Raw genomic sequence first — 70,323 nt, 5'->3', positions numbered from 1 at the left:
TTTTTTTGCTAAAAATGCAAAAGAAAAAAAAATGTCTCTATTTCTCTAACCAAATAGATTTAAAGTACTCTATGTCTATGGACACTAATTGAGGTATTGACATCATTTTATGTTTGGACATATCATTCGTCATTCATAAAATTGTTGACATTACTTAATTATTATTCCACGCCGTGAAGTTAAGTTTTAAACGTAGAATGATCTGCAAAGTGTAGTTAATTTGTAATGCTATATTATTGTAGATCCTTTTAGGACTAGTTTGAGTCCAAAAATGGTTGAGGCATTGGTGTGCACCAATGATTGGCTCAAAGTGGATGATTTTAGCTTATACAAGGATCTGACCGATGATGACCTTGCTTTTTATCAAGAAATTGAAGAAATTGAAAAAAGTAAGTGTTTCTTTAATTTATAAACTTTTTTGTCATATATTATTAATTCCATTTTATGTTTCTTTTTAGGCTCAAGTCACTCAACCATTACTCAAGAGACTCGAGATGGTTCTCCAAATTTATTTCTACTAGTTGATCCACCAAATGATGAGGTATTAGTCTTAAATTTGGTTGCTATCTGATATGTGGTAGCCATTAGGCTTCTTAATTGAGATTGAGTTCGTAAGTAAATTACACTCTTCATGATGTTTTTATTTCGATTATATCTTTGTACTTTGTATTATGGTCTGAACTTTTCTCTGATAAAAATCATTCTGGATTAGTTACATTCAGAAATTCATCTATCTCAACACTTGCACTTGGGGTAAGTTCCTGATATGTCTATTCTGTTGTATTTGTATTAGTACAAAAGGTTTCGTAATATGTGAAATGGCTTTTAAAATCTTAATTTAATTTCTATTATTCTTCTTAGACATGCTGCATTTCTTGATAGATATTTTAGTTCAGCAACATATGCTACATTTCGATCAAGTATCACTTCCTATATCCAATTGAATTGGCCCAGTCCTTTTCGATCATGCCTTACTCAACATATAGTTTAAGATATTTTTGCTGACAGTTTTCTGGGGAAACAACCAGGCTTTATTACTGTTAATCTCTATTGAGTTATGATCTTAATACTATTTGCCATCATATTGAGAAGGGCCACATTCACAGTTTCTAGTATTGTTAATAGCATATTTTTGTGTTTGTAATTTGTCAATTAAATGTCCACTTCTTTATGTTGTATATCTAATTTGTATATGCCCATTTTATTGTTCAATTCTAATCTCTCATCTCTCTTGGTCTTGGATTATGTAGGTTAATATTTCTAGATGATTTCGACAAGATGAAGGGTTTGGTGTTCAAGAATTAAGATCAAGACAACTACTAGTTTTTGCTAATTATTGTGATGGAGTTTGTTCAAACTTTATGGTGTGTTTTTTTTACTTGGTTGTGTTGTATTTTGATTATGGAGATAAGAACACTATTAATTTTATTGTGTTGAAGTTTTATTAATTTTTGTGTGAATTTTAAGTTTTGAAATTATAATTTTCGATATACAGGTATTCGATACGATATCGATATTTTGATATATCGTACCGAAATTCGATATATCGAAATATCGATACGATAACGATATTGATATTATCCATATCGAAAGTTCGATATATCGAAACTTTCGATACGATAACGATATGAAATTCTTTCATATCGATATTTTTTATACGATATACGATACAACGTTTTCGATACGATATCTCGTATCGACCCACCCCTAGGAGAGATGGCAGATTTATGAAATCATTCAGAAAACTTAGAGCCCAAATTATAGGATTGAACAAGACACCATCATATTCCTTTATTTATAAGAGCATCCACAGTGGGGCGGACGATAGTCCGCCCGATGCATCGGGTGTGCTATCGTCTGCCACTATAGCCCTGCGGATGATGCATCGGGCATAGTCCGCGGATGATGGCATCGCGCATCGTCCGCCCCATTGCGGGCGACGTGGACGATACCGCGGACGATGCAACGTGTTTTTGTTTTTTTTTTAAATTTCTTTTATCTATATATACCTCACTTTTCATTCCATTTTCCATACTTTTCTCTCCCATCTCTCTTCAATTCTCTTTTCCCCACACCAATCTTTCTCTAACTAAAAAAATGAGACCCAGCGACGACTGGAGTACCTCGGAGGGCATTACTCGGGCCTTGGCTCGGGCCTTGCTCGATTGCGTTCATGAGGCTGCGGCGGAATGCTTGGCCGAAATGGGCAGGTCCAAGCGGAGCAGATCCAGAGGCCGATTGTCGTCGGACGTTTGTCCACCACGAGCATGACCTAGCTCACCAACGTCTGTTCGCAGACTATTTTGCCGAGGAACCACGGTGGGGCCCGACGGTGTTTCACCTCTGGTTTAGGATGAGGCGAGATCTTTTTCTCAGCATTGTCCAAACGTTGGAGGCACGTGATCCTTACTTCCAGTATCGGGAAGATGACATCGGCAGACCCGGACTTACGCCGTTGCAGAAGTGCACGGTTGTGCTCCGGTAGTTGGCCTACGTACGGCACCACGACGGACATGTTCAACGAATACCTTCACGTCGGGAGACAACTGGCCTCGAGTGCCTGAAGAAATTTTGTTGGGGAGTTGTGGAGGCTTACAGCAACACATATTTGCGAAGGCCGACTACTGACGATTGCCAGGCTCTGATGAAGATGCACGATACGCTGTACGACTTTCCTAGAATGCTAGGGAGCATAGATTGTATGCACTGGGAGTGGAAAAATAGTCTGACGGCGTGGAGAGGCCAATTTACCAGTGGATACAAGGGCAGCCACCCGACGATGATCCTCGAAGCCATCTTTGACGAATGAGGTTCTAGCTAGACAGGCCTCAATGCGTAACCAACAAGACCATGCTCGGCTCATGTCTGACGTGGTTGAAGAAATTTGGAACTGTAACGACCGTTGAATTTGTAATTTTTTTTATTTCGTGCTGTACTCTTTGAACTTTCAATAAAATGAAGTTTTTTATTCAAATTTTGTAGTGTTTATTTATTCAAATAATAAAATGATATAGGGCGGAGTATAGTGCAGGCTAGAGGGCATCCCACTGTAGGTGGATGGGTAGGAGGATAAAATGCTGATGTGGCGGAGGATAGGGCGCTCTATAGGACGCCCCATTGTGGATGCTCTAACTTACCAGAGATAGTTTTATTTATTCAAAAAATACATTCCTCAAAAATTATACTATAGTTTTACATAGTACTACTCTCTATCCCAGAATAGGAGTCCTATTTAGGTATGACACGAATTTTAAGAAATGTAAAGAAAAATGAGTTGATAAGTTGGTGGAATATGAGTCTCACTCATATATATTAGTTTTGTAATAAAATGTTGTAGGAATAAATTGGTAGAATGTAGGGCATACTTACCATTTATGATAAAAGTAAAATAAGACTTTTATTGCGGGACAGACCGAAACAATAAAACATAACTCTTTTCGTGGGATGGAGGGGGTATCAGTTTAAATTGACAGACAGTGTATGAATGAGGTAAGAGTCTAATTTTAAATGTGGAGTAGATGTGGTGAGTCGTGTGGGTCATTCTACTATAAATGGAAAGATAATTCTTTTGTAGATGGATAAAAAAATGTGGCAAATTTTTTGTGGAGGGAAAAAATAATTGTATAGTAATAAGTAATAAATTATAATATTGTCAAATTTGCAATGAACATTTCGTTAGAAAATTTGGTATGAGTTTAGCTTTTACATATACATCGATTTTCTTTAGCATGTATAAATATATATGTTAACGAGAAAAGATCTGCTGCATAATTAATATGGGCGTTTGTGGGCGACTAAATCATATGTAAGCTACTTTCCTTAATTTTAGAATTTTACAAACAGAATATAATTCCCTTGCATCTATCTCCATGTCAGCAATATTATTTATTTTCTTTTATCACTTTCCTTTTTCTCTTTTTAGTTATCGTATCTTTGTTTGTTTTATATACTCCATGTTTTCTCCTAGGTTTTTATTACTCCATAACTTCCAAAGTGTCGCCTCTCTCGAGGAGTGCTAGCATAAGGTTAGTTTTTAAGCCTTGGTCTTCATATATGCTTGGAATTTCTTACATAATTTACATGTTTTTTAGTTTTACTTGTTTATATCGTATATGCTTGATTAATTTTTTTAAATAGTTTCATGTTTTAATTGTCTCTTGACTGAATCTATACTTCTAATGATACCAATTAGGAACCACCAATTAAGAACCTCCGGCTTATCATAAAATTATCAATTTGTGTTTTTAAATTGTTTCTATTATTCTGTTTGCTTACTTTAATTTTTTGAATGTATTTTCTTAGTGTTTTGAGTGAAAATATGAACGATCAATTATATATTCCTCAAGTTGCAAATGATCGAAAGCCAGAAATTGGAATGAAATTTGAATTAATAGATGATGCGTTTGAATTCTATAATCAGTATGCTCGTGAAGCAGGTTTTAGTGCAAGATATAATATAGCAATAGCAGAAAGAATAAGATGACGAACGAAGTTGTTTGGAAACAATTAGTATGCTTTAAAGCTGGTCAAACTGATGAAGCTCGTTCAAAAAATCGAGCACCGACTGGTGGTCTGATTCAGATAAGAGCTCGTGGTGAAGTTAGAACTAATTGTAAGGCAAAGATTTCCATTGTCAAGCAACAAACTGGATCCGAGTTGAGTGTTAGCGTCTTTATGGAAGGTCATAATCATGGACTCTTTACTCCGTCAAAGGTGCATTTACTCTGATCACACCGTAGTGTTTCTGCTGTGAAGAGAGTGTTGACTCAACAATTTTCAGAAGCTAATATACCAACCTGTCAACACATGCAACTATTGGAGATGGGGTTTGGGTGCCCGAGAGTGTAGGTTGCACAGAAAGAGATATCAGGAATTTAGAGAGAGAATTAAGGGATGAACAAAAGGGGATCGATGCTGATACTCTTATAGAATTCTTTACTTCCGAGAAGGAGAAAAATTCATCATTTTTCTTTGACTATGAGACAGATTCAGATCATATATTCAAAAGATATTTTTGGGCAGATCCTAAATCAAGGAGGGCTTATGGAGCATTTGGTGATGTTGTTGTGTTTTATTCCACTTATAACACTAATAAGTATGGAATGATTTTTACACCTTTCGTATGGGTTAATCATCATCATCAAACAATAGTTTTTGGTTGTGGATTTCTAAGTGATGAGAAGACAGAATCGTATATTTGGTTGCTTAATAAGTTTATGGAAGCTATGTCAAGTAATGCACCAAAAGCAATTATTACTGATCAAGATCCAGCTATGACGAAAGCACTTGCACAAGTACTGCCGGAAACAGTGCATCGTTATTGTTTGTGGTACATATTGAACAAATTTCCAGAGAAGATTTCTATAGTGACTTTCCGAGATTATTATCAGAGCATAAGAAATATTATTAAAAATTCAACATCTCCCGAGGAATTTGAGAATGGATGGAAAGAGGTTATTAGATGTGCTAACTTGGAACAAAATAGTTGGATATTGTTAATGTATGGAATGCGGCATAAGTGGGTTCCGACATATTTTAGTCATGTATTTTTTGTTGTGATGTCAAGTAGTCAGAGATCAGAGAGTTCGCATTCATTTTTTTAAAAAGTATGTCTCCCACAAGAACTCATTGATAAATTTTATCACACGATTCAATCGGGCACTAAGATGTCAAAGACACAATGAGTTAGTTGCAGACCATGTTGACATGAATGAGCAACCAAAAATCAAAACAAATTGGCCGATGGAAGCTCAAATGGTTAAACTCTACACGAAAAAAAATGGACGGAATTTCAAGATGAAATTAGTCGAAGTCATGGTTACTTTGTGCAGTAAGCCTCTACCAGAGATGATATTGTGATTTACAATGTGATGAGTTTCCAAAGTAGTTCGTCCTCAAAACCAAGGCTGCTGATGCATGATAAAAATAGTGACCATATCTCATGTAATTGTGGGAAATTTGAGTTTGATGGTATTCCGTGCAGACATATGCTAGCTTTCTTCTGTGTCAACCAAATATTTGAACTACCTGACAAGTATATCCTTAAGCGATGGACACGAGAAGCAAAGATTGGTGTTGCTTATATATTAGATGATGAAAACTGCAATGATGCCAACAAGATTTTTGATCTCACGACGAGCCAAGTTATCTTATAAGGCCTCAACACTAATTGATTATGCATCTTTGACTGACGAGGGGACAAAGTTTTTGGATGAACAACTTGATTACATACATGGTAAAATCAAGGAAATGGGTATTAGTCCAACAACTATGCACAGAAGTCAAACAAGGAAGAGCTTAGATAAAACCAAAACAATTGGTGATCCTTCTAAGATAAGATCAAAAGGATGTGGTAAGCGAATGTTATCATCAAAAGAAAAGTCAATTTTATAGACTAGGGCTTGTCGTGGTTGTGGACTACGTGGTGCATCACATGGTAAACGTGATTGCCCAAAGTTGCAAGACATGTATGTGAATTATTGTTGAGTTCCATTATTTACATTGCTTAGTTGTTTTAATGACCAATAAATTTAATTTACTATTTTTGCTCTCATCTTTATATTTCAGATCAGTTGCAGATGACCATCACCAGATGACCATCACAACATTAGTGAATATGCAAATGAAAGAGCTTGATGTCCATAGCTAGTGATTTTTTTTATTCTGTTTGCTTAGTGTTGCTAAGACAATATTTTAACCTTTTGATGAGTTTATTGTATTGAAACAGATTTTATAAGAATACATCTTATTTTTTCATAGTACTTCGTGGTATCTAATTAATTTCATCCTTTCAAAGCCTATTGCATTCAAAATCTGAGTCCTTAATGATTTTTCTTCCAAAACTTTCGCAATACAAGTTTAAAGTAATTGGAAAACTAGTTTTACATTGAGACATTAAATATCATTTAAATCATTAAATTGAAAAAAGTAGCACTATTTTTTAAGATCATCAAAATTAAAGAGTAAAACAAAAAAAACGATGCTACTTTATTTGATAAGAAACTAACCATGAAATAGTCTAGTTTAGGTGAAGAAGAAAGTTAATTAGGAGTAGTATTCATGCGATGGTAGAAAGATAAAGAATGAGAAGGATCAAACCCATAAAGGAAAGCTATAAAAGAAAATAAATAATATTGCTGACGTGGAGATATGAAAGGAAATTATATTCTGTTAGTAAAATTCTAAAAGTGAGGAAAGTGGCCTACGTGTGATTTAGTAGCTCACAAACGCCCATATTAATTATGCAGCATATCTTTTCTCATATGTTAACATCATTTATTCCGAAAATTTTAATTTGAATGCATGAACTATATGCATTAAAAATCTAAAGTTTAGATTAATGTTCTCTCTATCGCATTAAAAATAAAATGTTTTTCGCTTTGGGTTATTCCATTAAAAATAAAACATTTCCTAAAATGGAAATATCATTATCTCTACTTTTTTCTCCCTCTTACTTTATTCTCTCTTCATTGACTTACAAAACAACACTACATAAAATCTCAGGCTGAAAAACAAATGTTTCATATTTAATGGAACTAAGAGAGTAATATGGAGAAAATTAGAAAATTAGATTCAGTGAAATAATATGTACCCGATGTTTATATGTATACGCTTCGGAATTTTGGATTGCTGAGTTTAATTGTTGCCTATATCTTGGAAAAAAACCAGTATTTCATTCTTTATTCTTTGTAAGATATACACCCCTACATATTATGCACCGAATTTTCCTACATTAAACAATGTACTATTCAGCAACAAAAAAAGGAAAAATAAAATCTTTACTGATTAAAATAGATACTAACATGGACATAACAAGCATGCTGATTAACAGCATTTAAAAGTTTTTGCTTTTATCATCATATAAAGTTCCAAAGTACTATTTCTATTTGTAATTTGTAAGTATGTACACTGAGATAAATAAATGTACGAATTCGAACAGTACAAAATAAAGATGTGTGCACCCAGTTAGATTTAATAAATCATTATTGATGATTGATACATAGTACTAGATGCTATTAGGAGTATAAAACAAGATATTTTATAGTAACGTCCAAGCGTGTACCTAAATTGTCACTTCTTGTAGTGGACACGAGTTTTAAGAAATGTAAAGAAAAGTTGATTGAAAAAGTTAGTGGAATGTAAGACTCACTTTTTATATTGGTTTTATAATAAAATGTAAGTGAAGCGAGTTAGTGGAATATGAGACCTACGTATCATTTATGGTAAAAATGGAATGTGACAATTAAATTGGGACGGACCGAAATGGAAAAGAGTGACAATTACGTTGGGACGAAGGGAGTATATAAAAAAAGTGTGTACCTAATTTTTTTTAAGAGAGAAATAAATGAAAATTATATTTCAAGTTCCAACTTCTAATTGTATGTATGTTGAAAATATTGAAGACCAAAACTAGATGAATAAGATCATATTTCATTTCTAACTTTTTGTAGAATATGGCAAAGTTTGTAGATGATAATTCAATGTAAAAAGTGTCATACAATTTCATTTCTAACTTATTGAGTAGTAGTATGTGATGAGTTGTGCATTAATGTGATTGTACAATACTTGAAATTTGATAAATGTGTGTGGGCCTTGACTTCATATATTGCCGAACAAACTTACAAAATTAGGGTGTGACAAGTGGAAGTGGTCAAAATAAATCTACAGAAAATTTGAAATGATTACAACAGTGACCAAGGCAGTCTTGCCCAGAATCTATCATCAATCTCATCACTAAACGGTCCAAACCTACAACTATAGTCTATAGCACTTCATATTCATCACCACCCTATATATGATATATCAATATAAATATACATATTTTTTGCTAAATGTTTCTACCCAATTGTGATTTTGCAGTGTCCTTTCAACTTCTTAATGGATGATATCAACTGCTGATATTAAAACAGCACACAATCAGACAATGTCGAAACTAGTAGAAATAATGCAAAAAAAAAAAAAAAACAGTTTTGCTTTTCATTTGGCTTTTTGACAGACTAATCAAGTTTGTTTCGACGCTACAAAAAAATAGGACATTACCTAGCACATGATGCTCGGAAATTTCCGACCATATTCCAATTGATTTTAATTAATTATATTCAATATTAAGAGCATTACCAATGGGGTGCACTAAGTGACGCCCTAAAGCCCGCCCTATGTACCGTCACGTCAGTATTTTATTCTCCTACCCTTTCACCTGAAGTTGGTCGCCCTATTAGCCGCCCTAAAGAACGCCCTAAGCATTTTCTTTATTTGAATATTTAAATAACTACAAAAATTGAAAAAAAAACCTTCATTTCATTTAAAATTAATACATTACAATACAAATTAAAAAAAATACGCATTCTCAACGACGGCGGTTATGAGCCAAAACTTCTTCAACCGTGTCGTTCATGAGCTGAGCATGATCTTGTTGGTTGCGCATTGAGGCCTGTCTAGACAGAACCTCATTGAAGCCTGTCGGTAATCCTCGAGCGTGGGGCGCGGTCGCTGTGCTGGAGCTAGATCCACCTTCATCATCGGCCCAATCGGCGACGCTTCCACCTTCGTGTTCGACTACCATGTTGTGCAAGATTATGCACGCATACATGACATCAGCGATGACTTCCTTGAACCAAAGATGCACCGGCCCTTTCACTATTACCCACCGTGATTGGAGCACACCAAATGCTTTTGCGCAAATAAAACATGCCACCTTGGATATATATCGGTCCTCCTGCTTTTGCGCAAATAAAACTCTCTTCTCACCCATTGGGAAGCTGATCATCTTCAGAAAAACAGGCCACCTTGGATATATGCCATCGGCTAAGTAGTACGCCATGTGATATTGGCGCTTGTTGGTAGTGAACTTGATGGCCGGGTCGTTGCCATTACATTGCTCGGTGAAGAAGGTGGATGAGTTGAGGACGTTGATGTCGTTGTTCGACCCCGCTACACCGAAGTAAGCATGTCAGATCCAGAGCCGATAGTCAGCGACGGCTTCGAGAATCATCATCGGGTAGCTGCCATTGTATCCACTAGTAAATTGTCCTCTCCACGCCCTCGGACAATTCTTCCACTCCCAGTGCATACAGTCGATGCTCCCTAGCATCCCAGGAAAGTTGTGTGCCGTCTCGTGCATCTTCATCAGGCCCTGGCAATCCACAGTAGTCGGCTTTTACAATATGTGTCGCTGTAAGCCTCCACAACTCCCCTACAAATCTCTTCAGGCACTCGGGGCCAGTTGTCTCCCCGACGTGAAGGTACTCGTTGAACATGTCCGCCATGGTACCGTAGGCCAACTGCCAGAGTGCAACCGTGCACTTCTGCAACGGCGTAAGTCCGGGTCTACCGAGGCCATCTTCCCGATACTGGAAGTATTCATCACGTGACTCCAACGTCTGGACAATGCTGAGAAAAAGATAACGATGCATTCTAAACTGGCAGTGAAAAACAGTCGGGCCCCACCGTGGTTGCTCGGCAAAATAGTCTGCAAATAGACGTCCGTGAGCTACGGCGTGTTCGCGGCGGACAAATGTCCGACGTCGAATAGGCCTGGGGATCTGCTCCGCCGCCGCCACCACCTCCTCCTCACGCTGCATTTGGGCTAAGCAATCCGCCATTGCGTCATTGACGACATCGAATAAGGCTCGCGTCAAGGTCCGACTAACGCCCTCCGAGGTACTCCAGTCGTCTTCGTGGTTCATTTTTGTTTGTGAGAGATTATCGAAATATTCGTATGGAATGTGAAAGATGAGAGAAATATTCGTATGAAAAATAGAATGACAAACGAGGTTTAAATAGATAAAAATTCGAAGAAAAAAAACTAAAACACGTTGCATCGTCTGCGTCGCCCACAATGGGCGGACGATGGGGCAGACGATGTCCTATCATCCGCGCACCCACAGTAGGTGGACGATGGCGCGCCCAAGGCATTAGGCGGCCTATCGTCCGCCTCATTGCAGATGCTCTAAGTGAAAATGACGGCAATTTGGTATTAGTTGATACGGCCACCTCTGTCAAGCGGCCATATCAACATTTGATTGATTAAGATGTTATCCACATCGTTAGGAAAATTATGTAAAATTGAAAAATTTAGTAATCATCAAATAAAATTTTAAGTAAATTTTGATCAAAATTTAGTAACTCCAGACGAGGTACTATGCTAATGTGTTCTTTAAAAAAAAAAAAACTAAATCCACTAATTTAATTAAAACCTTACGTAGAGATGGCATATATAGTATCCATCTACATAGACTAGTGTAGTTTCTTTTTTATCCCAAATTTTCAACCTTAATTTTTGTAAACTCTAAATTAATGTTTTACATTTGACTTTTGTAATAATATTTTAAGTTTTTTAACCACCCAAAATTCAAATAAACTAAACATATTTCCAACTTGAATTTCTTACAAGATCTCATCTACAAAACAAGAATCCTTTAAAAATCAGAATCTGTAAATAGTGTTGCCATATTAAGCAACATGCAGCATGCACAAACCTCCATAAATCGATGGTCTCTGAATAGTAAAGGAGATGGAAAAATGACGGGAATTGGCTATTCATTGATTGTGAGCAAATATCGAGGAAGCCTCAAGAATTTGTGAAAATCAGGCTGAAATGTGCTTTTTTGAGTGCCCCAAAGAAATGCCGCAGCAGGAAAGTAAAGCTGCAGATTGCTGCTTTTAGCTTGGTTTGTAGTCAGTGAAGAAGAAGGGTGACAAATTTTTCCCCTTGTCATTTTTAGCATTCTACTTCATTTTTTTCTATGCTTCTTTAAGCCCTCTTCCTAGCTTTTATAGCTCTCAGCTTTCTGCCTTATGGTACCATAGACTTCAGAAAAAGAAAAAACAGACAGCCAATGTAAATGAAAAGAATCTCTCTCTTTTTCTTTTTTGATTTTCTGCATGAATTATTACAAGCTTTGTGTGTAGGTATGTTTGTCCCAATACTTGTAATAAACTGCCATTTCAGCACCTCCCTTTGGTCACATTTCTTCTTCATCATTTCTTGCTATTGATTTCTGTGAAGCAATTAAAGAGAGATTACTATATAATACTAGTATATCTCTCCATCATTGTTCTTGTACTTGCATTTATATCAGGAGGTTTTGTTTCTGCTTTTCTCATCAAGTTGGAATCTTTTCTTCATCTTGATACCAAAGATTGAATCTCTTTAGCACCATGGTTTCAGAGGATTCATCATCTCACCCTTTTCCACATTTTGATGCTTACTCAAGCTCATTGCCTCAGAGCATCCACTCTCTCTCGGAGAGAATGTCCCGGTCCATCGACATCGGCCCGGATCGCCATCTGATTGATCTGCTTGGGAAGTCTAATGAAGCATCTCGGCTGTCTCTCTCATTAGGCTCTGAGCCATGTGGTGGAGAGAGAGCCTTGAACCCAACTGTCATGAATCCTGCAGCTTATCTCATTGCTATGAAGGAAGGATGTGAGATGGGATTTGATGACTATGGTTGTGATGGTACTGGCGGCTATGCTGCTCCATCTGTGAACCAGTCATGGTGTGGGAATGGGAATCAGAATCATAATCAGAATCAGAATCATTCGTTTGTTGCTTCGATTGGGAGCTCGAAATACCTGCAGCCGGCTCAGTCCCTTCTTCAAGAAATGATCAGTGTTGGTGGTGAGGGCGTTGATACGAGTAATCGGAGATATATGGATAGGCTGAGCAGGCGAGGCGCCTTTCGCCTCTCCTCGAAGCTCAAGGCAGAGCTCTCTAGCTGTGAGTTGGTGTGTGAGAAGCATGATGACTATGTTAACCTGCTTAAGCTCATTGCCTTGCTAGAGGAGGTAGTTCTGCTTTTGCATTTGCATTGGTGTGCTGTTTGAATGTGCTATTTATTGGTCTTAGTTGTTGATCAACAATGAGTAATGGTGTTGAATTTGAATGTGCTATTGAATGATGTTAGTTCTTGATCAAGAATGATTATTGATGTTGGATTTGAATGTGCTATTGAATGATGTTAGTTCTTGATCAAGAATGATTATTGATGTTGGATTTGAATGTGCTATTATTTGATGTTATTGATCAAGACTGATTCTTGATGGTGGATGAATATGCTATTGATTGATCTTAGTTTTGATCAAGAATTATTGGTGGTGCGTTTGGATCTGCTATTGATTGATGTTAAGTTCTTGATCAAGAATGATTAATGTGCTATTGATTGTTCTAAGTTGTGGATCAAGATTGATGAATGGTGTTGAATTTGGTGCAGGTTGAGAGGAGATATGATGAGTATTCTCATCACATGGATGATCTGATCCATTCGTTTGAGGCCATCGCTGGCATGGGATCAGGGAAGTCTTACACGGCCCTCGCCCTCTTAGCCATGTCCAAGCATTTCTGTCGTCTGAGGAACGCGATTCTCGCTCAAATTCACGTCACCAAGCACAAACTTGTCAAGGACATGCCTAAGATAAGCTCCAGGTTGTCTCAGCTAAGCCTATTCGATCAAGAGTCGAGACACAACCGCGCAGCCTCTGTTCATGCTTGGAGGCCGCTCAGAGGGCTGCCCGAGACTTCTGTCACTATCCTTCGTGCTTGGCTCTTCGAACACTTCCTGCATCCGTATTCACTTCACCTGCAACTTGTTCTAAATATTCAAGAAACTGTGCTGTCCTTTGTACTGATGTTCTCATGTTTTATCTTCGACTTTTTTCAGGTATCCTAGTGACTCAGAGAAGCTGATGTTAGCATCACAGACAGGCTTGTCCAAGAATCAGGTAGATTCCTCAACAGATGATGCATGTTTAAACGAGTTTCAATAGGATTGAATGATTATTTGTTGCAGGTTTCGAATTGGTTCATCAATGCTCGAGTCCGGCTGTGGAAGCCGATGATTGAAGAAATGTACAAAGAGGAGTTTGAAGATTCCTCCACAGAATCTGATCAATTGTTGACAAATGACTTGGGTGATTAGCCATTTTTATCTTGCATCAAATACGAGGAGGATTTGTCGTCCTCCTCGTACCTGTAGCTGTTGTAGGATCACCAAATTTCATCTTATCTTTTTTCCAACTTCACTAGATCAATATGGTACTCCATCTTGTAGTGAAGGAATGATTTCTGTACCTTTTTCTAATATATATATATATATATATTCAAGATTTCCTATCAATTAGGTAACTCAAACATTATGGCAAAATTCCAAATTGTGAGACTAATTAATCAAATGCTACAGAACATGGGTGACATATAGATGCAGTTTGAGCAGGTGAAACTAAAACCAGAAACACTACCCCCATATTCACACATGACATAATAGTATATAAAACACATTTGACATTGTCAACCACAACATATTACACAACAGGATTTGGTACATACATAACATGAAGGGAGCAGTTGACACTTGAACAACTTGTATATAAACCTACAAACCAATGAGTTATTCTTCATCCAATCCGAACAAAAAAACAACGTGTATCTAAATCGCGAAAATGGCCTCTCTCCGTTTGATCCTCGCCCTCATAGCCGTGGCTTCCCTCTCTTGCTCCCATCTTGAGGCCTTTCCAGCCTCCGGGGATGGTGGCTACGTCTACACGAGCCTCATCCCCGGGTTCTACGACTTCTCATGCCCACAAGCCAATGAGATCATAATGTCAGTGCTGGAAAAGGCCATTGCTGAGGATTCAAGAACTGCTGCCTCTTTGCTCAGGCTCCACTTCCATGACTGCTTTGTGCAGGTATATAATTACCAAGAATTTGTTGTAATGTGTGAGAATATATACATGAATAATCTGTTGGTGTGGTTGTGTATACAGGGCTGCGATGCATCGGTGTTGCTAGATGGTGGGGCGAGTGAGAAGAACGCGCGGCCAAACAAGAACTCACTGAGGGGATTCCAAGTGATTGATGAGATCAAAGCAAAACTGGAGCAAGTCTGCCCCCACACAGTGTCATGTGCAGACATTCTTGCTCTTGCTGCAAGGGATTCTGTTATCCTAGTAAGTCAAGATTCCTTATATTGTAGTAACTGAAAACACCTTATATATGTATATATATTGTGGTTGTGTTGATTGTAGAGCGGCGGGCCACACTGGGAAGTGGCGTTGGGGCGGAGGGATTCAACAACGATGAGCCTCACCAAATCCAACTCCAACATCCCTGCTCCCAACTCCACCATCCACACACTCGTGGCCAAGTTCAAGCAACAAGGCCTCAACGAGCAAGATCTCGTTGCTCTTTCCGGTTAGTTGTCCAAATCAACTTACTCGTTGTTACAGACTTCAGTGCTGTCCCACATCAGTGTGTAAAGCAACAAATCACAAATGTGTGGTTATTAGGCCAAATGAGCTATTCTGATAGACCAGTCTTTTGGGCTGAGTTATTCTGTTTGGTATTAACGATGTAATTGATTTGTGCAGGAGGGCACACCATTGGAATGGCGAGGTGCACGGCGTTCAGGCAGAAGCTGTACAGCAAACCGGATGTGACTCTGTTCAACAGCGGCCTCAGGGCGGTATGTCCTAAGGTGGGAGGCGACAACAACTTATCGCCTCTGGACATCTCGTCCCCACGGAGATTCGACAACACCTACTTCCACCTCTTGTTGGAAGGGAGAGAGCTGCTCACTTCGGATCAAGTTTTGCTGAGTGGAAATGTGAGGAAGACCATGGATTTGGTGAAGAGGTATGCTGAAGATGAAGCTCTTTTCTTCCACCAATTTGCCAAATCTATGGTGAAGATGGGAAGCATTAGTCCTCTTCTTGGTGTGCATGGTGAAATCAGGAAGAATTGCCGCAGAATCAACTCAAATTAATTAACTTATTGTATCTTTCTTTTTTTTTAACATAATGTATGGTTATTACTTAGTTGTGTGAGGATGTGATTGTGATTCATGCATGCAATTTGTCAAGAACTACTATTGGAGTATTAAATAAATCTTGTTTATCTATCTCCTTTCGCCCATGTTTTCATGTCATCGAGTAAATTAATCCATAATTAGGGAGTACTTTTTAAAATATCAATTTTAGTGCTAAATACTTTTTTACATAATTAATCTTTATAAAATAGTGAATTAATGACGTGACATAGTGGAACACAATTTTTTATGGAACAAATTATTCTTATATGAGTGGATGACGTGTGATCCATTGCTAACTTTATTAAGTTGCTAACTTATCAATGCAGTGTATTAAAAATGTCAACACGATGACATTGAAATGTCAACATAAACTAAGTTGATATTTTAATACACTGTGTGACATTGATATTTAAAATGTGAATATGATCACATTAAAATGTCGTTGTATTGACATTTTAATGTGATCGTGTTGACATTTTTAATACATTGCGTTAATGAGTTAGCAAATTAGTTATTTAAGAAAAGTTAACATTATAACTCATCCCCGACTAAATAGTACATATCCTTTTCGTTAAAATGTTTTAAGATTAAATCCAAACCCATCATTGGGTTTGTTTTCTGTCACATGCCCTATTAAAAAAGTAAGCCATCCATGTCCGAAAATTAAAAAAAGTGAGTAATTTGAAAAAAATCGACAACTTTGGGATTCATCTTTTCATAGCAAACCAACAAGATGGACCATCTAATGGTAATTAATGACAATTGCCATTTCTTCTTTTAGTTTACGTTTAACAACGCTATCTATAGCAATGTTCGAACTTTTCATCATAATTTGCAGATATTCAATTAATATATAATGAAACTATTATACATGTGTGGGACCGAAAAAAGTCAAATGACAACCATTGCACGGCTCGATTATTGACGGATAGAACTCTATATTCATGACACAAAAAAATTAAATTTTGACATAAGTAACGCTTTTATTTTAAAGTTACTTCTCGGATATTAATTTTACTCTAGAAAAAGTTAATTACTTGGTAGATAATTTAAAATGTGAGATTAGTTTATTCATGAACCCCGCAAATTGTAAAATTCAATTAATTTAAAATGAATGAATTGATTAATTTTAAGTTTATTTGATCATTTTTAAATCTATTTAATTTATATTTTCTCGCTCTATCATAACACTCATAAACCACTATTTCAAATGTATATGTTTGTTATCTATTACTTCTTTTTTTTACTTTTACAAAACAAGGTTGTTATTTGCCCCATAAATATGAGAAACGAATGTCATAAGTAGTGTGTCATCCATTTATAAGCATTAACTCGTTGAGAGCTTAAAATACGATAATTAACTTCTAAGACCATCCATAATAGGGGCGGACATCCCAAAAACATTTCCTGCCACGTCATAAGGACATCCCACTACACTGTCACGTCACTAGGACATCCCACTCACAATAGCGGACAAGTACTAGGACGTCCCGGCTGACAAACACAATAATAAAAATTCACAAATACGCAATTACGAAATTAAAATTTCGACACGAAAACGGACGAAGAAAGTGCAATAATAATTTTATTAAATAAAAAAATTAAAATAGTACAAGTCAACAAAAAAACGATTCAAACAATGTACATGTTAGCATGCCTTGAATCTGTATAATTTGCCGCTAGCCGAACGAGGGTCTCACTGACGGTATGATATGTTTTTGTTTTAGGCCTTCATTCGACGATCATGTTGTGCATGATAATACATGCATTAGCCGGTCGCTCGTTCGTGGTGCAAATGAAACGAAGTGCAACGAGCCGTATATATAGAGTTTTGAAAAAAAATTAAAAATTGGAATGTCCGCCGTGACGTACGTCGAGTCACCACAATAGCTGACGAGACGACGGACATTTGCGCATGACCACGGACAACCTCTCGGTCGTCCCGGACGTCCGTCGACCTGACGTCTGGCCCAATAGTGGACGTCCGCCGGGACGTCCACGGATGCTGTAAAGCATAGCCAGATAATTACCTCTAAGATGTGAGCATTATCTCATTTGTAGTTTGAAAATTAGAATTGAAACGTAATCTCATCCAAAACATAAAAGATCATTCTAAGCATCATCTCACGGGGAGATTGAAACGAAAATATTGTTATGAGCATGATCTCGTGAGTATCATCTCGATCACCTCTAAATTTTGATCATCAGCTCTAACATAGCTTGAAATAACACATTAAAATCGTGAGCGTCATCTTGTATAGCTTGACAGATCATCTAGAGGCGAATACAAGGCTTAACCTAAGCCCCTATTGAGCAATTTTTTTCATTTTTTCTTTCTTTTATGGAATATTTATAATACTGGTAGTATTTAGTATTACACTGAAAGAGTGATAAAAAAAATGACGCATGTGACATCTCAATTATTTTTTTGCATAAAAATGCATGTACTTAATAAATATATCGTGTACTGAGAGTGATAAAGAAGTGATGCTTATGATATCCCAATTACCTTGGTAGAAAAATACATGTCAAAATACTATCTGCATATGTATATGTGATAGACATATTACATTTAGAAAATGATAAATAAATGATACTTATGACAACTCAATTATTTTTGCAGAAAAATGCTCAATTACTTTTTGCAGAAAAATGCATATGACACCAAATACTATCTGCAAATGTATATTATAGACATATTTGCAGTAGAGTTAACTATATAAATGGTACCTAATTTTTCACTTTCTTGTATCATTTTTGGTATCCTATGACAAAAATAACCCTAGGTACTAAACATGTGATTTTTTTGTTATGGGGATATTTTTGGAAATTTCAATTAAATAGAACCAAATATGTGATTTTTTTTCTTCTTTAGTTTATTCTTCTTTCTTTTTTCTTCATTTTCTTCTTTCTTTTTAGTATTTTATCTTCCTTTCTCTTTTCTCCTTAATTTATGTTTCCTCTTTTTTCTTTTCTCTTCTTTTTCTTCTTTCTTTTTAGTGTATTATACATACAATCTAATTGCATTCATAATATAAATCAATAACAAAACACCTAATTAAATTAATTATTTAAAGTAATTAAATCAATTGAATATTTTTAATTAAATTATTTATACTCATTTTAGGGTTGAATCACCTAACTAAAAATATTCAACTCTTTATCATTATGAATACAATTCACAATTTTAAATTTTGATTAAGACTATATTGATTAGTTATTAATTTAATATAAAATAATAATGATTAATTACTACTAGTTTTTACTATTATAACAATAATATTATTATAATAATTAAATATAATTATAACTATAATTATGATTAAGTATATTTAAAATGATATTAAAAAATAAATTAATTATTAATTTATAACATCAAAATAATTATATTAATATTAATTAATAATAATAGTATAGAGAGTGAGGAGAATGAGAGAAGATATTATAATATCACTTTTGGTGTTAGTTTTGTCAATGCCTAAAATATTTTTTATGACACAAATGGAAAAATGAATTTGTTTAGAGAGTATTTTGGAGTGAAAATTGCATCAGGTACCAAAAATGTGATTTATAGGTATCAAAAATATAAAATAAAGATCATATATTATTTATGTGCGTAAGGGAAAGATCATGTACTATTTATGTAGTTCACTCATTGTAGTAAAAAATGATAAAAGAAGTGATACTTGTGGCATCCTCAGTTGCTTTTGCAAGAAAATATATACTATGACTCAAATTAACACAAAGTTATATACCTAAAGTACAATCGCAAGCAAAAATAACACTAAGCTAAACAAACCACAATCACACAAAACTAGCATTACATATTCAAAAACGTACTCAAACTAATATTCCATTACATAAATTATTGTCATACCAAACGGTCGCTTATGTACCACTTTTGAGTTTGAGCCTCTTAGAGCATCCACAACCGTGCTCTTACCAGCGGCACGGTTGTGGGCCCGGGCGGTACTATTCATGCCTGCTCTCTGGCAAGAGCACAACACCCACAACTGTGCTCTTCCGCAATGACGAGCACAATTAATTTAAAATTCAATTAAACAATAACATTTCCATAATATTAAAATTCATTTAAAAACCACAATAAATATTACAAATGACAAATAAAATTAAACATTACATAATTAAAATCCTAAAAATGAAAAATTACATAATTAAAATCCTAAAAATTAAAAATTACATAATTAAAATCATAAAAATTAAAAAAACCACTACTCGTTGCCGAATTTCGCCCACATGTGGTTGATTAGGTCTTCTTGTGTTGACAATGTGTTGACAATTCTCATGAACAAGCGCTTTGACATGCGAAAACGGCGCCTGAAGTAATCTGCCGGAAACCGCGGATGGTCGGCAAAGTAGTCGGCAACGAGCCTTTCGTGGGCTCCCTCCCGGTCACGATGGATGTAGCGGCGATTTGATTTAGTGCGTTGAGGAGGATGAGCGGGGGTATTCGCCGCGACATATGCTTCGTAAGCGGCACGATGTTATTCGTAGTATTCTTGTTCTTCGCGCTCCGCTTCCGCCATGAGATGAGTGATATCCATTTGATGTTTTGAGTGAATGTTGAATGTGTTGATAGTTTGTATAAGAATTATGAATGAGAGATGAACGAGAGATGAACGAGAGATGAATTGATGTGATAAATGAGTGATGAATGTGTGTATTTATAGATGATTTTGGGGGAAAAAAATCAAAAAAATCAAAAAATTTCAGAAAAAACGGAAAAAAAACGGCCATATTTTTGGGATTTGGAAAATATATTTTTTTATTTTTTAGCATTATTTATAATTAAATACCGATTTTTTTTAAAAAAAAATAAAAAATGTTTAAACACAATGGCTATGCCGTTGACGAATGAGAGCGCGCCACGTGTGCGTCCGCTGGCACGGACGTGCTTGATACATCGAGCAGCGACGTGCCAGCGGCTCGAGCGCAGCGGCGGCGGATGGCGTCCGTACCAGCGGCGCGGACGGCGGTGGCGACAGACGCCACCGCTGCGCATGCTCTTACACTCGCCAATTAAGTTTTCTTTTTTTAAAAAAAAAATAACTCCACAATTAAGTGACACATAGAAAAGACAAAATTATCAAAACATAAAATTGTAGAGAAACAAATCCAAATAATTTCCGTAACGGTTAATAACCATCCATCCAAATAAAATTGCATAGAAATTCAATCGTTACAAAACAACACTGCTTCCAGCAATTGAATCGACCGTTAATTAAAGGAATTTTAGCTCCAAAAATTCGAAAGCAATTATTATCATGAGCTTATGCTTTTGCTCAATCTTGAAGCCCTCGTTTCTGAATCGGGAACTCGATTCCTTTTCCCGACATCGATTGGCGCCAAACCCTAACTCCAAGCCCTATCAATTCTGCAATCTTCGAATTGACGATAATGATTTCTGTTCCATCAAGGCTGTTCACACTGACGGAGTCGGAGTTCTCTACCCCGACGACACCGTTTCCGACTGGACCAATCAACCTGAGGATCAGGTTGATGTTCCGGTGGATGGAATAGTTGGAACTGCGATGGAAGAATCTCATGAAGCACCAAGTCGGACTCGGTTGAAGAAGATGGAAGGCAAGAAGGCTAATGTGGACGACAGCGATAAGGAAAATCGGTTCAAACTGCGAAATGGACGAGAGGTATTGGTTGTCTTGTTCAATCCTGACACGTGTCTTCTGATATAGCGTTGCTTTATAGTGTTGTTTATTTGAGAATTTTCATTTGATTTAGTATGGACTTGTGATTCTTGCGAAGCCGATAAAAATGAGGAAATTTGGTGTTTCATATTCATATGTATCATTTCAAGTACTAATATGAGATTGAATAGCTAGGTGTTTGAAAAAGTAGCTTGTTAGTCTAACCTGCTTTGTAGTGTCATGTAATTGAGGATTTTCACTTGATGTTGTAGACTTGTAGTGTATGGGCTTGTGATTCATTAGAGGCTGAAAATGAATTCATATGTGCTCGATATTCATATGCATCTCTTTGATTACTATTTGAGGTTCGAATCTAGTTGGTTAAAGATAAAGCTGGTTATTTTGTAATTGAGGATTTTCACTTTATTTAGCATGCACATGTGATTCAGCTGAAAATGAGGAGATATGTGTTTGATAGTAATATGCATCATTTTGACTACTAATATGAGATTCTAAAGCTAGGTCTTTGAAGAGAAAGCTTATCTTGTTGGTGTGGCGAGGAAAGGGGACAACGATATTTCATTTGGTATAGAGGATTCACTTAGTGAACTAGCGCAGCTTGCTGATACTGCTGGTTTGTTTGTTGCTGGCTCTACTTACCAAAAGTAAGCTACTAGTTTATTTCATTTCCAGTTTGAATATGTCGACAAATTTTGTACGTGTTGAGAATATTGAGAGATTGTTCACTAAGTGAGCAGATTTTCGTTTTTGGTGTAGCCTTGTGACACCCAACCCCAGGACGTATATAGGGTCTGGAAAAGTGGCAGAGATTAAGAGTGCCATCCAAGCATTTGATATCGAGACAGTTATTTTTTATGACGAACTTTCACCAGGGTTAGTTCTTAATGACTTCACCAGTGATGCTTACTCTCCTGAATTTTCAATTCTTTCAACCATGGAAATTTTGTTATAGCTTAGGGTATTGTCATGTAAATTTGACATATAAAGTGGTTTTTAAGTTTTCTTAGTTTTATGTAGGCTAATTACAATTTCTTTCCCATCTATTCTGGAAAATGTATAAAATAACATGCTCTATGAGAAATAGCAATTTAGTACCCGACCTTTACAAATTTTATCAACTCTAGCATCAAAGCTAATTCTAGGCACCAGGCATCAGATGTGGCTTACTCGGATATTAGGTCTAATGATAGAATTGATCAAATCTATAAAGGACAATCACTATATTCATATTTCTCATAGATTAGGGTTTTGATAAAAAGAGAATTTATGGCAGTATAGAACTTTAATTAGCTCTTCTATTTAACTATATGTGCAACATGGCCATGCTATTGGACTGAGGAACTAAGAGTTAATGCCTTAATGGTGGTGGGTCTTCCTTTCTTGTGTCCTATATATGACGATTTTTATGTTCAAATGGGTTCTTCTCCCAACTTATGTTTTATTTTTTGAAGAAAGGCAATTGCGGAATTTGGAGAAGACCTTTGGTGGTGATGTTAGGGTATGCGACCGCACTGCACTTATCCTTGATATCTTCAACCAGCGAGCAGCTACCAGTGAAGCTGCTTTACAGGGACTTTATGCTTATTTGTGTCTTCAAAAGTAGTACTTCTTCTGATATTAATAAGTTTAGCTTTCACTTTCAGGTTTCATTGGCTCAGATGGAATACCAACTACCACGATTAACAAAAATGTGGAGCCATCTTGAACGCCAAGCTGGAGGACAAGTGAAGGGTATGGGTGAGAAACAAATTGAAGTTGATAAGCGTATCTTGCGTGACGAGGTGGGTTTTTTCATAGTTCTTGGACATAGGTCAAATTTCAAGCGGGTCCATAACTTCTGATATCACATGCCTTTTAGCCATGGCCATTATTCATATAGTAGTTTAGGATCTGAACTATTATTTTGTTGTCTTGTATTGTTATAACTGACTGTTGATTATTTTTATTTTTTATTTTGTAAGATTCTCAATGATCTCAGAGTTACAGTGTCTGGTGAAGTACCTCTTATTACATTCTACTAGTTCGTTATCATTTAAGTGATGCAGTATCACCTTTATAGTTTACTTCAGTAAAATTGACCACATACTATGACTTTATGAGGACAGTGGACTGCCTTTCTTATAACTAACTATACGAGTTAATAGTAATTGGACTGAACGCTTTGGTACTCGAATTACCTAAAAGAGTTTTCTGAAAGTGTCTAGTAGTATATTTCTTTCTTCCGTTCCCTATCAAAGCAATATTGCTTTGAGCAACTGCAATTGTTAGTACCATGTTTCCATGAACGGACCTTTGTTTCCACCCTGTTTGGCTTCCATGCCTTTTTTGGTTTTTCATGTCTGTAACTTGCCATTTTTTCTGGACTTTTCAGATTGGTGCTCTCAAGAAGGAAATAGAATCTGTCCGCAAACATCGAAAGCAGTACAGAAACTGTCGATTTGCCATACCCGTCCCTGTTGTATCATTGGTATGAAATTTTATTTCGGCTTAGTTAGTGGATAAACAATCTCAATGATATTAGTCAGCTGATTAAAAGAGGATTTATTTTGGCCACATCTTCCACTAAACCTATATGCTTAAGAGAGCTGCAATATAATGCTCTATTTCATGCATGGCCCTTGTTTCTGAATCATAACTCTACTACTTGTATTGATTATGTATACAAGTAGTTGAATCATGAATGTGCAATGGCATGCACGGTTACTTTCTGTATACAAATGATTATTTGTTCAGCCCTTGTATGAATGAGAGATATGAATGTCACATTTTATGTTTCAGGTTGGGTATACAAATGCTGGAAAAAGTACCCTTCTAAACCGTTTGACTGGAGCTGATGTTCTTGCAGAGGACAAGCTATTTGCAACACTTGATCCTACTACAAGAAGGGTTCAGGCTAGTATTATGTCCCAAAAAACACTTCTTTCTTCAATTCGATTTAGGACAATTAACCTCACAGTCACAGCTAATTATGATTTATGATCTTAGTAGAATATTTCTAAACACAAACAATGGTTGTTTAGGTACAACTTCAAATTTTTCTTAGTAATTATTTCTTAGATAATTTTAATTTTTTAAATCTATTTAGCATTTAATGACCCTTCAAATCATTCTGTTGATGGCTGTTTTTCGCTAATATGAAATACAATCAGATTTAGTATTCATTATTCAACTTTTTTGCTTCCCTTAATTCCTTTTACTTTACTCTGCTAATCAGTGATATTCATGATTTGGAATGGATAAGATAGCAATACTTTACTGTTAATTGATTCTGCTATAAAATGTCATTTTTGCACATCCTAAAGTCTTATTATCTTTTGTATAGACAAAGAATGGGAAGGAGTTCCTTTTGACTGACACTGTTGGCTTCATCCAGAAGTTGCCAACAACATTGGTAAGTACCTTTCCAAGTCCAGACGTTTCATTGTTGTTATCCATTTTTTCTTGAGATATGGTTCATAGTTTTCTGATTTACTGGATCCCCACTTTGTCTCTCTGTTAAAGCATCCACAAGGAATTATATGGGGGTTATAGCCCAACACAGTGCATCGGATGCACAAAACTAAATGTAATTACATGAAATTCATGATTAAGAAAATAAAATTTTACATCCTTTTCCTAATATTAATAGATGTGCTAAATAAAGTTAATAAGGAGAATAATAGGTTATATAATGATCTTAAATAAAATAGTTTAAAGGCATTTGCTTGTACCGAAATGATTTTGTATGGTATTGGTGGATTGTGTTTGTAGAGGTAGTAGGTGGGTGTTGAGGATTGAGATTTTACATGATGTGGCATGTGAGACCCACCAAATAGGGGAATGACTCCTGCTTGTGAGGATTATTATCATGATGTTCTTATCTCTGATCTTTCTTCCACCAGATTGCTGCTTTTAGAGCTACTCTTGAAGAGATATCAGAATCGTCACTTCTGGTACATGTGGTGGATATAAGGTAAAAGTGATGTCAAATAGCAGCTGTGAATCACAACTATGCAGTTTCTGATAACATTGTCCAATTTGAATCAGCCATCCATTGGCTGAGTTACAGATTGATGCTGTGGACAAAGTTCTTGAAGAACTTGATACATCCTCCATCCCAAAGTTAATTGTGTGGAACAAGGTATAATGGATCATCTACTCTATACTGTTTGTTGGTTGACAGCTTGCTGAATCACCTAGATTTTGTATTACCATTTATATTGTCTAATAAAAATTTTAAAATAATCACCCCTCCTGCTCTTATGTCAAGTTTGTTCAGGATGAGGCAATGCACATTAATTTAGCTGAATGATATTTTTCTTAAATTACATCTCTTGTACATGAACGTGTATGACTGCATGGCACAAGCCTCAGTCGTATTGTTTCTTCTACAGCATTGGCACAATTTGGCAGTCCAATTTATAACGATAACTTATTTTGTTTATTGTTCTTAATTATGAAGGTGACGTGTAATCACAGATCTGTTCAAATTACATGCTCTGACAGATTGATCCAAATTACATGAGGATTATGTTATGGGTTAATTCATATTTTTGCAGGTTGATAATGCCAAAAACCCTGATAAAATAAGGTCTGAAGCCAAGAAAAACCCTGATATTGTATGCTTATCTGCTTTAACTGGTGAAGGACTTGATGATTTCTGCAACGCAGTTCAAGAAAAACTGAAGGTACTAATCACTTCCTCTCTTCAAATTTGGAAGGTGGTTGTTTACATGATCCTGTAACTTTTTTTGTATTCAATATGCTTGCTTGGTCCTGTTTTTTTCTACAGGATACGATGGTATGGGTGGAAGCTCTGATTCCTTTTGACAAAGGAGAGCTCCTAAGCACCATACATCATGTTGGCATGGTTGAAAAGATTGTAAGTTATTCTTCTTCGTATTTCTATTTTACCCACCCTTTGTGAAATTGAAGCTTGAAAAAATTGAACAGATTCTGTTCATATCCAAAGCTTTTCTGAAAGATCATTTCATACTTGAGAACCTCCCTTTTAAAGTACTCCGAAGCTTTAAAGTAGTTAATATAGGACTGAGAAAGAGAAACATAAAACATAGGATATCACAGTTTTTCCTCAAAGCTGGCTTATCTAATAATTCCTACTCGCAATATGGGAAATTGGTCGTTTGACAGGATAGAAAGATATCACTAGTTTCCAAAATGATTTGGATAAACCTGGGTTCATTAAATTTGATGCTAGAATCTTGTATGGTTTGCTAGATACCAGTGCAGCAATATAAACCAAAATAGTACAGAAAACTGGATATTTCCCATCTTGCCTTTGGAAAATTATTTAATCCTACAAAAACATGAGTAAAATTGTGGAAAAGGAGTAATATATGTATTCCTCTATTTTCCATCGAAGAGAACACACCAAAAGAGTATAATTGCTCTTCTATTCAGAAGCATCTGATCCTTTAATCTTATCGAGATAAAAATTGGGGGTTATGCATAGAAAATGCTCAATTCAGTATCCATTTCATAGGTATTTTTGGCAACAATAATATAGGAACTCGGCTCTTAACCCCCCTTAAAGAAAAGTGAGCGATAATGATAATGATATGACAGGAGTATGTTGAAAGCGGAGCTTTGGTGAGAGCTCATGTTCCACTCCGCTTTGCCAGACTTCTCACTCCAATGAGACAAACCTGCGTGTCATAGATCGTTTGCAATTATTCGGATATGTTGGAGTTCGAGATGAAGATGCGGTTGCAGCTCATGTGATCGTGATCAGTCCATGTAGCTACTGAAGCAGTGCTGGTGGCTAATTCCCCAAACTCTTTCCTCTGTATATAGAAACCGTGAGTTGCTTTCATATCGAAGTTTCTTGCTCATATATCAGGAAACCTCAAGCAAGGTGGAAATGAAATGAAATGAAACTCTTTTACTAGCTAAGGATGTTTAGAATCACAAATTTCTAGCTAAGGAAATTGTTTCTTACTTATATTGCAAGCTTCTCGTGAAAGGTCGTTCACTAGGCAATGCTAAAGTATTTAATATGTATATCATGATAAATGTCATGGCAAGAGCTTTAACTCTATATACTAGTATTTTTATTTCTTAAGATAAAAATAAATAAATTAGATTTGAAGTTAAAAGTTTCGAACAAATTTGTTCTCTCACCTCTCTTATTTCATTAATTTTTTTCTTTCTTATTCAATTTTTTATTTTGTAGGAGTACTTTTTTCTGGTTTTATTTTACTTTCTTTATTTCTTTTTTATTCTATATTTGTCTTAAAATAGCACAACTTAAAACAATACGTGTTTTAATGCACAATAGTTAAGTTTGAGAGATAATGGAATTAGTATTAGTGGACTATGGAGCCTAAATTATTAGTAGTACTACTAGTTGTGTAAAAATTAAGTCACATAAACATGGATTTCTAAAGGGTAAATTATGTAATAAATCACAAATAATAGTTAAAGTATGGCTTGTCCCTAATTTTTGTCGTTTTTTTTATGAAACTCGATGATGTGGCAACCAAATTTATCTATGTGGACAAAACGGTAATAACACATGACGAACGACGTGGTGCAGTAAAAAGTAAGGAGCACCAAATATGAAAGATGAATTGAATGAATTAAAAGCATTTATCTTAAAAGATAGCATAATAGGTATATCTTCAATTTGCAAATCTAACATGTTTGTGATTTTTATCTCTCGTGTTGCCTCATTGTTACATGACGTTAACGTGGATAAATATTAGTGGTGTGAGTCCCCCAACAAATTCCAAGAATTGTTGAACAAAGCATGAGCAAAGTTTAAGTGATCAGGCTCAAAGACGGCGTGATGAGTCAATATTTGTTTGAGGGAATGGAGTGTGTGTGAGAGATCCATGATCTGAGCCCTCAGCACCAAGTTGTGCGCCTCAATTTTGACACACTGCTGCATGGTGGCATTCATGCTTGTTAGGATTGGCACACACAAGGCTTTCACACACTCAATAAGATCACACACACACTCACTGTTGTATGAGATCACACAATGCAGAAAAACACACACACTCACACTTTGAGTATTGAAGATGATAATCTTGGAGAGAAAACTGGAAAACTCTTTATTGATTAAACTCTACTCTAAACTACATACACGGTGAGCTATTTAAAGCTCTATAATCAAGTAGCAACTGCTACTAACTAACTACAAGAAGAATCAAGAAAGCAAGAAGAATAACCGCTACATCTCAGCTAACTAACTGCTGCTCCAACGGCTAGTTCGGCTAGGTTGCTTCTACCTTCTCGGTTCAAGACCGAACTCCTTCCTCGGTTCAAGACCGAACTCCTTCTCGGCTTACAACCGAACTCTTCCTTCTCGGCCCATTCCAGCTCAACGCCGAGCTTCCTTACCGAGCTTCCATACCGAGCTTCCTTACCGATGAGCTTACCGACTTCTGCCTTCTTCTTCTTCTCGGCTAGTTCCAGGCTAGTTCCAGCTCGGTAAGCCGAGCTTACCGAACTCCTTTCTAGCCGAGCTTCTTCCAACTGAAATGAGCACTCCTTTATTACAATTCTCCACCTGAGGGCTCATCTCAGTTCTTGCACAAACATTGATCAATTTCTTGCAATGATCAAACTTGTCTCTACCTAGAGACTTTGTTAGCATGTCAGCCGGATTGTGCAAGGTGTTAATCTTAATCACCTTCACTCTCCCCTTTTCAATCTGTATTCAGCTTGGATTTGTCCACCAAAATCCATGTTTTGTTCTTGAGTAAAGACTCTATTTCCTCATTCATGGCTTCAATCCATCTTTCTCTATCTTTACTCTGCATAACTTCTTTATATGTGAGTGGATCTGCACCATCAATACCTTCAGCTGCACACAGAGCATAATACACAACATCAGAGAACTTTGTTGGTGGCCTTGTTTCTCTTCTAACTCTGTCCCTTGCAAGCTGATAGTCCCTGATAGAGTCTGATATAGACTCACCAGCCTGGTTGCCCTGAGTTGGAGCCTCTTCTTTATCTGAATCAGACTCACTCCCTGAGTCAATAACTCCACCTGCTCCTAGGCCAACCCCCACAGGCTCCACCTTGAAGAAATCACCCTCATCTTCATTGGAGTCCGGCTTATCTTTCAGGAATGGCATCTGATCCTCCAAGAACACCACATCCCTACTCACCAAGACCTTCTGCTTACCGGGCTCAATACACCAGAGCCTATACCCCTTAACACCCCTCTGATACCCCAGCAAGATACATTTCAGAGCCCTAGCTTCAAGCTTACTTTGCTTAGCATGAGCATAGGCTGCACACCCAAACACCTTGTATTTTGAGTAGTCACTGTGAGCTCCATACCACATGTAATCAGGAGTTTCAGATTTCAGGGCAGTAGATGGGCATTTATTGATGAGATAGGCTGCTGTATACACAGCCTCACCCCAGAATCTGCTGCTCAAACCAGACCCAAGAAGTAGGCACCTCACCCTCTCTAGGATTGTCCTATTCATCCTCTCCACAACACCATTTTGCTGAGGATTACCAGGAACAGTCCGGTGCCTCTTCATACCCTTCTCTTTACAAAACAGATCAAACTCAGCAGACAAGAACTCTAGGCCATTGTCTGTCCTTAAGCATTTAACACTTCTACCCTTCTCTAGCTCAACCTCCTTACACCATATCTTGAACTTTGTGAGTGTTTCAGATTTTTCTTTAAGAATATATACCCACAACTTCCTTGTATAGTCATCAATGATAGCTAGATAATACTTTCCTCCACCAATTGAACACACCGGTGAAGGCCCCCAAAGATCACTATGTATGTAGTCTAAAGGGGCTGTAGAAGAGTGAATACCTGTAGGATAGGGTGCCTTCTTAGCCTTTCCAAGTATACATTGCTCACAGGGGTCCATCTTGTTGAAATCTCCAGAGATCAGACCCTTCTTGATGAGTTCTTTCAAGCTTCCTTCGGCTGGGTGGCCCAATCTCTTGTGCCATAGCATTATGGAATCATCTGACACTGCATTGCTTTCTCCATCAACAGCCTTAGCCTTCAGATAATAGAGAATATGCTCTCTGTCAGCCTCCATCATCACTGCATCTCCAGATTTCACAAACAATTTTCCTTGACTCATCAATATGGTGAACCCTTTCTGTTCCAGCATTCCCAATGAAATGAGGTTCCTCTTCACTTCTGGAATATACCTCACCCCAGTTAGGATCTTTATAGAGCCATCTTGTAGGCTTAGCTTTACCTTCCCTATTCCTTTGATCTGACAGATGTGGTTATTACCAAGAACAACCGTACCCGATGCTTCTTGAAGATCATGAAACCAGCTTCTATTGGGGCACATATGGAAGCTGCACCCCGAGTCCATTATCCACCTATGGCTGACCCCACTATCACTGATATTCATGAGTTGAGCCGGGGGATCAGCACTCTCCACACAATCAGATTGATTGTGTCCCTCAGAGGCCATCTTTCTCTTCCATGCATGACAATCTTTCTTCAAATGTCCAGGTTTCTTGCACCAATAGCAGGCTCTGGTTTCCTTCTGAGCATCTGAACTTGAGGGTTTAGGGCCCTCAAACTTCTTCTTGAAGTTCTGCTTCTTGAACTTCTTCACATTCAAGGCCTCTGCAGCTTGAACATTGGAGCTTGCAGAGCCTCTGTTGGCTGTCTTCTGGAGTTCTTTGGCCATCAAGGCTGAATAGACTTCTGCATAGGTGATAGGTTTATCTCTTCCATAGATAATTGCATCACTTAGCTGGTCATACGAGCTAGGCAAGGCATTCAATGTGAGAATGGCCTTATCCTCATCTGAGATCTTGACATCAACAGATCCCAGGTCATCAATGATCTTGTTGAACTCCTCTAGCTGCTCAATGATGGACCTATCTCCAGAAAAACTATAGGCATACAGCCTCTTCTTGAGATACAGCCGGTTAGCCAAGGATTTGGCCAAGTAAACTTCATCTAACTTGTCCAAGATCTCCACCGCAGTCTTGGCTTCTTGAACTTCCCTCAAGACCTTATCTCCAAGGCACAGAATCACTGCAGAATGTGCCTTGAGCTGCATCTCCTCCATCTTTGCCTGAGCTTTTTCATCAAGCACTGGAGCCTTTCCTTTCTCCTCTGGTTTTGCAAGAACTGCCGCCAAGCCTTGTTGAATTAAAACCGCCTTCATCTTCATCTTCCACAGGCCATAATCATTCTTGCCTGTGAACTTTTCTGCATCAAGCCTTGCTGCCATCTCTGAAACCGTTTGATCCTCTGCAAATCAGTTTCAATATCTATTTCCCACAGACGGCGCCACTTGTTAGGATTGGCACACACAAGGCTTTCACACACTCAATAAGATCACACACACACTCACTGTTGTATGAGATCACACAATGCAGAAAAACACACACACTCACACTTTGAGTATTGAAGATGATAATCTTGGAGAGAAAACTGGAAAACTCTTTATTGATTAAACTCTACTCTAAACTACATACACGGTGAGCTATTTAAAGCTCTATAATCAAGTAGCAACTGCTACTAACTAACTACAAGAAGAATCAAGAAAGCAAGAAGAATAACCGCTACATCTCAGCTAACTAACTGCTGCTCCAACGGCTAGTTCGGCTAGGTTGCTTCTACCTTCTCGGTTCAAGACCGAACTCCTTCCTCGGTTCAAGACCGAACTCCTTCTCGGCTTACAACCGAACTCTTCCTTCTCGGCCCATTCCAGCTCAACGCCGAGCTTCCTTACCGAGCTTCCATACCGAGCTTCCATACCGAGCTTCCTTACCGATGAGCTTACCGACTTCTGCCTTCTTCTTCTTCTCGGCTAGTTCCAGGCTAGTTCCAGCTCGGTAAGCCGAGCTTACCGAACTCCTTTCTAGCCGAGCTTCTTCCAACTGAAATGAGCACTCCTTTATTACAATGCTCTTCGATATCTGGTTATTTAGTTTGGAGAGATGAGCAACCTCGGCCGTCAGATCGTCCATATACTTCTGCTTCTTCACCCGTGACAGCCGCGCTGATTCACGGTTCGATTCCATTCTCCTCTGCTTCCGCTGTTGCACATCCGAGGAAGAACACGCCGAGGAATCCATTTTCATTTACTATTTTATTATGTTAAAACGTACAACCAGTAGACAAAAACAAGAGTGAAGGAGATAAGCTCTGCGCCGCAAACCAGAATAGGAGTAGTAGTATATCATAAAATTACCACAAACAACAATCTCACTAACCACATGCATCACACATCAATCTCTCTCTACCTATATGCATATCATCTACTAGAATCTAGCTAATTATCTTCCTTGAGAGAGAGAGAGAGAGGGAAAGGGAAGTAGTGAGGGAAGGTGATGACCTATTTATACAAGAAGAGTAAAGAAAAATGAAGACAACTGAAAATATATTCTAAATTAAGGGGAAATGGCGAACGAGAGAGAGGAATCCAGAGGTAGAGTTGTCGAGGGGAGAGAGGGTCATATAGATTCCTCCTCTTCATAAAAGCAATTCTACGAACTAGTATAGTATAAACTTTCTCCATCCTCTAACTAAAAACAAAATCAAATTTCACCACGAACTATTTTCAGCAATTTTAAATCGAATTACGTGGAATTTTCTCGAGTCAATTTAGCTTATAACATGATGTTATTGTGCTCAATATTACTATCTTTTTTTCAACGTTAAGTACTTTGGCAGTAATGAATTTGGTTAGAATATTATGTTCAGTAAAATTAAAATATTCAAATTGTTGCCTTTGGGATGAAGGCAAGTAAAAAGTCTAAAGCAAACACTTTAGAAGCCAATTGTAAGTACAATTTTTAATCAAATCAAGTAAGGTATAGTGGTTATAACCTCTACTACTTTGCTACCGTTATCATTCACTTTGTACAAATAGTTCGAAAAAGAAAAGTATCATCATACACCTGGAAATAGTGAATTACTAGTATACTACACTATAACGTTCTAGAATAAAATACTAAAATGAATAAGAGCACCCGCAACGCTGGCCGCCCGCGTTCCGCGTTTCGTGCCGGCGGAACGGAACCGGCGCGCGACGCGTTGCGGAGGTGCGTTCCGTCTCCGTGTCGTGCCCATGCCGTCGCGGGTGCCGTCGCCGCGAGACGCGGCACGGCTTGTGTCGCCACGCGCTTCGGCGACGTGGCTCGCCCTGCGTCGTGCGTGACACCCACTCGCCGGCCCGCGAGTAGGCGTCGTCACGCTGACGCAATAAATTCATTTTTTTAAAAAAAATGAATTTTTAAAAAATATTTTTTATTTATAAAAATTGTTTTTTATATTTAAAAACAATTTTTACAAATAAATGAATACTAGAAATTCGTATTAGCCCATATATATTTGATGAGCTTGCGAATTTATAAAACTCATTCTTGGTTGTCTCTCTTTTATAGAGACATCCTTGAATGTTTCATGTTCCACTTTCGATGTGGGACAAACTCATCCTTGATATCTCTATTTTATAGAGACATCCTTGAAAGTTTTATGTTCCACTTTCGATGTGAGACAAACTCATTCTTGGTTATCTCTATTTTATAGAGATATCCTTGAATGTTTTATGTTCCACTTTCGATGTGGGACAAACTCATTCTTGGTTATCTCTATTTTATAGAGACATCCTTGAATGTTTTATGTTCCACTTTTGATGTGAGACAAACTCATTCTTGGTTGTCTCTATTTTATAGAGACATCCTTGAATGTTTTATGTTCCACTTTCGATGTGGGACAAACTCATTCTTGGTTGTCTCTATAAAATTGTATTTTAAATTATGTCATTTTTTATTTTTTTAGGATTTTAATTATGTCTTTTTCTATTTTTTTGAATTTTAAGTTGTAATGTTATTTTAATTTTAATGAAGTGTGTTTGTTTTAATTGAATTGGGTTGGAAATAAAAATAAAAAATGAAATTGAATGAATAGTAATTTAAGGAACGGATAAGAAACGGAGGGTTGCAGGTTTCGTTCCTTAGTTAAGGAATGGAGTAAAAAAGTACAGTGAGGCCCGCAAATAGTAGTTTAAGGAACGGTTTAGAAACGGTGGGGGAACAACGTTTTGGATGGCCTAAGTACTTTATTAAAAGTGTAGAAAGTCCATGTTTTGTAGGTAAGCTCTACATAACCTAAGTTTAAATTAATGCACTTTCAATAGCGTTTAGCATCATGAGCAAAATCTTTCTTGTTAACCTTTACTTAATTAAATACATATTTACATGAAAAAAGTTGCAAAACTTGATTCTAAAACAAAATCAATTCTCAGCCATAGCTTGATAATAAATTACAGCACTTTTGTACTTAGTCAAAAGTGGGTCATTATTGAGGCCCTACATAACCGGCCATGGGACTTTTTGTTTTTGCCTACCTATGAATTTGGAACACAATAGAAAAGTGTAGCACCTTAAATCAAATTTAAATGTTGGTGCAATTATTGTTTAACCATGATAAGGCTGCAGTCTTTATGGACCCTAATCAACTTTCTACTATGTTCAGAAACTAGAAAGAACTAGATAGGAGGAAAATAGAATTGAAAAAAAATATAGTATAAAATAAAAAAGAATGTCAAAAACTAGGAAGAACTGCAAATTAGACAGTGGAAATGATAATTAAGAAGACGAACGAGGCAAAATTACAACGGAAAGGAAATAAATAAAAATCCACAAGTTTAATATTTGGTTGTGTAATGTTTTCATAGAAGGTAAAATTATGTTTTCTAAAATTACAATAGTTACATTATTTTTCGACGAGATTTCTCATCTTACATGTTTCCAATATTTCACTATAAATTCGATCTTCCTGGCTAAATTTATTAGTAATATTTAGTGACTTTTAAGTTGAAACTGATAAATTTTGATGTAAATAATATTGGTACTAGTACTTTTTTGTTGCATCCACTTAGCTTCAGATAAAACGTGCTTAGCTAAACTATGAATTGTTCATAAACCTACTTGATTTCATTTGCGTTAAAAGAAAGAAAGGAAAAACTACTTTTATAGTGTCCGAATATATATTTAAAACATTGAAAAAACCAAGTGCATTGGTAAATCATATCATAAAGTTAACAAGTAAAAAATCTAACCTAACTATTTTTGTCGTGTCCGAATATATATAAAAAACCGAGAGCAATGGTAAAATCTAACCTAACATTTTATAGTAATTTTTGTATTTATGAAAAAAAACATTTCTCCTTTTTGAGGGGTTCTAATATAAGTTGTGCGTAATTTCATCGTTCAAAGTTATTAAAATAATACAAGAATATTGAAAAAGGGACTCATTTAATTAGTTTATAAATTACTTTTCCACTCTTAGAGTTTCTACTCAACGTGATATTCGAATTTTAATTACTACTATAATTTTTTGAATTTTGGTCCTTTATTTTAATTTTATTGATGTCGAAATTTAAATAAATACTAGTATGAAATTAAAAAAAAAATGATATGAACATACTAGATTTGTGGCCTAAACTTAGGATCGTTCCATTAGTCATAACGTGATTAATTCATAGCAGAATTTGTGGTGATTATTAATTTATTATTGATTATAGCCAAGTAGACACTATTAATGATTATTTATGATCAAGTAGACCTTTTCGACCGCTTTTAACTCCCCTAATCTGTAAATCAGACTTTCTTCACCAATTTACTTATGGATTTTATAAGTTGCAAATACTAATTGCTAGTATTTATTTTAATAATTATTTAGTACTCGCATTGTCTACTCTACGCTCAAGTTAAAACCTACTACTAGTACTAGTATTTTTTTTAAAAATCCATCTCTAATTCTCTGTAATGGTGTACCCAGAAAATCAATATCATGCTTATGCCTTATCATGCAAGTGTCTCAACGTAAAAAATGTATAATTCCATAACCCCTACAATATTATTTTGAAGGAAAAAAAAAACATTTTTTTCATGGAGGGATAAGTAATGTACAGGAAATGTTGATGGCATACAACACCAGACCTATGTACAGATTACAAGGCAATTGCTCTTGAAAAGAGGTCAAGCCCGTGAACCGCATTACAAATGCCGATATTAGCAGAACATTAGCAGCTCAAACTGTTAATGCCATTGCTTCTCATCATTATTGAAATAAGAGGCTAAAATAAGGAAAAGAAAAAAAGGAACCCAAATGATCACTGTTCTTATAACTTAAACAGAACACAGACTTACAACGTCGAATCTTCAAATGGCGATTTCGGTGGTTGCAGGAGCACCTTCTGGGTGGTAGTGCAGTATCTCAGTCCACATCATTTCTCTAATCATCCCCTCCTCTAGATCCTCATCTATGTCGAGGTTGATTGGGACCTGAGCTGGAGGATCACATCTCGGGTCATACAGGGGAGACATGTACGGGTGTTGGAGTGCATCAGTAACACTTATCCTCTTTGAAGGGTCAAAGACAAGCATCTTCTGCAATAGATCGATCGCCAGAGGATGGGCGTGGGGATAAAGACGGGTGAAGGGAGTCCCAAGGGAGTATGGAAGAGTTCTGATGTATTTCTTTGCCTTTGGATTGTCAATGAAATCAAGATCGTCTTCCTTTTGGCTGCCAAGGATGTTGATGATTAACTTTAGTTGGTTAAGACACTCTGTACCGGGAAATATAGGCTTTCGACCAAGGAGTTCTGCAAAGATGCAACCAACAGACCATACATCTATGGATGTCCCATAGTTGTCACAGCAGAGAAGGAGCTCTGGGGCCCGATACCAGCGAGTAACCACATACTCAGTCATGAACTGGCCTTGACTGCTGCTGGTACGAGCAAGGCCGAAATCACATATTTTAAGATCACAGTTAGCATTGATGAGCAGGTTGCCGGGCTTTAAATCGCGATGAAGAATATTTGCGGAGTGAAGATATTTCAGACCTCTAAGTAACTGCATTAGTTTTTAGAAATAGTAACAAACAAAGGTGAACAACCAATTGTGCAATATCACTTTATCAGAATTGTGTATATATGTACAGATAATCATAATAAAAAACAGTAAATGAAAAAGAAATCAAATCAGTCATTCATATCAGATGATCATGGAAATCTCAGAATACTCATCCGAAGAACAATGTTAGGTCATATCCTCATTCTTGGCATCACGAATATACCAAAGAATGGTATATGCACAATCCCCTAGGCACAAGCAAAAGAAAATTTCCTTTCGACAAATAAACTAGAGCAATTATAAATGTCATGATTTGTCCCTGTATTCCACAGTCAGTAGAGTACAAGCTAGAAACAGACGTTGATAAAGGCATTACCAAGACTTTCATGACAAAAATCCTAGGATCTCAAACAAGAAATTAAAGTTTCTAATAAATAGGATATAGATGTCAGAATTTAGCTGACAGGAATGCATATAATAATCAAATCATGATTTTCAAAAGTAGGTACCGATTTTTTTCCCTTTTCTTTTTTTCCCCAATGGTAGGGGAGAGGGATGGTATGATGCGGTAGACGTTCTGGTGTAAGAAGATTATAAGAATGAATGCATACATCTGTAAGACACAACTGAGTGACTGACCAAATCCATCATTGTAATACAACTTTGTTGCAAAGAGTCAAGCAAGCTGCCACTGCACTATCTACAACACAACTACTCGTGGAATACCTGGAAAAGGAAGTACTGGCAATGGTCATTTGAAAGTGCTTGAGATGACTTGACGATCTGATGCAAATCTGTATCCATAAGCTCATATACCAAATACACGTCTTTGAAGCTTCCCTTGTGAAAAGGGAGCATGGCATCTTTCAGAGCTATCACATTTTCATGTCTGAGATGCCGGAGAAGCTTCAGCTCGCGTAAAGTTCTTAGTGCATCAACGCGATTTTCAAAGGCATTGTGAATTTTCTTGATAGCAACTTTTTCATTAGTTTCTCTGTTAACTGAAGAACACACTATGCCATAGGCACCTCGACCGATGGGCTTGATTGGAACATATTTTGTATCAATCTCAAAAAGCGTTTGCCACATGGAGTAGTAATGTTTCCCTTCATTTCTGACCCCATTTGGAGGTTCCACTGGAGTTGCCATACTAAAAAAGCCATTGCCAAATATTAGAGAATGAAAAAAATTGGTTGGCATCTCTACAAAGAATATTCCTAAAATAGTGTCATAACAAGTAATCGAAGAGGTAGTTCTCGCTCAAACTTCTGCTCAAATCCTTACTTAGTTAATAATTGGTGTTTGATTCTAATTAACAATTGTACATGATATCATTACACAAATAATACTACAAAAGATATAGCAGTTGACAAGCAGAACATTGCATCATTTCCTTTAACAGATTATACAACTTTACAAGAAAACAGAATCTCCCCATTTCTCAGTAAGATAATCTGCAAGTCTATCCCAATCATACTAGCAATAAAATATCAATATAAACTAGTCAATGTCAGCCTAGTTGTGAATGGTAAATGATATTCTCACAACAAGCATACAACAAGAGAATCATTCACCATTTCCTTATCCAACTAAAAGTGCACCTATACTCTTTGGAGGCTGGCTGACTACTGAGACAATATAGAAAATTATGAACTCAGCTTATATTCGTTGTATCTTTGTTCCATAATTCAATCCAACTGGTAAGGGCCGTGTATCATTACATAATGACTCATACCCATCATACACACAACATAACTGGTAAGGATTAAACAATAAGTAAAAAATATGAAAAGGGAACAATATTAAGGGAGAAATTTGAACACAAAAAGACTTGAGGTAAACAGAAGCCCACTAAAGACCCAAGTTTTTTTTGTTCTCTTCTTTTCTAAATTTTGAAGGAGACAGACAAAGTATCAATTTTTACATAAAGCAAACGACAAGTAAACATAATTGAGAGTACTTCAACAACGGGAACGAAAAACAAATTCACAAAAAAAAGGAGAAAGAGGAAAACTCTTTTACCCCGATATTGACCTCAAATGTCTTCAAATCGCCCCTCAGACCACAAAATTATTCATTCCCCCATCCGAATTCCGACCTATAGCTCAAATCAACCCTAAACCCTGCCGTAGATCCCCATCTTAAGGTGCTAAATTCACTCAAATATCGATTCTTTCTGGAGGAATTTCACTCGGTCAAAAGGTGCCTGAAAGTTGCTTCAAATTCACAGAATTGTAGCAGAGGATCTGCAGCAATAATTTACCTCACATTCCTATTGATGTTTTTCACTGCAAAGGATAATTTGTGGATAACATTAGCATCTTGTTATTTTCAAGGAAAAAATAATTGTTTGGATTCGTTTTATGGTAGTAGCTCTCTAATGAAGTAAACACGGACCCACTTGCAGACAATCTTTTTTTATTAACATTAATATATTATTATTGCATTGTTTGGTTTGAAAGATATTATTACCTTATTTTATTGTTATTAATCTTTATTTAACTGTCTCGCATGTTAAGTATGCATTATAAGTAATACACTTTCCTCCTACAGGGCCAGTTTGGTTATTCGTAAATTGAATAAACTGTCCATTTTCTCATTTTTTTTGTTCTTGTTTGGTTAGAATCGCTATATTGCTTTGGGGTGTCAAAACGGATAACGGATATCGAGAATTACCTGACCTTGTACGTAACGGATGTTACTTTACTTACCAATTGAGAACGCTAACTCAAATCTAAGTTACTGCAAGTGACCATGATTTCTCGTCCAATAAACATAATATGGTTAGTGTCATATATACAAAGCCTTTGTTATGCATTACCGTTTTCTCTTTCTTTGATGGAGCATCCGACAATGAATTGAATGGGAACCCTTTATAATTATTTTAAGTGGGAATCATTTATAATTATTTTGAGTGCAGTGCAATGACATACTATACTATTTCCTCATTATATTTAAGTTTTCTTTTCTTAACATTTTGCTCTTGAAGACTTTGGCTTACTGGAAGATCTGCTAAGTTAAAACAAATTATTGCAGTTTTGAGGGTTCGGCGATACTTACTTCAATTTCATATTAATATGAAGTATGATATTGTTCGCTTTTGACAAAGTCTTCACGATTTGGTTTTAGGAAAGCTTCTTAAAAAGTCTTAACTTCACTCGTTCCAACTAAGATGACACATTTCTATTTTTAGTAACTTTCTTTCTTTAATTAATACACTCAACCACATTTTTCTTTCTCCTATTAAATATTCAACTCTTTTTTTCTCTCTATTTAATACTTACACTCACTATTTCTCTGTTTAAGTAACCACATTAACCAACTTCTAATATCCAGTGCCAATTAAGAAATGTATATCATCTTAGACAGGATGGAGGTAACTCATTTATATAACTTGCAATTCTACCCATTATTCGAGGATGTGATTACAACCCAATGAGCCTCCCCTCAAACCAAGACTACACATGTCTCAGGTCACCACTGGTCTTAATTGAGACCGTGCAGATGAAGGGGTTGGCAGCGGAAGCGTGCTTACGAATAAATCAGATAATGAAAGCGATATATTTAGCAGATTATTTAGACAAATTCTATTCGCGCAATTATCACATGTATCATGCTCATAACTCAAATAAATCATGCTTTAAGTATAATTGAAACCTAAAACATGCTTTTCTACGGATTAGCTATTTTACCTTGATGATTATTCAAAGAATCGAAGATAGTTAGCGTCTTCTCCACGTGAAGATCTTGAATACTAAACCAAGGATCTTCTGACTGGTTCCCGGACTGTAAACTGATATCAGGGTGGGCTGATCTCACCAGAATACTAGGACTTAAATAAAGAAGACGGAAAACCTATCTCACGGAGGAGAGAAAACATCCCTCACAGTGTAGGAGAGGAGGACAAAAATTATGAGTATAATTAGATGTATTTTCTGTCTCCTTTATTCTCTTATTTATATTAAGTCACATATTGGGCCTAGACAGGGATCTATGGATGGTTTTGGATATGGGCTCCCCCAATTTGCTTTTTCCTAATTAAATTGAACCTCAATTTAATATAAGCTTTTAGTTGGAATATTACGAGCAACCACTACAGAAGTAATATTGAAATCTCCATCCAAATCCGAAATTATAAGTAATTCCATTGTTTGTCATTTATTTCTCGCTCTTAAGATAGAAACATCAATTAATTAATTAGTGTCTGCTATAGACTTAATTAATTAACATCTTATTAATTCCAAGAATGAACTCAGCAAGAAACGCATATTTATTATTCATAGAGTAATCAAACTCCAACTAGCTAGGTTCCGAATAATAAAGCCTTATTTCGAGCTCCTCTTGAGGACGTTATCAAACGAGACTCACATCGCGCACGATTCAACATAATAGCAATCCTAGCACCGCTAGATATTAATCACCACTACCCAATATACCAGGATTATTGGGTTGCGAAAAACCCGCACCATTTGGCAAGTCAAAGTAGTGTATAATCAATACCGCATGCTCAATGCTAACATACATTGATTAAGAAACAAATAATTATCAAGACCTCGTCTTTTAGTAGAAACTTGTCTCGTTGTTAGATCCAATTCAGTGCTCTACCACACCAAGGTCATCTTATTTCAGTAAGGCTTAGAAATATGCAGACTGACATTGCAACCTTTCACGATAGGTAGTCTAAGTCTATCTAGGTTGTGAAATTTTTATTTTTCTTTGTTTTGAACTGACCGTGTTACCTTAAAGTGGACGAAGCCCACAACCGGTCTACTAAAACAAAGACTTAGACTTTGTTAAGTTATTATACATTTAAACATGTAATAAACATCCATTAAATGTAAAACATAACAACATTATGATAAAAATAATCTGTTTTATTCCTTGGAAAATAAAATAAGAGTTTTTACAGTATTCAATCACTCGAAAGATGATTTCTAGTATACAAACTCTAACAGTAGAAACATCAGAGAACACCAAGACTAGAGGTGCCCACGGTTCCGGAACCGGCGGTTACGGTTCGGAACCGCCGGTTCCCGTTTTGGAAATTGCCGAACCGGAACCGAACCGTGAGGGTGTTTCGCGGTTACGGTTCCGGTTCTAAAACCGCTGGTTTCAGTTTCGGTTCCGAACCGGTGGCTTTTTACGGTTCCAAACCGCCGGTTTTTTGCGGTTCCAGCTTGGTTTTACTCTTTTTCGGTGGTTTTTCACGGCTTCGGTTTGGAACTGTCCGAAATCGGCGGTTTCGGTACGATTTCGGTTCAAAAATTTTTGAACTTGAACCGAACCACGGTTCAAAAATCAACGATTTTGGTTCGGGTAAATTCTCACAGTTTGGGTTCGGAACTGTAACCGACGGTTACGGTTTCGGTTTTAACCGTCGGTTCGGTAAACCTTGGGCAGGTCTAACCAAGACCACACATGTCTCATGTCACCACAGGTCTTTGTCGAGACCACGCAGAAACATCGGAAAACACCCTGACCACACATGTCTCAAGTCACCATTGGTCTCAGTTAAGATCATGCAAAAACATTGGAGAACACCAAGACCACACATGTCTCAGTCGAGACCATGTAGAAACATCGGAGAACGTGCAAACAATCAACCGAACCCCGATCCACGTAGGCCCAACCCCGAACTAGGGCTTTGGTACCACCACTGAGAGGGTTCGGCGGTGCACACCTGAATTCCACATTAATATGATATTGTCCGCTTTGGATAAAACCCTTACGATTTTGCTATAAGAAAACTTCCCAAAATACCTCAAATAATAAAGTTGGGATAGTCCATATATATTGCTTGCAACTCCACTCATTTATGCGATCTCATATGGGATGGGTTTTACTATGCATGCACACGGTTCAAAAACTACCGGTTTCGGTTCAGAACCAGCGGTTCACGGTTCAAAATTTCTAGGCAGTTTCGGTTCCGGTTCAAAAAATTGGCGGTTCATGGGGCGGTTCAAAAACGCCGGTTCCGGGCCGGTTCGGCGGTTCAATTTTTTTTTGTTTTTTTTTTATCGTTTTAGTCTTTATTTGACCGAGACTACAAATCACAACTTATAATGTTGGACTTGAGCCTTTGAGTTGAAATATAGTATATTGGATGATTCTCTTTTATAGCTACATGTTATTGGATGTGTTGCTCTTTCTTTCAACGTGGGATAAAAGTCATTATTTGTAACTACATGGTAGATTTCCATCATCTTTGTTTATATCTTGACTATTTTCTATTATTATAATTATAATTTAACAACAAATATTATTACATAAAGTATTATTCTTTAATCCTTTATCATTATCGATTCGTTTGTGTGTAAGTTTATGTAGTATATGTTAACTAATAAATACCATTATACATATTAAGAGAATAATTATTACAAATTGTATTAATATAGCGATAACTATTATATGAATGATTATTTATCTATATACAAATCGTATTACTCAATAATTGTTTATTCTTATCAATCAAGAATATAATCACAAATAATATTTTTATTTATATAAATTATACTACATCTATTAGAATAATAGCTATTATACAAAATCATACTATTAGTCTACTACTAATATATAAATATATAAACTATATTATATCGCTATACAAATCATTCTTTAGTTATCTATTTTATCATTATGATACAAATTATATTAATTGTTGTTCTTTTCACATTTTAATCAATATATTGAGAAAAATAAGCAACATGCTTACATTTAAATCCAATTATTTGAACACGTCCATATTCTATAAATATACAAATTATGAGCAACATGCAACACTCAAATTTAATTAAACTATTCAAACTAAACTATTCTAGTTGATACTATTATTATCTATAAATTTGTCTTAGAAAAAAATTCATACAAAAATAAAGATAATGTTAGTGAATAATAAAATGTAGTATAAAATAAAGAAAAGTAGAAAACAAAAGACAGTTTTGTATCTCACATTGGAAAAAGATGAATGAATGATCTAAACATATAGTTATAAAAGAAAATAATTCAACATATTTTGTCCCATATTGAAAGTAAAACACAAAATATTCAAGGATGTTTCTATAAAAGTGAAACAACAAAGAATGATTTCTTAGAATTATTAAAAGTGAGCACATTTAATCCAAATATTATTTGAACACATCCACATTATATAAATATACAAATTATGAGCAACATGCAACATTCAAATTTAATTAAACTATTCTATTTGATGCTATTATTAATATCTATAAATTTGTCTTAGAAAAAGAATCATGACAAAAATAAAGATAAAATTAGTGAATAATAAAATATAGTAAAAAAATAAAGAAAAGTAGAAGACAAAAGAAAGTTTTGTATCTCATATTGGAAAAAGATGAATGAATGAGCTAAACATGTAGTTATAAGAAAAGATGCTTCAACATATTTGTTCCACATTGAAAGTGAAACACTAAATATTCAAGGATGTTTCTATAAAATAGAAATAACCAAGAATGGTTTTTAGAATTTAGAGGCCCAACAAATAAATATGGGCTATTATGAAATTCTTGTATTTATTTATTTATATGTGAAAATTGATTGATTTTTAAATATAAAAATTAATTTTTATAAATAATAAATAATAAATATTTTTTTAAAAAATTTCATTTGAACCTCCGACGGTTTTGAACCACCGGCTCTGGTTCTTGAAATTCTCGAACCTGAATCGGCCCGCATGAACCGCCGAACCGTCTGCTGGTTCGGAACTGCCGCGCCGGTTCCGATTTGTGAACCGCCGGTTCACCGACGGTTCGATTCGGTTTGTGCATTCCTATGTTTTACCTTCCCAATGTCAATTTTTCCATATATAATTCAGGTTTGAATTGATTCCACGTATAGTTCAGATTTAAATTGATTTATCCGACATAAAATAACATCGTTATCTCCAATTATACTTCATAAAAATTTCTAAAAATTACATGCGACAGGAATTGATTTATCTGACATAAAATAACATCTTTGTTCTTAATAAAAATTCTAAAAGTTACATGTAAATTTTTCCGCGATAGAATGTCACGACTGCCCTTACTAAGGATAGTAAAGACGAGGAAATCCTGACTAGGGAAGGGACTAAGGAGCGGGGAAGAAGAAGGGGAAAACAATGAAAGACAACATCTTAAACAAAGCTTCAAAAGAAAAGTTTTAATCGATTAAATAATTAAGCAGCGGGTTAATATCTCAAGGTAATTAATGTCATAAAGTAGTGTAGAGCAAAACGAAAGACTTTATCAAGAACGATTCGAAACAAGGCAGCGGAATAAAGGTGTCTAGAGAGTCATAGGGAGACGCCTATGTATGAAGACACGACGCATCCAGAATTTCTTAAGGCTCGACTCAACATCCGCCGCAACATCACCGCTCAACCTGCACATAAAGAAAACATATGCAGGGCTGAGTACTTGACATACTCAGTGGACACACGCCAAAATATTTGATAAAAGTTATGTCATCCATACCATAGTGAACTAGAGTTTTAACATTTTAGAAAAGAATATCATCGAGTATCACAAAACATTTTCGTAGACTGACCAGTCAAAACAATCTCCCCACTTTCTCCACAATCAATCAATCACATCCTCTTACCATAGCGCGACGAAAGTGTGGCCACACTAGTCGCCCACGAGACCAGCCGACTAGCAAGGATGGCTCCCGATCCCACCTATGTACACAGCCTGATAGGGTTTGCGGCCCTACTCAGACCCGAATTCGTTTCACACATAGCCCTATAGCCTAACGGAGCAATCTCAAACGAACTAGGCAGCAGGCAACAATCTCAACATCAAAACAATCATGGCATGACATAACACTTTAAACCACCCTTATATTTGCAATATCATAATTTTGAAACGTAAAAGAGTTTTAGTAAAGAAAGCCCACCTCGATTGCTTACAAACACGGTTCACAACTTTATTGAAATCCTTGCTCTTCGTACCCACGTACGAACGACAACCCTTACCAACATCATAACCACATAATACAACACAATCGGTTTTGTATCAACACATTACTCATGCATGCCCTATCGTTCCTTTCATCGTTTTCTCATATTGCCCATCCCAACGTTCACCATCATAAACGATACGAACCCTTTGGCATACATCAATGTGCAACGCATAATCACATCATAGGATAAGTTCTTACTCACACATGTATCATGTATTTCATTCAAAACTTGCCAACAAGACTATTTCAATCAAGACATGAATCTGACTGAACAACGCAGTTGTTTTGTAAAAATCATTAAAAATCCATCCGATATCATTTGAAGCTAAAATTTGGTCACCACACAATAGACACATCAAGGTTCATCCAGTTAAAAATCCACACCAAAATCACATCTTTAAGTCGGTCAAAAACAAAAACGAAACTCACTGGACGAGAATACAAATTCTGACAGGACTGCGCAGTTCAATTGAAAAATTCGTTAAAAATTCATCTTTCGTCAAAAGAGGCTGATATTTTGACACAACATAGAAGACACTTAAAATTTCACTCAGGTAAAAATTCGTGCCAAAATAAGATCGTTTGGTCAGCCAAACACTCGTCGGAACCTACTGTCCGAACACCACAGTTTTCATGCTCAACATTTACAAACTAGGGTTTGTCTATCATTCATCCACACATACATATTCATGCTTTCAACACATATTCCCGCTTCAAAAACGACATCACAACCATGTTCTCCTATTTACACATAGCATTCACCAATGAATCATCCACAAACTCACACACACACATTCATACACGCACATACACATACTTTCTCATGCAAACATCCTTCCCAACCGATTAATTTTTAGATCTACGATTTCTACACTCACTATATGCATTAGGGGATCAAGAAACATGGATTCAATGGTAAGAAGGAGAAAGATGAATCAAATTATACCTTTCTCTTGAAAAACAATCGGTAGGAATGACGAATGATGTGATTCTTCGTTGAATCTTAAATTTCCAACTCCACAATGATGCAAGAACAAGGAATTGGTGAAGGATTGGTGGAGAAGGAGAGGAAGAGAGAGACGTGTGGTATGGAGAGAAGAGGGAGGCGAAAATATGAGGGCTAGGGTTAGGGTTCTTTTAATTTATAGTCTAGGATAAATCCCACAATAAAGCAATTAAAATTGTGGAAGAATAAAATAGAGGTCAATGAATAAATCCCACAATTAAAAGGAAAATAGGCGTGTAGTATGTGGGGGAGTAATTTTCAAAAATTGCTATTTAATTAGCATAGATATTTATTTGGTATTTACTTGGAGAGAAAGATACTCACAAAATAGGTAAAAAGACATTGAGTATCTCATAAATAAAGTAACAAAATAATCCAAGCATCTCCAAGTGGGGAAATAAAAAGGGGCGTGTATAATTGGAAAAATCAAGGAAAAATACTTAAATCCTCAAATCAAATAGGAATAAGATTTAAATTTGGTAATTTCTTGTAGGAAAAGACTCCCACAAAATAGGTAACAAATAAATTAATCCCACAAGTAATTGAAAGGCATATGAGCGAAAATTATGAGGTTTTAGGGAAAGAAAGAATCAAATCCTAATTAACATAGGATATGGAGAGATTTGGCAAGATATGATAAGATTTAATTGGACTTTAATTCAAGGAAAGAGATAAACAAGATACCATTTAAATCTACAAAAATAATTCCCTCTCCTAATTAATAGGAGATTTCGAAAATCTCAAGGGGTGGCCAAGGGGTCGAAAATCATGTAGAATAGCATAAGGATAATTTGGTTTGGATTTAATTTGGATAAATATCCCAAAGCAATTAATTAAATCCAAGAAAGAAAGTATTATTTCCAATAAATATGAGGGCCGAAAATTTCAAATAAAATGGCTAGAATGATTATGCATTATCCCATTTAATTTAATTCATACATTGGAAGCTTAATCACATTAACTCACATAACTCACAACAACTAATTTCACATAATTAACTCAAACACATAGAAACTCAATTTCCACAAAAGAAATTCTCATTTAACATTCACATTAATTAAAAAAAATAAGTCATCAAATAAAAAAAAAGTCACAATTTTCCGGGGTGCTATATAGAATTTATCATCCAACCCATTTTGTAAGACCTCAATAATTTGAATATTTAATCAGTATTATAGCTAGTTGATGACAATTTTTAGAAAATAAATGTATTCAAATACGGAGAAGCAAATTACCAAAAAATCGGTGGGAGAGTAACAAAAATGTCGCTCTTGAAAATGTCTATCCGAATCCAAACGGGGTAATTACATGTTTCATACAAAATGTTTTATCTTTGTTTCAATTTAGTACAAAAAGTATTAAGTTTATATATTTCATACAAAAAGTTTACTTAGTGTTCCAAAATAATACATTCCGTTAAATCACTACTAACACCGTTATTTCCAATTACATTATACATACAAAAAGTTTCATCAATGTTTCAAATTTATACAAAAAGTTTTAAATTAAAACTTTCCATTAATTATTTCAAACACAGTTATTTATATTACTCACAAAAATGAAAAACACAGATAAAAAAAATCACCACTCTTCATCATCAAATTAGCGAATTACATTTTATTGTTGAAGCTTTCTCATGTAACAATGGATAATACAGCTAAAAAGATATTGAATCTTTTTTGTAAAAATTAAATATTGATTGTTTGAAGCTTAAATTAGTCATTTTAGATGAAATATGAACTTATTTTGTACCGTGTTCTATAAAGAATACAACAAATAATAGAGTATATTGAGAGACCGAATTTTTTTAAACAACGATCAATTGCTGGAAGAATTGATATTGACTTTATTTTTTAGAGTGATTAATTATATTAAATCTCTAATTATTCGTTTATTATGATGATAAGTTGGATAAATTATAAACTAAGTAACCGTGTTTAAAATATTTAAAGGAATATATTATTTTGGAACCGTTTGTACGATTACCCCAATCCAAACAGAACGTTTACTTTTGCAAAATATCGCAAACTCCACTAATCGTGAACACTATATATAATCTCTTTATTTATGAAAAGGAAGAACCCTTTTTTTTTTCTCTCTCTCACACAATTTGATCCTTTTCGATTATCCAGACTTCTTGTCGGTTGTTACCTATCCATTACTCTCCAATCCCATTATGGCTCTTCAAATCAATATGTTTCTCCAATTCTGATTCAGGATTGGAAATTTACGGGGATTCAGCACCCTATTTTCTGGGTTTCTGCTCCTAATAACTAATCCAGTTTTTTAAGAAGAATCGGTGGTTTTTTCAGGTGTGATCATAGGGAATTTGGCTATTTCATCGAATAATTGATTTCTGGGTCAATAATTTTCTGATAGTGAGAGAAAGTGAGCACTAAAAAGTTGCCTTATGATTGATTAACATGTCAAAATAATTTATGTCTTTTGACTTGATAAAACTTTCTGGGCTTAATTCGGTATTGGATGACGTTTTTAATTTAATGATAGTGAAAAAGGGAAGATTTTGCTTTTGTTGTGTGTTCTGAATTTTTGTAGTTTGTGCTGCTGATATTTTGTCATAGCGATTTGAGGTAAAATTGTTAAGTCATCATATATGATCCCGTAATTAATTGTGTATGGTTTGGATTTGTTTTTCAGGCGCAAATGATTATTCTCCCTGAAATGTGCTTATTTGGGGAATTAATAAAATAATTCTAAATTGTAGTAAAAACTGTCTAGAATCACTGGAAGTTGTTTATGGAGTAGTATTATATAGCTTTGATTCTCATTAGATTCACATATTGTGCTTATGTTTTAATTTAATTATTTCTTATGCTTTGTGAAGAAATTACGATGGCTTCTCTACAAGGCCCAGTTGTTAGCCCTGTAGTCCGAGCAAAGCAAACACGACCTTCAGTGACGGTTAATTCACCCTTACTGAAAGCTAAACTAATTAAAAGTGGATTCTTGGGGCTCAGAGGGCTTGGCTACAGCAGGGGTAATGCGGGTTACTGGAAGTATTCGAGGAAGTGCAGAACAACACACTGTAGCTTCAGTTCATCATCAAATGGGAATGGTAGCATGGCCGGGAATTCCAGTGAGAACGACGCTGATTATGTGAATTCAAGTGTGGTTGAAGCTGGTAAGTAGTATTGTCATGCTAAGTTTTCTGGTGCATAGGGCATGATTCATGAATGGACTGGTTGGTGATGTTGCACATGAAACTGTAAGCTAGCAGTGATGTTTTTGTTAACATTGATTCAACTATCTAACATCGAATTTTAATATGATGATCATTCTTCTAGTATGAACTTGTGGTGGGTTTGTTTCTCATAAGGAGGCTATAACTTAATGCACACATGAAAGATTATAACTCGCTGTGTATGTTGATTGTTTGATATAGTTGAGGTGCGAAGTGGCCAAGATGGTTTCATGATCAAGATGAGAGATGGCAGGCAGCTGAAATGTGTCCATAACAATCCTCTGGGAGGTCATCTGCCAGATTATGCTCCACATCCTGCAATTGTACTGAAGATGGAAGATGGGACAGGGCTTCTTCTTCCAATAATTGTTTGTATGTGCATGATATTATCTCAATTTTCTGATAGACCTGAACTTGGTTAATCTTTTATGTCCTTATTCTTGCTCTTCTGTCCTTTCTGCAGTGGAGATGCCAAGCGTGCTTCTTATGGCAGCTGTGCGCAATGTCCAAATAGTAAGCCATTTTTGCCTATTCCAATTCATTTATTGGTGTTAATGAATTTTTGTTAAAATATTTTATTCTTTCAATGTATTCAGGCTAGGCCTACCATGTACCAAGTTGTGAATGATATGATCGATAAGATGGGCTATACAGTGAGTTTCTGATACACACTTTCTTCTATACCAATGCTTCAGTTTTTCAAATAATCTGTCTATTTATTTGTAGGTGAAACTTGTTCGTGTCACCAAAAGGGTGCATGAAGCATATTTTGCTGAGCTACACCTTGTCAAAGTAAGTGCATCCTGTTTTTGTAAGACTTAAGCAAATGTATAACATGGGTGAACTCGTTGATGAAATAATGATCATTGTTATTCATGATTGTCCACTGACAACTTTTCTCTGTCAATTGAAGTTGGGTGGTGAAGCAGAATCTATTAGCTTTGACCTGCGGCCATCCGATGCCATTAACATCGCAGTAAGATGCAAGGTAATAATCTAGAGCCATTGCCAAGATCAGAGCTGATGTTACAGCATATGACCTTCTTATGATATACAGATTATACACCATTTCAAGTTTGTGACTTGTAAAAGAGCCATTATAAATTCTGCCAGTTTCACGTAAAACATGTTAAGTTTATAGAGGCAATAAATGTGAAAATTTTAATTACACTAAAAGAGATGGATTATGCAATGAGTTATGCCTTCAGGGTTTTGAAATTTGAAATGATGTGGTTCTCAGGTGCCAATACAAATAAACAAGTTTCTGGCGTACAGTGATGGCATGAGGGTTGTCGAGTCTGCAAAGTTGATGGTGCAGAGTCCCTCTTCGGATGGCCCTCTGTTTACTGAACTGGACAGGTAATGGATATCCTATAAGATTTTTATCCTGCAAAATTTGATAAGAACTACCCCCTCCGTCCCACTCAAGATGTCCACCTTTCCTTTTTAGTTTGTCCGACTCCCACTCATGATGTCCACTTTCTATATTTGAAAATAAATCACTCTCTCCTCATTAAAATATTCAACTACATTTTTCTCTCTACTTACTCCACATAACACCTCCCCCTAAAATCTCGTGCCACTCAAGAATGTGGACATCTTGGGTGGCACGGAGGAAGTATCAATTTAGGGACCGGCAATAACGAATTTAATTTCTTCTGAATGACTGTTGTCATTTGGAGTGTGAAATGGGTAGTCATGCATACGATCTGATGTAATCATATATGAGTCATCGATGTAGAGAAAAAATGATTTTTAAGATCCGAATGTGTTATCATTGATCCAGACCTACTGGCCAACCATGCATGGAAACAAAGGAGTTCGACTTGGTAAGGAACATGCTGATTGCCGCAGTTGAGGAACGTTATAGAGATGCAGGTATTATTTTCAGTATCGCAAGTGTTAAATCTGGTGACTGTTATTATGTAGTTAGTCTTTCCCCCGAAAACTTGATGAGTGGTGACTAGAGCACACTTTTCTACATGCGCTGTTGGAACGAACATATCATTGGGTAGCATCACTGGAATGGTGTATTATAGTCGTGGGCATATTATATTACGTACTTCAAATAGTACAATTTTTGTTAATGATCAACTTCTCATCCCAACTCTTTGTGACAGCTTTATGCAGGGACAAGCTCACACGGCTTCGTTCCAAGAGGAATTGGACATAACATCTGAGCCGTGCTGCATTGTGGTCGACTTTAGGTATGTGTTTGTGGAGTTATTTAGTGGTTTCTATGTTACTGGGAAGAAGTAATTCTTTGTTCTTCATGTTTGAGGCGCTGCATGGAGATGGATGCCTTTGTACATAAGAATCAGTATCAGTAATTTTAGTAAATAATCTGTAAAATGGCGGCCATGCCATGCTAAAGCTTGTATATACATATGTGATATGTATAGATAAACTATATGTATTTAATGCTGAATCTTTCAACAGATCTTGCATTTGATGAATGGTGATATGACTAAGTTACGAGATTGGAATTGTATCACTTCTTTTTTAGTTGCAAATTATAGTATCGTTACCATTTTCGATTCTTATCAAAACAAAAGCATCATAGGACAAAAAATGTACGTAGGTAAAAGTGTGAAGCATTTTCGAGACTTGTTTTTGATTTGTTAATGACGACAACTAAATCAACGGGTAGAAACGTCTGCATCGTAGCCATCTGGGTCGGGGAGGAAGTGTTACCAATAAATTGTGCTTCATTGTCTTCTTGAGCATTGTTGTCATGGAGCCATCCGAGGCAACAACTGGTTTCGCCCTATCAGGGCTCATTACTTGTCAGTGCCGAACCAGCTTGTCCGATGCTTCCGGACTCGTCTTCAATTCAATGAATTGTAAATGAAAGCTCAAATATTCAACAGTGAAGATCAATTCCAGTGTTTATTTGATTATTTCCAATGATGTAACAGAAACCCCATTTAGGAAAAGGTTCTCAAAACAACTTGATGTTTCTTTTAGAACGCAGAGAAAGAGAGAAAAATACTCAACTTGTTGTCATGTGACATTTCCATACAACCATCTTGTAATCAGAATACAGCAAGATAATACTACAATACAAAAAAATGGAATATATAAAAAATGTAGGTAGCCTCCACTTTCCTTGGAGCCGTGGGTGTTTGTGCAGAACTCCTATTTTAACAGCTATATTTCTCCAATAAGTAGCATCTCCCCAAAGTCTCCTGGACCAACATAAAACAGGAAAATAGGAAGACAATACTTGTAATGAGTAAAATGGGCATTAATATGAATGATCTATGATTTCCCATCTCCTACTTGTGTAACTGCTCCTCCACCCTCACCATTCTCAGCAATATTTTGCAATTCAAGTAGCTTCTGCTGTTCCTCATCAATCTGCTGAGCTCCTTCTTTTGCAGGTTTAGGTTTACCACTAGTCGAGCGTTGGTACATTATGCCGCCACCCATGCAAATCAAGAGGCCGATAGTTCCCACAAGAGTTGAATGCTTATCCCAGATGATGAGATTTATCACCACTGTCAGCAGTTTGTTGACAATGCCAAGAACAGTGAATCCTGTAGCTGAGATTGCTTTGCGGCAGGAGAAGCCAAAGAAGGAGATCGCCAAGCCAAATAGGCACGAAAGCCCTACGGGCAAGACCACCCCGAACGAATACCAGTCTGACTCATCTGTGATCTCATGCTCTATCTTCTTCAGTTCTCCCATTATGAGCAGCTCCACAGGAAACAGCATCAAAGCCTCAAGATTGTTGTACAGCACAAGCCCCCATGTGTTGAGGCCAATTGTCATAACTACGTGCTTGATGTAAACAAAATCTATGGACATGCTCACCAAGTAAGCCAGAGCCCAGCTATAAGCTTTGACAGAGAACTGATAATCGGTCATGACATAGAGCACACTCCCAACAAAGATAGTGGTGAGGGAAAACCATGTCTTGAGCGCTGGCCACGGCTGGTGCAAGAAGAGGGTCTCACCAATGGCAACGAATATGGGGACAACTGAGCGGAACACAATGAAGGTATCAACATTGGCATGAAGCAGGAGCTCGCTGTTGGTAAACAAAGACAGATAGAATATAAATGCAGCAGGCAGAAACCGCCACATAGTAACAAGATCGAGCTTGTCGTGCTCCAGCAACTTAAGCTGCCCGAAGATTAAAACTCCAGCAGCACTTGTCAAATACTGCAATGCAGTTAGAGCTCCCGGATATGGGAACTTCATCACTGCCCATTTATTGATGATCGATAGTAATGAAGCAGAGAGACAATAACCACCTGCAATTCCATAAACTGATGCTTGCTGGAGTAAGCTGCTACACCAACCCCAACTTGATTTGGCATCAGATGAAGCACCTCCTTCTTTAGAATTTTCCACATTACCAGTCATCGCATCTCAATGTACTACTGAAAAATAAAGAAAACAAAAAAAAATAGTGTAATTGTAAGCCAATCTGTATCTAAATGCTGTATTGAACACAGTTTGGCAGCATTTCTCATTTTTCAACTGCATTCAACTCACATGGGATAAAGCATTGGAACTTAAGATTTGGGCTCTAAACACATGTACTATAATTTACAATTTCCATCAGTTCGCCAGTTTCTTTTATATACATGTATAGATTGATTCCCAGTCCATAACAAAGCTTCCACCTATATGCATTACTCAATGAAAAAAAATCGAACAGTTTAAAATCAGATTTCAATATCTCACGAATCTTATAATTCCAATTCCCAGATCCATAAATTCCAATTCAGGAAAAATGAGCAAGCTTGCAGATCGCACTAAAATATCCAACAACTCGTGGACAGAGATAGGAAGAATAGGAATAATAAAATCACCACCGGAGAAGAAGATGCAACATCGGTGAAGAAAAATTGACCTGATGAACAAATAGAATTAAGGCTTCTGGATGTTGCTGAGAAGAATACGGCGAGCAATAGTCCACGGCTGAAGCGGCGGGGGAGCCGACGTGCTGGTCGGTCGGCCGAGGATATGGAAGAAGAGGGGGCTGATGCGTCGGCGGTGGTAGAGTTTATTTATTAATTTATTTATTTATTTCCTTTGAGGTCGGATTTAATTTAATTCTAGTGTAAAATTATGTTCAGTGAAGCCATTACGTTACAAAATTAATTTTTTTATTCTAAGCAATTTTTATATTTTTAGGTGGAAGATGGCCAGAATCGTCAGATAAAGCTGTAAGGCCATCCGCAATGGGGCGGACGATGGCACGCCCGATGGCGCGCATCGTCCGCGCCCGCCATCGTCCGCCCCATTGCGGGTGCGTGACATAGGCCGCGGACGATCGTCGTACCCTATACTAAGGGCGCGGAGTATAGCGCGGACGATGTCCATCGTCCGCCCCATTGCGGCCTACGCGGACGATGGCCGCGGACGATAGGTCATCGGCCGCGCCATCGTCCGCCCCACTGTGGGCTACGCGGACGATGGTCGCGGACGATGGCACGCGTTTTTTATTTTCTATTTAAATCTCGTTTCTCATTCATTTGTACATACGAACATATCGACTATCTCTTTACATATTCTCTCTCAACATCCAACCAAAATAAATCTCAGCGACGACACCAATAGTTCTAGTTCGTCTGAGTCTGGTAGTTCGACGTCAGAAGCATTAGATGCAGCCGTTGAAGAGGCCATGGCGGCATGCTATGCGGCAATGCAGCGCGAGGAGGAGGAGGCGGCGGCAGCGGCAGCGGCGGCTGAGCAAGTCCATAGGCCTATTCGACATAGGAAGTATGTCCGACGCGACCACCCGGAAGCTCACAGACGTCTGGTTGAAGACTATTTTGCCGATCAACCACGATGGGGCCCGACTGTTTTCCGCCGCCGGTTTAGAATGTCGCGGTACCTTTTTCTCAGCGTTGTTCGGACATTGTCTTCACGTGATGAATACTTCACGTTTCGGGAGGACGGCATCGGCAAACCCGGCCTTACACCATTGCAAAAGTGCACGACTGCTATTCGTCAGTTGGCATACGGCACCACGGCGGACCTTTTTGACGAGTACCTCCACTGCGGGGATTCTACAGGCCGCGAGTGTCTGAAGCGCTTTTGTCGGGGAATAGTACAGGTCTATGGCGACACATATTTGCGCAAGCCGACTGCCACTGATTGCCAGGGTCTGATGCAGATGCACGAGATGGCGCACGGGTTTCCTGGGATGCTCGGGAACATCGACTGTATGCACTGGCAGTGGAAGAATTGTCTGACGGCGTGGAGAGACCAATTCACAAGTGGATACAAGGGCAGCCACCCGACGATGATCCTCGAAGCCGTCGCTGACCATCGACTCTGGATCTGGCATGCTTACTTCGGCGTAGCCGGGTCGAACAACGACATTAACGTCCTCAACTCGTCCACCCTCTTCACCGAGCAATGTAACGGCAACGGCCCGGCCATCGAGTTCACTGCCAACAGACGCCAATACCATATGGGGTACTACTTAGCCGATGGCATCTACCCACGGTGGCCAGTTTTCCTAGAGACGATCAGCTGCCCAATTGGTGAGAAGAGGGTTTTATTTGCGCAAAAGCAGGAGTCGGCGCGGAAGGATGTCGAGCGGGCATTTGGTGTGCTCCAATCACGGTGGGCAATTGTGAAAGGGCCGGCTCGTTCCTGGTACAAGGAAGTCATCGCCGATGTCATATATGCGTGCATAATCATGCACAACATGATAGTCGAGAATGAAAGCGGAAGCATCACCGAGTGGAATGAAGATGACCGTGCATCTAGCTCGTCCGGCACGTCGACCGAGACACCCGATAGAGGGTTACCGTTAGGCTTCAATGAGGTTCTATCTAGACAGGCCTCAATGCGCAACTAACAGGATCATGCGCAGCTAGGGATGTCAATCGGGCCTGCCCGTCGGGTTTCGGGCCAACCCTACTCGGGTTGCGGGTCAATCGGGTGCGGGCTAATCGGGTTGTGATTTCTTTCGGGTTATAAAAGCTCAGGCCTAACCCTAAAAGCTTGGGTTTCGGGCTAGCCCAGCGGGTTAATCGGGTTGCTACCGATAATATTAACATGCGATCAATCCAATAAATAATGATTAAAATTACTAATATTCATACAATGTAAAACATTTAATTATGATATATTTGAGATATATGCTTAAACTCAATCATAAACATGATTAAATACTAATATTTGAGATATTTCGTAGAATTTTAATGCGTGTTTTAGAAATTTAAATATTTTTTTTGTGAATTTGAAGTTTTTAATTTATTTATCAATTATTATATTAATAAAAATTCAATATATAATTTGTATATTTAATATAAAATTGAAAGTTATTTTTTAGTTAAAATTAATCAATGAAATGTCGAATTAGGAGTAAAAAAATAGAATAATAGAAATTTTATCAGGTTTTCGGGCCAGCCCGTCGGGTTTTCGGGTCTGGCCCTAATGGGTTGCGGGTTAATCGGGTGCGGACTAATCGGGTTTTGATTTTATCGGGCTAGAAATTTCCAACCCTAACCATATAAATTTGGCAGGCTATTCGGGCCAGCCCACGGGTTACGAGTTACATTGACATCCCTATGCGCAGCTAATGAGCGACATGATTGAAGAAGTGAGGGCTCGTAACCGCCGTCGCTGAGTTTGCGTTTTTTTTAATTCGCATTGTAATGTATTAATTTTTATTAAATGAAATGAAGTTTTTGAAATTCGTATTTTAATTTATTAGTTTTTTTAAATTCGTGTGTATTTTGTAAATATTAAAAAAATGATGATGTGGCGCGCCATAGGGCGCGCCTTAGGGCGCCCCACTGCAGGTGGGGAGGTAGGAGGATAAAACTGATGACGTGGCGCGCCATAGGGCGCGCCTTAGGGCGCCCCACTGCTGATGCCCTAATAGAATGTTAATTTAGTTCGGAAATGGTTATTCACACCATACTATTTTAACTAATGAAATTGTATGTTTTTAATTTATATGGAATTATTCGTAAATACGTTGCGATGGTGGAGAATATTGAACGCCAAGCACTTAATTAACAGCATACGGTAGAGTCTCGTAAGAGCATCTGCATCAGTGCTTTACCGGAACGACGACGTCCGTGCCGCTAGCGCGGCTTTGTGTTGTCCGCCGCTGTGCTCTTGCCACTGACACGGCGCTGCTCGATTCATCGAGCACGTCCGTGCCGCTGAGCAGACCGACGTGGCGCGACGGGATTGGCCAACGGCTATGCCGTTGGCATTTTCATTTTTTTTTAATTCGAATTTAATTTAAAAAAATCATTTTTAAATTAAAAAAATTATATTTTCTCACTTCCCAATAAATTATATCCGTTTTCTCACCACATTTAATTTATATTTCAATTTTTCCCCCAAAATTCACATTTTCATCTATAAATATCCTCCTTTCCACACACAAAATTTCACACCACACTATACAATTCTCATCTAAATTCTCTCATCAATTCTCAATCTTACAAAAAAAATGTCCAGCTCCGGCAATCACCCCTCCGACTCCCGCGGTTGGAACCACGAATGGTTCGGCTCACAACCATTCCCTAGCCCAGAAACATAATTATCGGCTCCTCCTCAAACCCAAAGTTCTCAAATTCCGGGTGTCTACCGGCCTTACCTGGTGGACGACCAAGATGCCCCCGATAGGCGATACGGGTGGGCACCCGAACCCAGATCGGGAGGGAGCGGCGGCACTCAAACTCCTCCAACTCCTACTCATACTCCTCGTGGTGTTCGTGTTCAGGGTCGTGGCGGTGACACTCACGTCCGCACCCCGTACACTCTGGCGGAGATGGATCAGTTATTCAAAGCCTATTTGGCAATTTCCGAAGATCCGGAGGTTGGCACAAACTAAAGCGGGGATAGGTTTTGGTAGCGCGTCTCTCGTTGGTACAATGAAAACCGACCAGATGGAATCATCGAGCGCAATGAGGGTATGGTGCGCAATGCCATCTTTAGAGCCAACGAAGAAATCCAAAAGTTCCAGGGGTATTACCTCCAGGAAGAGCGGTCGGCGGGGAGCGGCATGAGCGAGCTCGACGTCATTAGTGCCACCATGGCAACCTACAAATACCAACATTACAAACCATTCAAGTACCTCAGCGCTTGGCATGAGGTGCGTGTGCATCCGAAGTATAAGGGAGGCGTATCATCCTCCTCCAGCAAATAGTCGAGGTCGGTATCCCTATCCGAAGCCGGCGAGGATGAGGTGGCTAGCCAGCTTGCCGGAGCTAACTTGGGTAGCCCCGACGCCGGCCCGAGCAGTTCCCAACGCCGGCCGCAAGAAAGGAAACAGGCGACGGCCAACCTCCGTCGCGCCGCTCCTGCTCCAGCTCCCTTTGTGCCACTTCAACCCCCCACCAACTCATTTAGACCCTCTTGGCTCAACTCAATATGGCCGAGACGTCTCACATGTCTCCCGAGCAACTTGAAGCGCATCAGGCAATGATACGAGGTCTCCGACAAACATTGGGGATAGGGTCGGAGAACTAGTCTTCCACGAGGGTATTTTTAGCATTTAATTATGTAATTTTTAATTTGTAGGATTTTAATTATGTATTTTTTATTTTTTAGGATTTTAATTATGTACTTTTTATTTTTTAGGATTTAATTATGTAATTTTTATATTTTTTAAATTTGTAATAGTAGTTCAAGTATTTTTAATGTATTTTTATATTGTAGAAATGTTTTTAGTAATTGAAGTATTTAAATTAAATAATGAAATGGTGGAACCCTTGAGCATGTCTTTGCGGAAGAGAATAAATGTGGTTGTTGTGCTCTTGGAGAAGAGCAATGAGTAAAAAATTAATAAAAGTGGGTCCGGGCACACATCCATGTTCTTTGGCAATAGCATGACGGGGATGCTCTAAGCTTGAGAGAGTGTTAAGATTATTTGAAGTGCTCTCAATTCATCAAATTTTTATCTTTCCTATTTATCCTCTCCATTAATTTATTCTATTTTTTTTCTTATACTTTATGTTTAAAATGTACTTCCATCAACTAAATTCACATGCCTAAATAAAAATACCTCATATAGGCAAGAACAAAGAGTAATACTCTCAAGTGCCATTTATAATCTCATTTTTATTTGATATGAAGAAAAATGAAAAAATGAGTTAATAGAATATAAATTCTAATTTTATGTAGTTTTATAATAAAATATAATGGATGTAATGATTTAATTGAATAATGTAAAAAAGGATATAAGATTTTAAATCGCGAACATTTCAAAATAGCAAAATTAGGCCTGTCAAAATGGATATTAGGTATTGGATACCCAATATCCAAACCCAAAAAAGTCGGGTAATTGGATATCCGAAACCTGATTTTTCGGATATTGGATCGGGATCGGGTAGTGAGAATTTTGGATAATCGGGTATCGGGTTCCCCGACACGGTGATACCCAATCAGGTATACCCAAATTATCCGATTTGTTTTTTAAAATTAATAAATTATATTTTATTATAATGAAATTATATTCAATTTGTTTTTTTTTAAATTAATAAATTATATTTTTATTATAATTAAATGTAATTTAATTTCTTAATTACATGTGGATGAATGAAAGATGTTAATATGCCAATTTCTTATTGTGGATGGATGAAAGATTAATTTAATTTAATTTAATTTCTTATTGTAGACGGATGAAAGATGAAAAATGTAATTTAATTTCTTAATTACATATGGACGGATGAAAGATGTTAATATGTAATTTAATTTCTTAATGTAATTTATTTTCTTACTGTGGATGGATAAAAGATGTTAATATCTTACTAAAGCTTATGAATTTCGTATTTCTCAAAGGTTGTAGTTATTTTTTTCTTAAATTCGAACTACTATAAGAATTTTGCATGTCTAAAAGTTTGTAACTTTTTTCTCTTGAATACTACTTCAACTTTATATTAAATTCGAATGAAATAATATTAAATTAATTGTAAAACTTTGTAGTTAATTTCATAAAGATAAAAAAATATCAAAATTACAATTTTGACCTACGATGTATTATTTTCTTTTCATTCAAGTTTGTAGGAAGAGCAAGCCGACCTAAAATTTTGACAGCATCTCCGCCAACCACAACCAAGAACTCCACCAGCCCACTTCAGCCAAGTCACTTCTTGAAATTTTATGCCATTCTCTCTCTCTCTCTAAGAACACCTCCATCCGTGACAATGGATGGAGGGTCACCCATATAGGACAAAAAACTAAAAAATAAAAATAATTCTAAATTAACCCAACCCAACCTCCCTTCCCATTGTCAAGTAGCCGGCCCTTCCAAAAAGTGGAGGTCATGTACACATGGCACAACCCTATTGGTTAATATTGAAAAACTTTTATTTTTATTTATTGATTTATTTTATTACTAGTTGTATCATATTTGGTTATTGTATATATTTTTATTGCAATAAGAAATATATTTATCCATATATAGATTTACATTTTTAATCTTGATTGAGCATATTTGGATTAAATTTGGCACAAACAATTAAATATGTACTAATGTTGATCATGTTTAAGCTAGCTTTTTTTCACTCTTCATTTGTATTTTGGTTTGTTTATTTCTATTATCGCCTTTTATTTTTTAATGTGTGTAATTTATTATTATATTGTGCTTTAATTATTTGAATATCTAATATTTTCTGTTTAAAATTTGAATCATATATTTTTTTATTATAATTTTTAGACATTATTTAATATATCTAAAGTAACTATAAATTAAAATATTAATATAAAATATATGAAAAAGAAAATATTTAATTGAGTTGGGTTGGGGTCACTGATGGAAGTAAAAAAGTTGATGGGGGTTGAATTGGGAGAGAGTTGTGTATGTGGAGGATAGAGAAATGAATATTTTATTAAAAAGTTGATTGGGGTTGGGTTGGGTGAGTGTCACGGATGGAGATAGTCTAACCCGAAGAAATCCAACACAAATTTTCCTAACTTTTCAAAAACCCCTGTTTCTATCGCTTTCCACCGTGGAACGGTGATTGGACAACAACGATCCGCCGAGAGATGAGTGACAAGTAGCTCCTGTAAATTGAAGCCCTTGAACTTCAATTCCCATGTAAGTGAGATGCTCATGCATTCATGTGTCAAATTTAGGCTTCAAAGGGTAGTAAGTATTGCAATTTCAAATTGGTTTTGGAATTCCAAATACTCGTTTTTGCTGTTATCAATTCGGAGGGAGGTATCAACTTTTCAGTAAGACTAAAAATTCTATCAGAAATTATTGAGAGAATTTGACATACAACAGTATAACTTTTGGGTGGATAATGTGATAGGGATTGTTTTTGGCGGGAAAGTGTCAAAATTGCAATTTCTTCCGTCTTTTCCCGCTTTTAAACTTCATTTCGCCACAGATCCATATTCACCTACTGAAATGCAACCCTAAATTTCAGAAAATGATTTCCTGTTGCTGCACCAGAATTCCAATTGCGTTGTTCTGCAAAAAGGAAAGGTCATTGCTGCTCGATTTCCGTTACTTTGTTACTTGTTTTTTGTTCTATTTCTCATCTGCTTGTTGATGTATTTCGGATGTTTGATGTGAAAAATTCAGCAATAAAAATACTAGTAGTTTTATTTTGATTGTTGGAACATATTACTAATCCTACAACTCGAATACAGCTAATTCTAGTTAACTATCTATCTATGTTATTCATCCATAAATTTGGGTATGTTGAAAGATGTGTTTTTAATAAATTTGCAGGCTGCAGTAGACTACACTTTTACGAGTAGTATATTTACTTTGGCATCACATTCATCGATCTTGCGGTCTCTTGAAGCTCGTAAACGGTTTACTGGGAAAAGATTCTGTTCAGCATATTTAGTGATGGGTGGGGATTCAAGTTCAAAAGAATGCACCGCTAGTGGTGAGGTGAATGCCACGTCAGTTTCCCATAGGACTTATCAGGTAGTGGTGGCTGCAACTCAAGATATGGGTATCGGAAAAGATGGTAACTTGCCATGGCGATTGCCCGGTGATCTTAAACTTTTCAAAGATATCACCATGAATACATCAGATTGCAATAAGAAAAATGCTGTGATTATGGGGAGGAAAACTTGGGAAAGTATTCCCCAAAAGTTTCGACCTTTGCCCGGTCGTCTCAATGTTGTGCTGACGCGTTCTGGAAATTCTGATATTGCCGCTGGTTCTGATAATGTTATTTTATGTGGAAGTGTTTCATCAGCTTTGAAATTGTTGGGAGAGCCCCCCTATGGTTCGTCCATAGAGAAGGTTTTCCTGATAGGAGGTGGTCAGATTTTGAGGTAGAATATCACTCTCTTACTTTTTTTTTTCTTTTTTCTTTTTTTATTTATTTATTTTCAATTGTTGTATATCTGTATGCAATGGAAAGGAAAATTTTATATGAGTACTGGTGCAGGGAAACCCTTAATGCCGAGGATTGTGATGCTATCCACATAACTGAAATCAAGAGTCATTTTGAATGTGACACATTTATACCTCCTATTGATACATCAGTTTACCAGCCATGGTACTCATCCTTCCCCATTGAGGAGAATGGGATCAATTACTGTTTTGTGACATATGTGCGACTAAAAACTTCGAATAGGAAACCTGCCGAGTGTGGACATGATATGAATTGCAATGGCAATAGTTCATCACATTCCATAAAGCCCAAACTTTCAGATTTCTCTTTGCTTCCGAAGATTATTTTTGAGAAACATGAAGAGTTTCTCTATTTGAGACTGGTTCACGATATTCTTTCGAATGGGAACAAAAAGGATGACCGCACTGGGACTGGCACTCTTTCAAAATTTGGCTGCCAGGTATGTTGTAAACTGAAACGAACTATATTTGGAAATATTAATGCATCCCTTCATTTTATTTTTTGCTAAATGCAGCCCTTCCTAATAGTTGTGTTGTAAAATTTTCAGATGCGCTTTAACCTGCGGAAATCTTTCCCTCTTCTTACAACAAAGGTATCCTTGTGAAATATGTCCCCATTGACCTAGTTTATTTGAAATGATGCAGTGGTTCCACAGCTTAGTACTATAAAATTTTGTATATGTGCTGTAAATCAACAATTAACATTTCCTACCTGTTCTTGTGGTGGTGAATGACTGTAATCTTGGTGTAAAGAGGGTTTTCTGGCGTGGAGTTGTTGAAGAACTTTTGTGGTTTATCAGTGGTTCAACAAATGCTAAGGTATATTCAACTAGTTTATGTATTCCTTGCACCAAATTTATCAAGTAGAATTGTATTTTAGTATTATTAAAAGCAATAGTTGTATGCTTACAAATTTAACTAGCAAAATTCTTCTGACAAGTTCTCGTCTCTTGTACTTACTTTGAACAGAATTTGTGCTGCACTTACATACTTTTTCTTTTCAAATTTTGTTACTTGTAGAGTTGTAGTATATTACACATTCTTATATGTATTGTATATATGCGCTTGTTATTTGATTCTAACTTAATGCCCTTTAATATAGATTCTACAAGAAAAAGGGATACACATATGGGATGGCAATGCATCTAGAGAATACCTCGACAGGTATTCACAGCTTCAAAATTTCGATTTAGAGGCTAAATAGCTAATAATTCCAAAAGCATGCTACGAATTCATAATCTTAAAAGAGAATTGTCAATTCAACCATAATATTGAATTTTTGCAATCTTGGCCGGTTGGTTCGCTCAATTTAACTCCCCAGAAAATAAATAAATAAATAAATTATGGCATTTATGTCTCTCCTAGTTTTGACCAAAATCACAAATTGGCCCAATCTCCTACGACTGCCATTGCTAAGTAGTAAATGATTTGTAAGAATTAATAAAAAAGCAAATTCATGTGAAGGTATGAAATCCATTTTTGGATGTGCTCAATCTGATGAAAGAATATTTGATTGTATTCTCCAGTATTGCTTTGACAGACAGGGAAGAGGGAGATTTGGGACCAGTATACGGTTTCCAGTGGAGACATTTTGGTGCTAGGTTAGTACACAACGGGGCTTTCCTGTATAATAAGCGAAGAAACAAAATATATTTCTGTCCCTACAATTAAGGATTTTTCGTATTGCAGATACACCGATATGCATGCAGACTATACAGGGCAAGGGTTTGATCAGTTGCTAGATGTGATTAATAAGATTAAGAATAAACCAGATGACAGGCGTATTATTCTTTCTGCATGGAATCCTTCTGATCTTAAGCTGATGGCCTTACCGCCTTGCCACATGTTTGGTCAGGTATCACCACCCCTTCATCTCTTCTAGTTTGCCGCTTCCATATCTAAATTGATCTTTTGGAAAAGTTAATAGAAATTTTTCCAGAGTCAGGAATAGAGGAGTTAAAAAAATTCTAATAAAACAAGGAACAATTTTATCAAGTTGTGTGCTATAGCCTTCCATTTGATACTTCTAACATGACTTACTTGCAGTTTTATGTAGCCAATGGTGAGCTATCATGTCAGATGTATCAACGCTCTGCTGATATGGGTCTTGGGGTGCCATTTAACATTGCATCCTACGCTCTACTGACATGCATGCTCGCTCACGTTTGTGGTATGGATTTACTTTTAAATATTAGTAGAATTCAAATCTTTTACTACTACTAAATATGAGATCATCGTACTCTACATGTGGTTTTCTTTTATGTATTCTATCCGCAGATCTTGTTCCTGGTGATTTTGTTCATGTCATTGGAGATGCTCATGTTTATAAGACTCATATCAGCCCTTTGCAGGACCAACTTAAGAAACATCCGAGGCCTTTCCCGGTAAGTATCACATCACTTCTGCGCTACAGTCATTCTAGATCTATTGGTAACTTATTACTACATGAATATGATTAGCAGCAGCTCCGATTAATTTAATGAAATCCTTGGCATATGCAATAACCATTTATTTAGCACTGCTCTGTAACTTAGTATTGTGTTTCCATTTGAAAACAGATACTGAAGATCAACCCAGAGAAAAAGGAGATTGATTCATTTGTTGCAGCTGATTTTGAGCTTAGAAATTATGAGCCTCACCAGAAGATAGAAATGAAAATGGCAGTGTAAAGAAATTATTAAAGTTGCAGCTGATTTCGACTTGATTGATGTCTTGTCCACACACCTTGTTATGTGCTTCATTGTAATACTACTAGCATAAAGTATTGACTACCCAACTTGCTATCATCACTCACTTCCTCAATTCATCCAAATGTGTAAACAATTCTAGCTGCACTTGCAAACCTGATTTTGGATACAATCATAATCAAGAGTATTTTAATTTAATTGAAACAGAGAATAATACTAGGCAATCAAATAAGTGAGCTTAATCATATAGGAAAAAACACTAGACAATCACATTAAAACTTATGTATCAATTGAAGCGATGGTGTTGAGTTTAGTAATTAAGAAAAATTTTAAAACAAAATTCTACTTCTTCTCAACAAATTATGAACTAAAAACGAATTTGATTTGCGTAACAAAATGCCAAACCAAGCCACATTTTTTAATCTCTCATGCTCCTATACAAATTAAAAGGAATAAAATACAAATTAAACTCAAGGCAAAACGACTGCAATAAAAAAGTTAAATGAGCTCGACTAGATTTTCTTTTACTAGTTTAATTAAATGGATAGCAACAACAATCACATTGATCCATGTAGTTGTATTTAAAGGTCCATTACCGTTTGTTTCGCGAAAATGAAATAAAATTTTAATTAGCTATCAAAATCAAACAATAAAACTGTATGATTTTGTTCATATATTTGACAAGATATTTAAAAAATTTAATTATTGATTACTAATTATAATTGGGGATTGATGAATAATTGGAGTAATGGAAGTGTATGCACGGCATATCTAGATGTATATAATTTTTTTATTATTTTAAAACGGAAAAAATCCTTATTTGTAGTTGTAAATCCCTAATACTTTTCTTTAGTTTTTAGGTAAAATATATCTACCATTCATTGAATACAAATAATAAATAAGCTAAAACACAACAGAATTTCCTATTATTGCAATCAATGTTAGTAAGGTGCAATTTACATCATTTCAAAAAATAAAAAAATATCTGACCAGTGCAGACTCTATAACACTTGAAATAAAATTCAATGAGTAACTTCTCAATGGCATTCCCATTAAAATGTTCACCTCCATCTTAAATGGCAAATTTCTTATAACTTAACTTACCCATTACCCCTACAATTTATGAAACATCATGACCACGTCAAAAACTATAAGCCATCCCATTAATCCATGATTTAAAAAGAATAATAAATAAATATAACAATTTCCCCCCTTTCAAAAAGGTAATGATATTGTGGGCATTAATTTGTACTAGTAATTTACATACCCAACTGTGAAATAAAATATACTGTTGGGGTATCGATGGTAATTTTCCTATTTTTTACAGTAAATTTTGGTGGGTTAAAAATACTTGTAATATTTTTAACATTAACAATTAAGTCATAGTTGCTATATATAAACAATATTTTTGATTAAGTGAAAGATATAACTGGTTGTCGATCGAACATACTATAAATGCTTATACATATCAAAAATCAAAACTGATTTAAGGTCGTTGAAATAATAATTTCCTCTAATATAATAGTAGTTTTTTTTGTTGTAACATTTATTTATAACTTTGATGGTAAGTTGAAGCGTGTGACAATAAATATAGTAATAATATTAGGGGCTTCCATTAAATTTATTGGTTATTATAATAAAGTTTCTTTCAATTTCAAGACCACGCAGTTTTAATTTTGAAGCTGGACACACTCAATGTCCCTAAATGAATTGAGCTGTTTTAGGATCTATGGAATTTTTATAGCTTGAATATATACTTTTGCGCAGCTCTAGAAAATAAATAAATATTCTTTTTCCTTATAAAATGGAACTTGAATTGCTTCTTTATAAGAAAACAAATTAACACAATAAGGCATTCATATTATTTTATTCATTAAATATAAAAACGTGTGTTAAACCGTAAAGGTAAAAAAAATAGAGTGATTACTTATCAATCTCTCCACTAAAAGTCTACAAATATGTTAATAATTCATCGAAATAAATGATTTGAATTTTGCATATATATTTATTTTGTCGAGTCTGCCTCAAACAAATGCGACGGCGCCAGAATAAATCATGTCATGCCACCAGGAATTATTTTGATATTTGGAAAAATATATGGATGGGGTTTAAATAAGAACTTAAATTGTTATGAGGTAGAATTAATTCATACAATGAATCTCTTTATTGGATGAATGCTTCAAGTAGTTCGAATATCATATATAAGCATATAGTAATATTTTATTTTGTTTTTACCATAGTTGATTTTGCTAAAAATTTAACTTTAGAATTGAATGCTACAATGTCATCATATTTTAGCAAAGCTTAATTTTTAGTTTTTTACAATAAACCAACATGTTTAAAGACTAGTAGTAGTAAAGTAGCCCAAACAAAATTTACTATATCCATGGTTTTTCTACGTTATGCTTGGGCAATAAATAGCTTTATGATTTATATCCTAACATCTATTTGCGTTCAAAATGCAATAATAGTAGTACCACTATTTGGGTAGCTAATAATTTCATCATGGCCTACTAAAGAGTAAACACTACTATTAAAATTTCTTTTAAGGTGTATGCCAACCTCAACTCCTCCCTCTCAATTGTAAATATTACTCCTACGTATAATGCAATAAATGTATGTCAAATATCTAAAATGCCACTCCAATTACAGAGGAAATTCCGAACTTAATGATTTTGAGATTCAATAGAATTCTTTCAAATGCGAGTATGAATAATTGACATGAATTAATTACTAAATTATTACGATTGATACATATATGTTGTAACTAGGGACAGATTTAATTATTAAAATTGTTATTATTATATCAAGCAAAGCAAAAAAGAACAAAGGAACAATCCAATCCAGCAGCTGGCATTTATCCATTTGATGGGAGTTTTAGATGCAAAAGAATACTAAAGTTTTTGTCGTTTGATGGCACTTCAATTTCGATTTCTCTTTTTGTTAATTTAACGTTTTGGTTTTTTATGTTCCCCAATTTGGATATAGGCCCTTTTTATACCTAATATTACCTAGTATTATATGCAACAGAATTAGTATCGTGGTAGCATTTATTAGTAGTACTAATATACCTTCAGATGTAAGATACATTTACATAATTAAAATAAATATTTATATTCTGTATTTAAAATTCATTATTAATAATCATGAGTATGTATCAATTAACTTAATCGAATTATATTAATTAATCAAGTAAATAAAAAGGATATGAGTGATCGATGTGACTGTCGTCGCCTAAATAAACCACCTCAATATGAAGAGAGCTGGCAAATGGAATTTTTTGTAAGGTAAAATTTTGATGACTTAACTAGTCAACCAATTTTAAAAACACATCGAAACAAATATTAATAAAAAAAAAACTGGTTTTAGGGAATTTTATTGACTTAAAAAACCATGCAATTAAACTATCAATCAATACAATTAAACTTTTGAAATCAACTTTGATATGATGGAGGGTCACAAAACTAATCACAAAATCTCTCACTCTGTAGACAAATCTTATGAATGTGAAATAATATACTGTAAATAGTAGTAGTTTTTATTAATCTCAAGAATATATAGTAGGAGTAACTCTTAAATTACGTTTGCGTGTGGGTGTTTTTCATTTTTGTGTGATAATAGTAGTAGTATCACTGAATATTGTAGATTTGTAGTAATATTTCTATGTGTGAGGCAAGGCAATGTATATATATTTCACATGTAGTTACAAAAGCTACAAGCGGATTGGTCACACTTAATGCTGCTTGTGAGAATAGATAGAAATATAACTGAATCCTTATTGGTTACATAGTCTATTCATCGGTAAGAAGGGTAAGCAATAAATAGTTATATTGT

General features: G+C 36.3%; 8 protein-coding genes across 13 annotated transcripts; 5 read left to right on the top strand and 3 right to left on the bottom strand.

Annotated features, from left to right (window-relative positions):
- The first annotated feature begins 11,495 nt into the window (after positions 1-11,495).
- On the top strand, positions 11,496-14,104 carry LOC121758825 (BEL1-like homeodomain protein 11). Its single transcript, XM_042154238.1, has 4 exons — positions 11,496-12,789; positions 13,215-13,567; positions 13,662-13,722; positions 13,791-14,104. The coding sequence occupies exons 1-4, from the start codon at positions 12,160-12,162 to the stop codon at positions 13,917-13,919; spliced, it is 1,173 nt and encodes a 390-aa protein (XP_042010172.1). The 5' UTR covers positions 11,496-12,159; the 3' UTR covers positions 13,920-14,104.
- Positions 14,105-14,384: 280 nt separating this feature from the next.
- On the top strand, positions 14,385-15,896 carry LOC121758831 (peroxidase 9-like). The gene is made up of 4 exons (XM_042154243.1): positions 14,385-14,685; positions 14,764-14,946; positions 15,025-15,190; positions 15,367-15,896. Exons 1-4 carry the CDS (start codon positions 14,440-14,442, stop codon positions 15,759-15,761), a joined length of 990 nt encoding a protein of 329 aa, XP_042010177.1. The 5' UTR covers positions 14,385-14,439; the 3' UTR covers positions 15,762-15,896.
- A 5,065-nt stretch (positions 15,897-20,961) lies between these two features.
- On the top strand, positions 20,962-27,434 carry LOC121758823 (GTPase HflX-like). 2 transcript variants are annotated; one of them, XM_042154235.1, is made up of 13 exons: positions 20,962-21,475; positions 21,995-22,137; positions 22,250-22,366; positions 22,949-22,991; positions 23,137-23,274; positions 23,865-23,960; positions 24,272-24,385; positions 24,816-24,884; positions 25,375-25,445; positions 25,520-25,613; positions 26,032-26,160; positions 26,265-26,354; positions 27,059-27,434. In XM_042154235.1, the coding sequence occupies exons 1-13, from the start codon at positions 21,092-21,094 to the stop codon at positions 27,149-27,151; spliced, it is 1,581 nt and encodes a 526-aa protein (XP_042010169.1). In that variant the 5' UTR covers positions 20,962-21,091; the 3' UTR covers positions 27,152-27,434. The 2 variants fall into 2 exon arrangements, with proteins under 2 accessions (XP_042010169.1, XP_042010170.1); XM_042154236.1 differs by having other exon boundaries at positions 22,949-23,072.
- Positions 27,435-28,193: 759 nt separating this feature from the next.
- Positions 28,194-32,926, bottom strand: LOC121757831 (bZIP transcription factor 11-like). Its single transcript, XM_042153302.1, has 2 exons — positions 32,231-32,926; positions 28,194-28,376 (listed from the first exon to the last, which is right to left on the bottom strand). The coding sequence occupies exons 1-2, from the start codon at positions 32,534-32,536 to the stop codon at positions 28,194-28,196; spliced, it is 489 nt and encodes a 162-aa protein (XP_042009236.1). The 5' UTR covers positions 32,537-32,926.
- Positions 32,927-36,323: 3,397 nt separating this feature from the next.
- Positions 36,324-39,665, bottom strand: LOC121758828 (mitogen-activated protein kinase homolog NTF3). The gene is made up of 3 exons (XM_042154240.1): positions 39,344-39,665; positions 38,048-38,471; positions 36,324-37,321 (listed from the first exon to the last, which is right to left on the bottom strand). The coding sequence occupies exons 2-3, from the start codon at positions 38,468-38,470 to the stop codon at positions 36,626-36,628; spliced, it is 1,119 nt and encodes a 372-aa protein (XP_042010174.1). The 5' UTR covers position 38,471; positions 39,344-39,665; the 3' UTR covers positions 36,324-36,625.
- A 9,699-nt stretch (positions 39,666-49,364) lies between these two features.
- On the top strand, positions 49,365-52,981 carry LOC121758832 (bifunctional nuclease 2-like). Of its 2 annotated transcripts, XM_042154245.1 has the most exons (11): positions 49,365-49,597; positions 50,131-50,427; positions 50,689-50,859; positions 50,951-51,000; positions 51,084-51,140; positions 51,214-51,279; positions 51,401-51,475; positions 51,728-51,846; positions 52,274-52,365; positions 52,608-52,694; positions 52,769-52,981. In XM_042154245.1, exons 2-10 carry the CDS (start codon positions 50,139-50,141, stop codon positions 52,658-52,660), a joined length of 972 nt encoding a protein of 323 aa, XP_042010179.1. In that variant the 5' UTR covers positions 49,365-49,597; positions 50,131-50,138; the 3' UTR covers positions 52,661-52,694; positions 52,769-52,981. The 2 variants fall into 2 exon arrangements, with proteins under 2 accessions (XP_042010179.1, XP_042010178.1); XM_042154244.1 differs by having other exon boundaries at positions 52,608-52,981.
- Positions 52,982-53,467: 486 nt separating this feature from the next.
- On the bottom strand, positions 53,468-55,548 carry LOC121758829 (GDP-mannose transporter GONST3-like). Its single transcript, XM_042154241.1, has 2 exons — positions 55,352-55,548; positions 53,468-54,875 (listed from the first exon to the last, which is right to left on the bottom strand). Exon 2 carries the CDS (start codon positions 54,856-54,858, stop codon positions 53,749-53,751), a length of 1,110 nt encoding a protein of 369 aa, XP_042010175.1. The 5' UTR covers positions 54,859-54,875; positions 55,352-55,548; the 3' UTR covers positions 53,468-53,748.
- Positions 55,549-62,395: 6,847 nt separating this feature from the next.
- LOC121758822 (bifunctional dihydrofolate reductase-thymidylate synthase 1-like) lies at positions 62,396-66,591 on the top strand. 4 transcript variants are annotated; one of them, XM_042154232.1, is made up of 12 exons: positions 62,408-62,518; positions 62,853-62,906; positions 63,161-63,720; positions 63,837-64,242; positions 64,351-64,395; positions 64,556-64,621; positions 64,905-64,966; positions 65,329-65,403; positions 65,492-65,657; positions 65,849-65,972; positions 66,080-66,186; positions 66,361-66,591. In XM_042154232.1, exons 2-12 carry the CDS (start codon positions 62,856-62,858, stop codon positions 66,469-66,471), a joined length of 1,773 nt encoding a protein of 590 aa, XP_042010166.1. In that variant the 5' UTR covers positions 62,408-62,518; positions 62,853-62,855; the 3' UTR covers positions 66,472-66,591. The 4 variants fall into 4 exon arrangements, with proteins under 4 accessions (XP_042010168.1, XP_042010166.1, XP_042010165.1 ...); XM_042154234.1 differs by lacking the exon at positions 62,853-62,906 and having other exon boundaries at positions 62,396-62,518; XM_042154231.1 differs by lacking the exon at positions 62,408-62,518 and having other exon boundaries at positions 62,777-62,906.
- The last annotated feature ends 3,732 nt before the right edge of the window (positions 66,592-70,323 follow it).

This window comes from Salvia splendens, chromosome 12 (assembly GCF_004379255.2).
Source record: "Salvia splendens isolate huo1 chromosome 12, SspV2, whole genome shotgun sequence".
NCBI lineage: Eukaryota > Viridiplantae > Streptophyta > Magnoliopsida > Lamiales > Lamiaceae > Salvia > Salvia splendens.
Note: the sequence above shows the minus strand (reverse complement) of the source record. Positions and strands in the feature narration are given on the sequence as shown.

Bases quoted from the DNA above. Each gene is read 5' to 3' on its own strand.
- LOC121758825 (XM_042154238.1), top strand. From the start codon at position 12,160: ATGGTTTCAGAGGATTCATCATCTCACCCTTTTCCACATTTTGATGCT. The intron at 13,568-13,661 runs GTATTCACTTCA...GACTTTTTTCAG, and splicing joins TTCGAACACTTCCTGCATCC to GTATCCTAGTGACTCAGAGA. The intron at 13,723-13,790 runs GTAGATTCCTCA...TATTTGTTGCAG, and splicing joins CAGGCTTGTCCAAGAATCAG to GTTTCGAATTGGTTCATCAA.
- LOC121758831 (XM_042154243.1), top strand. From the start codon at position 14,440: ATGGCCTCTCTCCGTTTGATCCTCGCCCTCATAGCCGTGGCTTCCCTC. The intron at 14,947-15,024 runs GTAAGTCAAGAT...TGTTGATTGTAG, and splicing joins CAAGGGATTCTGTTATCCTA to AGCGGCGGGCCACACTGGGA. The intron at 15,191-15,366 runs GTTAGTTGTCCA...TGATTTGTGCAG, and splicing joins AGATCTCGTTGCTCTTTCCG to GAGGGCACACCATTGGAATG.
- LOC121758823 (XM_042154236.1), top strand. From the start codon at position 21,092: ATGAGCTTATGCTTTTGCTCAATCTTGAAGCCCTCGTTTCTGAATCGG. The intron at 21,476-21,994 runs GTATTGGTTGTC...TTCTAAAGCTAG, and splicing joins AACTGCGAAATGGACGAGAG to GTCTTTGAAGAGAAAGCTTA. The intron at 22,138-22,249 runs GTAAGCTACTAG...TTTTTGGTGTAG, and splicing joins GCTGGCTCTACTTACCAAAA to CCTTGTGACACCCAACCCCA.
- LOC121757831 (XM_042153302.1), bottom strand. From the start codon at position 32,536: ATGAAAATGGATTCCTCGGCGTGTTCTTCCTCGGATGTGCAACAGCGG. The intron at 28,377-32,230 runs CTCATCGGTAAG...GCCACCATGCAG, and splicing joins AGAAGGCAGAAGTCGGTAAG to CAGTGTGTCAAAATTGAGGC.
- LOC121758828 (XM_042154240.1), bottom strand. From the start codon at position 38,470: ATGGCAACTCCAGTGGAACCTCCAAATGGGGTCAGAAATGAAGGGAAA. The intron at 37,322-38,047 runs GTATTCCACGAG...AAACTAATGCAG, and splicing joins GCCAGTACTTCCTTTTCCAG to TTACTTAGAGGTCTGAAATA.
- LOC121758832 (XM_042154245.1), top strand. From the start codon at position 50,139: ATGGCTTCTCTACAAGGCCCAGTTGTTAGCCCTGTAGTCCGAGCAAAG. The intron at 50,860-50,950 runs GTATGTGCATGA...TCCTTTCTGCAG, and splicing joins TCTTCTTCCAATAATTGTTT to TGGAGATGCCAAGCGTGCTT. The intron at 51,476-51,727 runs GTAATAATCTAG...TGTGGTTCTCAG, and splicing joins ACATCGCAGTAAGATGCAAG to GTGCCAATACAAATAAACAA.
- LOC121758829 (XM_042154241.1), bottom strand. From the start codon at position 54,858: ATGACTGGTAATGTGGAAAATTCTAAAGAAGGAGGTGCTTCATCTGAT.
- LOC121758822 (XM_042154232.1), top strand. From the start codon at position 62,856: ATGATTTCCTGTTGCTGCACCAGAATTCCAATTGCGTTGTTCTGCAAA. The intron at 65,973-66,079 runs GTATGGATTTAC...TTCTATCCGCAG, and splicing joins CATGCTCGCTCACGTTTGTG to ATCTTGTTCCTGGTGATTTT. The intron at 66,187-66,360 runs GTAAGTATCACA...ATTTGAAAACAG, and splicing joins AACATCCGAGGCCTTTCCCG to ATACTGAAGATCAACCCAGA.